This window comes from Heteronotia binoei, chromosome 15 (genome assembly GCF_032191835.1).
Source record: "Heteronotia binoei isolate CCM8104 ecotype False Entrance Well chromosome 15, APGP_CSIRO_Hbin_v1, whole genome shotgun sequence".
Lineage (NCBI taxonomy): Eukaryota > Metazoa > Chordata > Lepidosauria > Squamata > Gekkonidae > Heteronotia > Heteronotia binoei.
Genome location: NC_083237.1, coordinates 34,542,027 through 34,614,115, shown reverse-complemented (window position 1 = coordinate 34,614,115; position 72,089 = coordinate 34,542,027). Strand labels below are relative to the sequence as shown.

Sequence of the window (72,089 nt, the reverse complement as noted above, 5' to 3'; positions counted from 1 at the left end):
ACAGTCAAGGACCTCCTAGTTTCCAATGATGTGCTCCACCATTTTGACGAATCCTTACCAGTGATTCTGGCTTGCGATGCTTCCCCATATGGGGTGGGTGCCGTTCTGGGGCACCAACTCCCGGATGGGAGGGAGGTTCCCATGGCCTATTATTCGAGGACCCTGACCCCCACAGAGCGCAACTACGCTCAGATAGACAAGGAGGCCTTGGCAATAGTGGCGGGTGTGCATAAATTCAACGACTACCTGTATGGTAGACGTTTCACAATTGCCACAGACCATAAGCCGCTACTAGGCCTCCTCGCCCCAGACCGCCAGACACTGCAAATTCTGTCACAGCGTGTCCTGCAGTGGAACCAGTTCCTCAACTCGTACATATATGCCCTGGTCCACCACCCCGGCAAAGCTATGGGACACGCGGACGCCCTCAGCCGCCTGCCGCTGACCTCTATGGACCCAGATCCCTCCCCTGCCCACCATATGATGCTTATAGAGACTCTACCAGAGAGGCCCCTCCACGCTGCTGAGGTAGCTACAGCCACGGGTAGAGACCGCATCCTCACACGCGTTTTAGACTGGGTGGGAAGGGGGTGGCCTGCAGGCAAACTGGACGCAGAATTTAGGGCATTCGCATCATGCAGAGAAGAACTGTCCATGCACAAGGGCTGCCTTCTCTGGGGTAGCAGGGTGGTGGTCCCCCCCCCCATTGCGGAAGCAAGTGCTGGAAGCCCTACACGAAACCCACCCGGAGATAGTGTGCATGAAGGCCCTGGCATGTAGCTAAGTATGGTGGCCGGGGATGGACGAGGAGATAGAAGGGTGGGTTCGAAGGTGCCAACCCTGCCAAGAGTCCCGACCTGATCCGCCCAGTGCCCCTGTCCACAGCTGGGAGTCCAACAGGAGGCCGTGGTCCTGGTTACACCTAGACTTTGCAGGGCCATACCAGGGCCAAATATTCTTTATCTTAGTCGATGCATACACCAAGTGGTTGGAAGTGATTCCCGTAGCTTCAACCTCCACCGCAGCAGCGGTCAGAGCCTTGCAAAGGGTCTTTTACACTCACGGGATTCCCGAGACCCTCGTCACGGACAATGGGACCACTTTCACTTCCCGGGAATTCCAGGAGTTCTTGAATCGGTACCTCATCCAGCACACTGGATGGAAAGGTTCACCCCTTTCCATCCAGCCACCAACGGCCAAGCAGAGCGCATGGTACGCACAACTAAAGAGGCCCTGGGTCACATTGTACAGGGAGATTGGGATCACCGCTTGGCAGCCTCCTATTTGATAACAGAATCACCCCAAACCCCGTCACTGGGTTAAGCCCTGCCAAGTTACTAATGGGGAGGAAGTTGATCACGAGGCTAGACAGGTTGCATCCTGACCGGACTGCGGAGGTCCGTAGCAGTTCCCCCGAAACCAGGGAAGCCGCTAGGGGATTCTTTTCAGGGGATCCGGTATATGCAAAGAACTTTGCAAGCGGGCCAGAGTGGTTAGCCGCCCGGGTGCTGCGGGTCACCGGGTCCCAGTCCTACAAGGTCTCGTCAGAGGGGGGCCAGATCCTAAGGAGGCATATTGACCAGCTGTGCCATCGCACACTGCCAGAAGAACCGACAGCGGGAAGCAGGGGAGTACTAACAGCAACACCCCCGGAAGCTGCCCAGCCTATGCCGGCCACACCGACTATGCGAGCGGAAGAGCACCACAGTGATGGGAGCACACCCCTCCCCCAGAGAGGAGATTCCAGAACAGCAACAGGCGATGGACATCCCTTTTCCGGCGTCACCCCACCATGAGGAACCAGCCGCCCCACCAGCCACGGCAGCCGCTCCAACTCCCCAAATAAACCCGAGGAGGTCGACCTGGGAACGCAGGGCACCAGCCTACTTGAAAGACTTCGTATCTTGAACTAGCAGGGGAGGAGTGTTGTGTCTTGCATTTCAGTCCCGAAATTATAACACAGCGGACGCTACGGAGGTGACCAGTGAAAGTCCACTGGTCCCCGGATGTAGCTCAGCAAATATGCTCCGCTAATCAAGATCTCTGGCTGGAAGTTTAACTGGCCAGGATTGGCCAATATCATAATGCCCCTGTATAAATCGATGGTGCGGTCTCATTTGGAATACTGTGTGCAATTCTGGTCACCGCACCTCAAAAAGGATATTACAGCATTAGAAAAGTGCAGAAAAGGGCAACTAGAATGATTACAGGTTTGGAACACTTTCCCTATGAAGAAAGGTTAAAATGCTTGGGGCTCTTTATCTTGGAGAAACGTCAACTGCGGGGTGACATGATAGAGGTTTCCAAGATTATGCATGGGATGGAGAAGGTAGAGAAAGAAGTACTTTTCTCCCTTTCTCACAATACAAGAACTCATTGTCAAGTCTGGCTTTAACTCTGGCTCATTCAAAGAGCATGCTGGGTAGAACCAAAGTGTAACCAAATGCTGCTAGCTATCTCTCTCCTGTTCCCCCCTCCCTCCCATAGAGAATGTCCCTGCTTTGAAATGGTGATGTGTGAAAAGTCTTATCTGAACCTTCTCAGCTCAGGCTCAGGGGAGACAGGAAGCCTGAGAGTACCAAGGCCGCGGGCCTCTAATCAACATGAGAATGTATTGGTAACATCTATGTGTGAATGTTCCCCTTGCAAGATTCCCCGGCCCGTAGGAATCCCTTTGAAGTGCTCCTTATATGCAATGTATCTAATATACGGTCTCCAGTCTTTTCAAGCTCTGGCCAAGGCCGCAAGTAACCAGTATCAATAAACTAGTTTCTTTGTATCTACATCGACTCGTTATTGAATCTGCCAACTTGACATTTTGAAAAGACTCCATTTGGAACTCATCCGTCCTGGCAACTTTGTAACCTGATGGCTGATGAGATTCCAGGAGACGGAGAACTTTCCTACCTGGAGGAAGAGCCGGCAGCACCTTGGCACATAATAAATGCCAGGCAAGCCACGGTTTCCCCTCCGACCTTTCAGCTCATGATAACCCCCCAGCAGTATCAGCCGCGGACCTCGACCACCACCATGGACGAGGCGCCTGCTCGGAGGGATGCGATCCTGACCCGACACATGAGAAGGGTGCGGTTGGCTGAGGCAGAACCCGCCAACCCAGGTTCCCTGGAGTCAGGCGAAGCAGAGGCTGCCCTCGATATCCAAGGGCAGGGAGAAAATCCGGAGGGTGAAAAAAAAGAGGGAGAGGAGTCGCTGCCAAAAGACATGCCTGAGGAAGACACCCGCACGTTCCGAGCCATGATCCAAAAGGAAGTGGATGGGGCAATCAAGGGCCTGAAAGACGAGATGCAGGCTATGACCACCCAAACCTCCCTTGCCATGGGCCTAACCAGGCCATGGAGGCCCTCCCAACCTGCACAGGCACGGCCACCAGCGGGGCAAGCACTGCGGCCAGGTGCGCCGGCGGCCCCTGCACCAAGGGACGGGGACGGGGACCCGGAGGAGGTGGAGTACTTCGCCATTCACGCTAACAGTTACATGTACTACTGGGGGAACACCTCCCCGGATGAGTTCAGCAGAGTCGACTACCTGGGGTCAAAATTGAAAGGAGTTGCAAAGATGTGGTATGGAAGCCTGTACGAGGCCATGAGCCTGGAGCTGGACTATGTGCAGACTTTTCTCCAGGCTCTACTGGCCCAGTACGAGGACCCCCTCCAGGAGACGCGGGCCCTGGCCGCCCTGAGGGACATGCAACACGGCTCCCGATCCATTCAGGAGTATGCGGCGGAGTTCCGGACCAATACGGCTAAGGTACAGGGATGGAGTGAGCTGATGAAGATCGAGCACTTCACCCGAGGGCTCAGTGCCGGCATCCTGGATCAGGCCCTTACCCAGACCAGACCCACCACCCTGGTGGGGTGGATACAACTGGCGGGGGAGGTCGAAACCAACATGAAGCGGGTGGCGATGCAATGTCAGCACCAGTCCGGGAAGGGGCAGAAAATCCCGCCTGCCGCCAAGGCTGAGCCCAAGAAGATCACGGGAGGGGGAGCGCCAGCGGGACCCCGCAAGTGTTTCTGATGCAGGGACCCAAGCCACCTCGCTTCCCACTGCCCAGCCCCTCCCAAAGCCCCCACCGGGGGACCGAAGGTGAGCACCCCGATGCCTAAGAAGACACCTGGCCGCCCTAAGGAAGCGGTGAAGAGCAGCCTCGCAGTGGTGGAGGAACCGGAGGAAGATGTGCTGTTGTCGGCAGAGCTGAGCGACCTGGCTTGGGCGTCCGAGCCGGTGGGAAATGAGAACGACCTGCTCTGAAGGGTGCCAACCAGCAGGTCGAGGAGGAGCCGGCACCGCTGAGGGTGAGCATTACGGGACAGTTGCACTTTGTAGTGGTGAAACTACTGAACACTAAATTGAAAAGGTTCATGCAAGTTCGGGCCCTAATAGACTCAGGGTGCAACCGGGAGCTGATCACCCCCAACTTAGTAGAAGCTTTGGGACTCGAAAGCTCTCTGCTGCCCTGCCCGATGCAGTTCGAGCAGATGGATGGGTCAGTGATGCGGGGGGAGCTGTGCAAATTAGAAACTCAGGTCCTGCCCATGGGAATTGAGGAACACTGGGACTCGGAGTCCTTCGTCATTGCCCCCTCTTGCTCCTACCCCGTAGTGCTTGGGGTGGGTTGGCTAGAAAAGCAGGAACCCCGTATAAGGTGGGGGGCGCAGACAATCCGGTTCATAGACCCCCTATTCAAGACGCACCTTTGGGACCCGGCTTGGGGGCCGAGGGCTCCCGTGGCCAAAGAGAGGGCTTGCATGTCGGTGGAGGAGACCCACACTGTCCTGAGAGCCTATCGGGATCTGATGGGGGTGTTTAGCAAACAGAGGGGGAACCAGCTACCCCCCCACCGGAACACCGACTGTGCCATAGAACTAATCCCAGGGGAAACTCTACCCAGAGCCAAATTATACCCCATGGGCTGGGCGGAGAAGAAGGAGCTCTGCAAGTTCCAGGACCTCAATTTGGAGAGAGGATTCATCCGACCAACGACCGCCCCCCACGCGGCCCCAGTATTGTTTAGGAAGAAGGATGGCTCGCTTAGGCTTTGCACAGATTTTCGCGGGATTAATGCGATTTCAACAAGCAACGCCTACCCCATTCCCCTAATCTGGGACTTGTTGAGCACAGTGTCTGAGGGCAAGATTTTTACCAAACTGGACTTGAGAGACGCGTACTTCCGAGTCTGCATCAAGGAGGGGGACAAGTGGAAGACCGCGTTTAACACGCCTATGGGACAATTTGAATACCTGGTCATGCCCTTCGGACTACAGGGGCCCCCGATCTGATCAAGAAGTTCCATCAAAAATGTTCCAACAGGGCGGTAGAAGCGGCTTTGGGGGAGGCAGTATGTCAAGTCTGGCTTTAACTCTGGCTCATTCAAAGAGCATGCTGGGTAGAACCAAAGTGTAACCAAATGCTGCTAGCTAACTCTCTCCTGTTCCCCCCTCCCTCCCATAGAGAATGTCCCTGCTTTGAAATGGTGATGTGTGAAAAGTCTTATCTGAACCTTCTCAGCTCAGGCTCAGGGGAGACAGAAAGCCTGAGTACCAAGGCCGCGGGCCTCTAATCAACATGAGCATGTATTGGTAACATCTATGTGTGAATGTTCTCCTTGCAAGATTCCCCGGCCCGTAGGAATCCCTTTGAAGTGCTCCTTATATGCAATGTATCTAATATACGGTCTCCAGTCTTTTCAAGCTCTGGCCAAGGCCGCAAGTAACCAGTATCAATAAACTAGTTTCTTTGTATCTACATCGACTCATTATTGAATCTGCCGACTTGACACTCGTGGGCATTCAATGAAATTGCTGAGCAGTCGGTTTAGAACAGATAAAAGGAGGTACTTCTTCACCCAAAGGGTGATTAACATGTGGAATTCACTGCCACAGGAGATGGTGGAGGCTATACGCATAGCCAGTTTCAAGAGGGGGTTAGATAAAAATATGGAGCAGAAGTCCATCAGTGGCTATTAGCCACAGTGTATGTGTGTGTGTGTGTGTTATATATATATATATATATATATATATATATATATATATATATATATATATATATATATATATATATATATAAATTTTTTTGGCCACTGTGTGATACAAAGTGTTGGACTCGATGGGCCGTTGGCCTGATCCAACATGGCTTCTCTTATGTATATAATCGGGACCCGGTCCGCGTTGCCTCGCCTTATGATGTACTCGCTAATAAAGCATGTTGCCTTCAACACGTCTCGTCACTCAGTACATTACAGTTGTTATGATTGTGACCCATGCCCAGAAGGGAAGATTTCCTACAAGAAGAGTAGGAGCCACTACATGCAATACTATAGAGTATATATTCTGCTTGCTGCTGTTTCAGTCCTTGAGGCAGCTTCTCCTGCCCCTTGCCAAACCAGTCAGTGCACGAGAACAGTTGCATATCATTGTACCTGTATTGGGGCCATCACTGTTTATATCATAGCACAACAAATGGGAAAGTAAAAGTTTAGGCCTCCATCTTCATCCCAGTCTTTAGGAAATGTTGCAGTAGATAAAAGAAAAGATTACACTATCATCCCCAACATGATTTCTACATGTTGCATCTTTGGTTTTCCCCTCTAGCATCCATACAGCTTACTTATTTTTCCAAGGCAGACATTGTGTTATGCAGACACAATAAACTCTTCTGTGTTTAACAAGTACCTGTTTACTTACAGATTCTACTTGGAATATACAAATCTTAACACTGATGAAATCGAAAAACAAATTGCTTATTTTATTCCAGCCTTCATTCAATGGGTTGTTATGCCCACTATGCTGAAATCAGTCACTGCCCATTGCCTACAAACCTGCATACATATTAAAGACTCACAGTGCTGAAAAATTCAGTAAATCTTTAAATAGTGTTCTGCCATAAGATTTAATGCTGTAAAATGTCTTCAGGCAGATAGATAGCAGGAACTCAGAACATTTGCAGTAACTGTTAGAACCTCTGCTAGGAGCCTTTTTAAGCCACAAGGTCGTGATCATATGTAGATCTGGTAATACTGATGTTTTAAAATTTACAGTGATCAGAGTGCGGGCTTCATACATTTCTATAGTTCATGTTCCTAACTAGAGTATGCATAATGGTTGCTATCAATACAGACATTCAAAAGAACCCAGTTAGTGCTATCCCTCTGTCAAAGCTGTGTTTCCAATTCTTGACTAAGTTTTCTTCCTATTAATGTAGGATGCATAGATAACAATCATAGCCTTCCTATTAACATAGTGGGTTCAGATATTTATAGAAGGGAAATGGATTGTACTTAGTGATTCCTCCTCTGACCTCCATGCATTCAGTGGAAGTTCTGAATACAGCTGCTTTGGGTCCTTACTGGGGAGAAAGTAGATTATAAATATCTAAATAAATAATTGTTTGTATATAAGCTCTTTTACACATGATTTTATGCATAGACAGCATCAAGAGGGGATTGGATAAACATATGGAGCAGAAATCCATCAGTGGCTATTAGCCACAAGGTATAGATGGAACTCTGTCAGGGGCAGTGATGCTCTGTATTCTTGGTGCTGGGGGGCACGCAACAGTGGGAGGGGTTCTAGTGTGCTGGCCCCACTGGTGGACCTTCTGATGGCACCTGAGTTTTTTTGCCACTGTGTGACAGAGTGTTGGATGGATGGACCCCTGGCTTAATCCAACATGGCTTCTCTTTTGTTCTTATTAGAGGTGGTGCTTTTTCTAGTCCCCAGTCATGTGGAAAAAACCACATGAATCCATATTTAAATTTCTATGGCTGAAAGATCCTTCACTGAATGAACACAGGTTAGGAGCAGAAACAGCAGGCATGATGAGGCTGCCATCTTCATGTTCAGTCTCTACATGTCAAAATATCTTAGCATGTGGAGAGCTTAGCATGTGGAGTCATTCACAAATGCTTTAAAATAGTTTTTTATATAGCTTCTGAGACTAATCCGTTAACTTCACTGGACACTGAATAAAATATGTGGCAGGGAAAACTATGACATTTTCAGAAAAGCTGAAATCCCACCTGTTCTGCTTTTCAGACATGGATGACTGCTTCAATTGTCCAGAAGATAAATATCCAAACAAGAATCACAGTAAATGCCTTCCCAAAGGCCTACAGTTTCTATCATATGAAGAACCTTTGGGTATTACTTTAGCATTCTGGGCACTGTTTTGTTTGCTGATCTCTGCTCTGGTGCTTGGAATCTTCATCAAATACATTAACACCCCCATTGTCAAAGCCAACAATCAGGATCTCACCTACTTCCTGCTTGTCTCCCTCAGCTTTGCTTCCTTTGCTCCTTGCTATTCATTGGCCATCCACACACAGTGACTTGTCACCTGCAACAAACAACTTTTTGCATCATCTTCTCAGGGGCTGCTTCCTGTGTGCTGGCCAAAACCATCACTGTGGCTCTGGCTTTCATGGTCACTAAGCCAGGAAACAAGATAAGGAAATGGGTGGGGAAAAGAATGACCATCTCTGTTGTTTCTTTCTGCTTCTTTATTCAAGCAGGCATTTGTACAGTGTGGCTCTGGACTGCTCCTCCATTTCCAAATTTGGACACTCACTCTCTGACTCAAGAAATAATAGTAGAATGCAAGGAAGGGTCTGCTATTACATTTTACTCTGCTCTGGGGTACATGAGATTCATAGCTATTGTCAACTTTGTGCTGTTCTAAAAAAAGAATAGGACTATAGTTTGAAAGTTTGAAAAAATTGTCAATCCCACTCCTTTACATTGTTCACTGGATGTATTTCATTGTGTTTTTATATCATTACTGGGGCTCCACTCCTACACACTCTGCCTGCCAGATCCATAACTTGCTATACTCAGAATGTTTAATGGTAGTTTGAATACTGCTAAAAGATTTGCAGCAATACCTGAGGAAGTAACAACAAGAACAATTATTTGGTAAGCAATAGACAAAATTAGACTTATAACAAATGCCATATTCTGCCTTTCTCCCCAAGGAGGGCCAAAGTGGCTTATGTCATTTTCCTATTCTTCATTTCATCCTTTGTGGAACAGATAAAGGTGTGACTGGTCCAAGCTCATCCAACAAGCTTCTTTAGTAAACGTGGGGTTCAAACCTGGGTCTCCTAGATCCTAGTCAGACACATTAACCACTGCACTGCAGTGATTGTGATATCTCAGTCAGGTTCTCAAAGCTCCTTTCTTTTGTAAAGAAGATAATATGTTCCATCTTCCCCGTCTGAGCTGGCTTTTTCACTAATGAGGGCCCAAAGTATCTTATCTTAGTCTCCACTTCTCCATTTGATTCTTACAATGCTTTGAAGTATGTATATCTGGCTATGAGGCTGTGACTGGTCCAAATTCAGCCAACAACCTTCCACAGTAGAGTGGGGATTGGTGATAGACAGGAGAAGATTCCATCCTCTGTTCTCCCTGATCAGAGTGGATGCTGAAGGGAGAGAGGGAAAATAAATGTAAGGTAGGTTAACTGCCAAGGTTATTAAGGAAAAAAATGTGCAGACAGCTAGGAAATCAGTTGTGATAACAAAAAATATATAGGTGACAGTTAAGATAAAAATTATACCTGCTAAAAAAAAGTTAGAGCAACTGACAGGGAAAGAATGGAAATAACAAGCAATGTGGAAAATGGATCTTAAACAGAGGAAGATTCTGTCAGAGAACTGGAAATCCAAGCTGGAAATGGAGAGAAAGAGATAGAAAGGGAAATAGAAGGCAAAATACCACCTGCACTGTTTTTCAGGCATGGATGACTGCTTCAGATATCCAGAAGATCAGTATCCAAGCAAGAATTACAGTAAATGCTTTCCCAAAGTCCTAAAGTTTCTATAATATGAAGAATCTTTGGGTATCACTTTAGCATTCTGTACATTATCATGTTTGCTACTTTGCTTTGGTGCTTAGAATCTTCATTCAAAGTACTATCAAAGAATTGTGAGCACCTGGAGTTACAGGGTTGGCAAGCAAAGCAAGCAGAAATAGAGCCCCTAATAGTTAATGAAACCAACATTTGTGACCATTTGATTAGATGATTATTGTAGAAACTTCATAAAAAATATAGAAAGAAAAAGTAATGTAATGACTTTAAACATCTCTGAAGTCATATGTGAGATTCTTATGTAAAAAACTCCTTTTCAAAGAGTTTTGCAAGCATAAATTTAAAAGCAAATAAATACCCCCAGATAAAGTGGATTAAATAAATATATGCAATAGGATACTTGATAATTTGGTGTTTGGATGATCTAGGCAAAGGTAAATGGACTTAAAAGATGCAATAGCGAACTGCACTTGAGACAAGCAGCATAATTTTCTCATGCAGAAAGCAAGTTGACACTTGGGCTGCCAAGCCACCAGGCTGGGTGGGGATTCTCCCACCTGGGAGATTCCCAACCCACTGGCCCACATTGGGCCAGTGGGGGGGATCTCCCCCAACATCGCTGGTGCAATGACATCACCCACAAGTGACATCATAGTGCCAGTAACGTCACATGCCGGCCGCTCTAGGCATTTCTGAGGAAACTCTATGGTTTTCCCAGCTGCTCTAGGCATGGTTTTCCTGGACACTCTAGCATTTTGGAAGGGAAAACTCTATGGAGGCCACAAGGGACTTGGCAATGCTAGTTGACACCCTTTGGCTTCCTATATTATAAACTATGTTGCAGTGGTCTGGTATTGTCAGGGCTTTTTTTTTTGTAGCAGGAACTTCTTTGCATATTAGGTCACACACCCTTGAAGTAGCCAATCCTCCAAGAGCTTACAAGGCTCTTAGTAGAGGGCCTACTGTAAGCTCTTGGAGAATTGGCTACATCAGGGGTGTGTGGCTTAATATTCCTGCTTCAACAAAAGCCCTGGGCATTGTACAAAGGGACAGTTTTATCCAATGGGCAAGAGGGACCCATGCTGGGGGTACCAACTACCCATTGCCCTACCCTACTACCAAAAGCAGGAGAAGGAAAAGATCAGGTTCCTGCCACTGTTACGCACACCCATCCCATCCATGACCCAGGCTGCTCACTCACAGTGACAGCTACTTGTGCCTGCCCCATCTGTGGTTCACACAGTCAGCTCAGCAACAACCACTTATCACAAGTTTGTGCCTGCTCCATTTGGGGCACTGGCAGCCAGTTTCTAGTGAAGACTCCTACTGGGATGAATGCCAAGCTGGGAGATAGCAATAATTCTGGGTCTCTCCTGAATTTTTGCCCAGGGCCCAGAATCACTAGGACTTCCTCAAGGGGAAGGACTTGTAAGGAAATAAGCTGAGATGTGAGTGGCATTGGTGGATCAGAGGAAAAGAACAAACAGGAAGGGAAGACCACCCAGCACCAGTCTCTTCCTGCTGCCTTTTGCAGAAAGTGCTGGAAAGATGGAACCAAGGAGAAGCTGCAATAGGTAAGCTTATATTCTAATGATAAATGAGGCTACAGGTGAGAAATTCTGGGTAGGAATGTTGGTGGCTCCAGGGGATATGAACAGTCAGGACTGTGTACTTTGGATTTTCCCTTGATTGCCCCACTGTCCCAGCCTCTCTACTAGCAACCTTTTGCAACCATTAATTCATACGGCTTACTAAATATGTACAGTTTTGCAAGAAGATAAAATAGCTTATGTTTTTCTCATCTCCTATAAATAGCAGTCAGGAAGGAAAAAAGAATGTGGTGGCAAATTTAAGACTAACAAGACTTATTGTAGCATTAAAATGCTAGAGCCCCAGTTCTACTGGTAAAGGTAATTAATCTCCAAGGTCTTTCCCCTGAAGGTTAATATTTAACATACTTACTTTCATTTTTCCTGGTCAAGGTTCACCCTTTGCTTTCTCCTATACAATTTTCTTTTCCGTAATTAGAGACCAAAAAACCAAGATGACTTCTAAATCCCAGGAAAAGGTACATTCTTCTGTATTACTATGAATCATTTCTAAAAATTCAAAAATAGACCATGCTTTCATATTGTGAAAAGGGGATGATTTTGTGTAATTTTGAGCTGTGTTGCTTCTTTAATTAGCTAAATAATCTGGTTTTCATTGTCGGTCTCTCACCAAATTTTGAAGATGAATTCACTTCAGTGACAATTGAATTGTATCACATTTGGTTATTACTGGTTGGACCCCACCTTTCTCCAAGGCAGGAGACAGAGGGCTGGAACACTATAAATGCTCCACTTGCTACTTATGCAAAATATGTGTATTTTATGTAGGTGGAGTGAACTTGAAATTGGGGTAGCTTGAGCCAGGAGGGAAGACAGGTTTCAAAAGCAACTGAGGAAGAGTGGATAAGTGATGGAAAGAGCTCCCCTTTCCCTCATCCATGCCTTTCCCCACATTGAAAGGAGCTTGTTTCACCACTACTTTATACATGAATGGTCCAGAAAAATAGTCCTAACCAGGGCTTTTTTGTAGAAAAAGTGCAACACTAACTTATTTGCATATTAGACCACACCCCCTGACATCATTGTTTCACAATGAGTTTTTTGTAGCATATTAGGCCAGACCCCTTAAGAAAAAGCCAGCCAAGACTGCATTCCTATGCATTCCTGCTTAAAAAAAAAAAAAGCCTTGGTCCTAATCCTTGAACCATACTGAGCCATCTGAGTTTCTCTGTCTCTTTTAAAGAAGACTGACAGGAACATGTCTATCAGCCATAAATACACCCATGAGGAGTTCTGCAGCTCCAATTTAAGCCAGGTTGGTCGACTGTGTTAAACTAAGGATTCTCAAACTTTGAGTCAGAATCAAAAAAAGGGTTCATGACTGTCTAGAAAACAGGTGTCATGGGATGACCTAAGTGAGGAGGTTCTTGGGGGCTCAATGGCAAATTTGGGTTTTCGTCTGCATAATATACAAAATGGCCATGAAATACAGACTGTTTCTAAGTAATTCAATATATTGTCCAGCTTGCCAGTTAAGGTCTGCCTCACAACATCTGCTTTGTGTGCCCCCACCTTCAGAGGTGGGGAAAGGAAAGGTCCCCTGTGCAAGCACCAGTCGTTTCCGACTCTGGGGTGACGTTGCTTTCACAACATTTTCACGGCAGACTTTTTCGGGTGGTTTGCCATTGCCTTCCCGTCTTTTACATTTCCCCCCCAGCAAGCTGGGTCCTTATTTTACCAACCTCAGAAAGATGGAAGGCTGAGTCAACCTTGGGCCAGCTGCCTGAACAAGCTTTCGCTGGGATAGAACTCAGGTTGTGAGCAAAGAGTTCAGATCACAGTACAGCAGTACTGCTGCTTTACCACTCTGTGCCACAGGTTTCAGTACTGGCCCCTAACTTATGGGATGTCCTTCTACTTGAGGATGGCTACATTGCTGTCTTTTAGGAATCAGACATAAACTTTTTGAGAAGGTTCCCTGGATAGACAGCATAATTTTTTTTAATCAAATAATACTAATAACAGTTAAAATAGAATATAAAGCAGTTCAGTGTTAACTGATGTGCAATTCCTACTTTTCATATTGCAGATGGAGAAAGAAACCCACAGGTACTTCTCAAGTGGGTTCCAAAAGTTAGAGTAAGTTTAGAACAGCCCATTTCAAAAACTCTGAGAATCACTAATTTAAATAGCAACATAAGCCCTGTCACAAGGATCTAACAAACAGAAGTTGCTTCAAAATGACAAGGATAGTTTGCTTTTCTTTCTTCATTGCTGCAGATGTGTGTTGCCAATGGAGCTAAGACACACAGAGTTCTCTGTGGCTGTGCAGTGAATTCCAGCCCTACTGCAGATGTATTGCAGCTTTCCCCTCTGCATCCTTTTCCGAGCAAAATTCACAAAACCTGCCTACACCTTTCCCTTTATATGTCTGTAATGAAAAGGGCTGGAGACTTCATTTTTTGGGACAAAACTTACAATTAGCTACTTAGGGGAACTAAGATTTGAAATGGAAATAGATAGAATCATAGAGTTGGAAGGGACCTCTAGGGTCATCTAGTCCAACCCCCTGCACATTGCAGGAAACTCACAAACACCTCCCCCTAAACTCACAGGATCTTCATTGCTGTCAGATGGCCATCTAGCCTCTGTTTAAAAACCTGCAAGGAAGGAGAGCCCACCCCCTCCCGAGGAAGCCTGTTCCACAGAGGAATCGCTCTTTCAGGAAGTTCTTCCTAATGTTGAGCCGGAAACTCTTTTGATTTAATTTCAACCCATTGGTTCTGGTCCTACATTCTGGGGCCACAGAAAACAATTGCACACCATCCTCTATATGACAGCCCTTCAAGTACTTGAAGATGGTGATCATATAACCTCTCAGCCGCCTCCTCTCCAGGCTAAACATCCCCAGCTCCTTCAACCTTTCCTCAAAGGACTTGGTCTCCAGACCCCTCACCATCTTCGTCACCCTCCTCTGGACCCGTTCCAGCTTGTCTATATCCTTCTTAAAATGTGGTGCCCACATTTTATTGAACACAATACTCCAGGTGAGGTCTTACCAGAGCAGAGTAAAGCGATACCATCACATCACATGATCTGGACACTATACTTCTGTTGATACAGCCCAAAATTGCATTTGCCTTTTTAGCCACCACATCACACCGTTGACTCATGTTCAGCGTATGAACCACTAAGACCCCTAGATCCTCTTTGCAGAACTTTTCATTTATCCCTGTTAAAATTAATTTTATTGTTTTTAGCCCAATTTTCCAGTCTGTCAAGGTCATCCTGTATCCTGTTTCTGTCTTCTTCTGTGTTTGCAACCCCTCCCAATTTAGTATCATCTGCAAATTTAATAAGCATTCCCTCTATTCCTTCATTCACAACTGTCAGCTCCCCTCACCCCCCACCCCAATTAGGAAGCCTGAGGGGGAGGGGGGGCTGCTTGATGTCTTCACTTTTTGTGACGTCATCGTGCCACGCACAAGAATGCTTTTTTCTAAAATAAGATTGGGGGGGGCGCTGAACTGAGATCTGCCTCCAGCAGCAGAAAACCCAGCGCCGGCCCTGCTCTGCATCTACCTTAAAATGCTTCTTTGAGTATAACTGTCATAATAAAACCTAACTCCCATCATACTGTTTAAATTACTTTCTCCTATGTGGCCACAGTGGCATGATGAAGATTTCCATCTGTCTGCTTTATATGTTTTGGCTATTTTTCCCTTTTTTGTGGGGAAAATATTAGAAAGTTTGTCAAATCTTAGAGTTCAGAAAAATTCTCACAGGGGGTTTAAACAATGGAGCCCAGAAGCAATTTTTTGGATGGGGAGGGGTAAGAAAGAAAGAAGACAATATAATTTAGAAGTTCTGGAACTCCGCTCCTGGGAGCTCCTGCCCAAAATGAGGCCTGATTATCATTTTTTTTTAAGTGACAGGGTAGGAAAAATGACTGGAACATTATTCTGATGTGACTGAGACCAACACACTAAATTCTTTTTTTAAAAAACAAAGATCTTAGTAAAGCAAGTTTAGGAAAGAGGTATTGAGGACAGAGAGAATTTTGAAGGAGAATGAATACAGCACAATGCCATATGGAAGTTCCAAAAGAAAGCGCTCTAGACTGAAAATCGTGGGACAAAAAGCTTTCATCTGGAACAATGGATGCTGACGAAAGCAGGGGACTGAGGCAAATTAACAAGACCCAGGAAAACTGAAGGAATATAACAGGCACTGTAGTGAAATGATGATGTCTTGAAAAGCAGAAAAAGTTTCCCAAGAAGTGTTTCCCAAGTTTCTTGATGCTGTAGAGAAGGTCAGATTGCATGGGTAATCAGAGCTATTCAATTTTAAGTCCCTTATCTTTGAATCTGATGGAGTGATGTGAATGCAGCAGAGAGCACTTTGAAAAGCAAAATAGAAGTTTATATTCACACTTATTTGTTGGTTCTGTTGTTGATGTTTCAGATCAGAATTTCCTGAGGAGATATGAGGGACCATGGATCTCAAGCAGTGTTTCAGTCTTGCCTCCTTCTGTATTGCAATCCTGGTGTCATTCTCTTTGTCAGGTAAAATGCTCAGAACAATTCTAGGAATGTGCTGTATTCTCATAGATTTGGTCAAGAAGGATGCAAATGAGCCTGAGCTCCTTATACGCAGAGGGCCCCACTTGCTTTATGATAAATGAGGGGAAAGAGTTGGTTTTTATACCCTGCTTTTCTCTACTCTAAGGAGAATTAAAGTGACTTACATTCACCTTACCATTCTCTCCCCATAACAGGTATCTTCTGAGGTAGGTGCGGCTGAGAGACTTTAGAGATCTGTGACTGACCCAAGGTCATCCAGCAGGCTTCATGTGGAGGAGTGGGGGAATCAAACCCAGTTCTCCAGATCAGAGTCTGCTGTTCGTGATCACGACACCCTTCTGAATCTCTGCAATACATGGATTTTTTTTCTCCTTCTATGAGTAGTAATGTGAAGGTTTTGATAGTAAAAACAGCATTGCCAGAGCCAGGAAATATGATGTGTGCCTTGAAATTGTGCTCTAGTTACAGAGGCTGAGAGATTCTAACCAGGAAAGCCAGGAAACATGGAGGCACAAAAAAACAGCCAAAAGATCGTGATTTATTTTATTAACAGTTCTTGTATCGATCCCAACCAGAAGTATCCTCTGATAATGTACCCAGGACAGGAAATGCTGCTCAGTCCCATCAATCAACGATGATCGTTTGATGGAAACACAAGAGAGAAACTTCTCAGTGGCAGCCTCACAATTACAAAACACTTTCCCAGGAATGTCACCTGGTCCCTCACTATGGATCTCTAGGACAGGGGTGGCCAACAGTAGCTCTCCAGATGTTTTTGCCTACAACTCCCATCAATGGCTGGGGCTGATGGGAGTTGTAGGCAAAAAACATCTGGAGAGCTACCATTGGCCACCCCTGCTCTAGGAGACTGCTGAAAACTATTTTATTTAGGATTTAAAAGGTTGGTTTTATGCTTTTTAATGTTTTGTATGTTTTATTAATGTTGTAAGCCACTTTGAGCTCCATTGGAAGAAATCTGGCTAACAAACATTTAAATACAAATAAAATAAAAGGATGACAGACGTCAATAACATTTGGATGGTAACTGTTTATCAGAGCAATGATATCAGCAACCTTGCCTCTGATCTTGCACCCAGATTTAGGTGGAGGATAAACTATTCCTCCTAATCATGGAACACAAACAGCTAAATCAAGATAGCAAGCTGATGAGTTTCACTTTCCAATATGTATGTTAACCCCAGGACTTTTAACATTTTAAAAATCCTATTTGTGACTGATTTTTTTCAGAACACTTTGAAGTAAGCTCTTCTCCATCTGTCATTGGTATTGTGGGTCAAGATGTGATACTGCCATGCCAGATCTCTCTTGGGAGACAACCACAGAGTATGGAAGTTCAGTGGCAAAAAATTGGTGATGATTACATCAACATCTACCAGTTCAAAGCTCTCTCTGGTTTGGAAATGTTTGAGCAGGGCTATGAGTCCCGGACTGTGCTGGATAAGGAGGAACTGCCCAATGGAAATGTGTCATTGAAGCTGAAAAGTGTGCAAGTTACTGATCAGGGATCCTACAGATGCATTGTCAAGTCTACTGGCTGGAGTGATAACATCCAAACAGCTCTTCATGTTACAGGTTAGAAACGGAGTCTGTCTAATCTATCTTCTACAGGAGAAGAAAATCCCTACCCAGTCAACAGGGACAGTTATCTTTGAGTACGGAATTCCCTGGTCTGGTGTGATTAGAAACAGCCTGTAGAGACCTTAAAAGTCTGTTAACAATTCAAGAAGAGTACTGGTGTACAAAGAGAAGGTGTTTAGGTACTGGGAACAGGGTACCAGCCTTCTGGGCACGTAAAGAGACTGTGATTATACAAATAAAGTGTACAAGAGTGTTTGGGAAAATTCTGGAACAAAAGCCTCTCAATATAAAGGTCTAAGTAACTGCGAATATTAGTTGTAGATTTTCCGGGCTCTATGGCCATCGTCTTGGCATTGTGAGACCTGGTTTTTCTCCAGCAACTGTGACTGGTATCCTCAGAGGTATAACCCAGAAAACTGGAGTTCTCTCTGGGTCAAATACTAGTGAAAGCCTTCAACAACATATTATAACTGAATAATTTAAGGACCTCTTATTAACCTGATATGTAAGAACAAAAGTCTGTGTTTGTACTAGTTTTACTTGAGTAATTTCAACCCCTGCTTTCACCTGACCGTTCTCTAATGTTTCATAAAACATTTTGTTATTTTTGAATTTTAAAAACATCTCTAGTACAATTTTCTCTGGTTTAAGTTAAAGGGTGATCCTATCCTTTCCCTCAGATTCCTGGGCTGAGCAAATAACCAAATATATAAACAATACAGGGTAGGACAGCCAAAGTTTCTTCAGGGGAGAAGGAAACACATTACCAAGGCTGCTCAATCTATGAAGGGACAGAAGTAATGGAGGGAAAATTCTAGCTTCTGAGGAATGGAAGTGAATGGGAGTCCATCTTAGTGTTATACTTATTACATTCTATGCTAAGGTCTGTCACCTGCACAAGAATGCAGGCTTTATCTCAATCTGGATGCATAGCAATACAATCCTAAACAGAGTTACACCCTTGTAAATCCATGGAAGGTAAAGGACTCTCAGGCTGCCCACTACAGTAGGTAAACTGTAGCCGCCCTGAGTCCGCTTGCGGAGAGGGCGGGATATAAATGTAAAGTAATAAATAAATAAATAAACTCTTGCCCTCATGCTCCATTCTCCCACTGCCATCAAAGGAGTAGCAGGTGCAAAAATGTGGAGGAATCAGTAGTGCTAGGGATTTCCCAAATATGTATGGTAAAAACCATAGAGATATAGGAAATGCCTAGTGTGTCACAAAACACCATATTTCTCACAATCCCTTTCAGAGTCTGAAAATAATTAAAATGTTCGCAGTGAATTCACAAAACTTTAGAAAGAACTCTTCCTCTGTATGTTTATTTGATGGAGGTTTTGCTCTATGTTCCAACATTTACACATAATCCTATGAAACTCCTTTTTGTTTCAGGCATGGGAATGGTGTCAATCGAGATTTTGGGTCCAGAAGGAAATGGGATCAAACTGGCTTGCAGATCTTCTGGATGGTTTCCTCGTCCAGAACTACAGTGGCTTATAAAAGATTATCAGAACCATCCATATGAACTTGAGCAGGATCATAAGCAGCTGTTCAATGTTTCTAGTTCCATCACAGTTTTGAGAGGCACAAGAGAAGTTATTTGCATAGTCCATGAGAAAGGCCATTTGCAGATGAAACACAAAGCCACTATCTTCCTTTCAAGTAAGTAATGTACACTTGTTGGTGGAAGCTGCCTTCAAGTCACAGCTGACTTATGATGACCCCATGTGGTTTTCAAGGCAAGAAACACTCAAAGGTGGTTTGCCATTACCTGCCTCTGTGTCACGCCCAGGAGCCTAACAGGAGCTCCTTTGTGTTACACCTAGCAGGAGCGCCTTTGCATATTAGACCACACACCCCTGATGTAGCCAATCCTCCAAGAGCTTACAAGGCTCTTTTTTGTAAGCTCTTGAGGGATTGGCTACATCAGGGGTGTGTGGCCTAATATGCAAAGGAGCTCCTGCTAGAATTCCACCCCTGGTCACACTCCTGGTATTCTTTGGAGGTCTTCCACCCAAGTACTAGTCTTTGCTTAGCTTTCAAGATCTTATGAAAACAGGCTAGTCTGAGCTATCCAGGTCAGATCGGGCCTGACTAGTACTTGGATGGGAGACCTCCAAGGAATGCCAGGGATGTGATATCGAGGCAAGCAATGGCTAACCACCTCTGAAATCTCTTGCCTTGAAAACCCCATGGGGTCATCATAAGTCAGCTGTGACCTGATGGCAAAAAAAAAAAGTGTGCTTAAGCTACATAATATTGTAAAGCCAGAAGCATTCACCAACAGTTTCAGAAGTGGAAGCCTGATAATCAGCTGCAACCATATTCATTTCCTTACATTGCATACTTCTTCCAATTGTTTGGACAAAATTCATTCTGCATCAAGCCCTTGTAGCACAATTCTTGGCTATATTTTCTATGAACATTCAGTGGTTGAGTCCCCTATTTCCATATTGCATGCTCATTACTAAAAATGTATTGATTCAGGGTTTTTTTTTGTTCATATCCACAGTCATAAGTATGAAAAAATATATATTCTGTGAGCTATATCAGCAAAGAAATTTAAGGCTGGAAGAGACTTTGCCTTGGTTGGCAAAGTGGTTCTCTAGAACTCACCTCTATGCAGCGGTTATCATTAAGGAGGAATGAAAACTTATTTTGTGTTTACCATGGGCCTGATCCACACATTCCTCAAAGTGTGTTTTGTTTTGCTTTTGTCCTTGGCTGCATCTCAGGTTGATCTTGTACAATGATGAGAGAGCAGCAGCTCTCTAGTCATCAGGCAAGAGAGTAATGGCATGGCTGCTGTAGGACCTCCCCCCCCCCCCCCCCGTCTGATGCATCTAGCTTCATCAGAAGTACAGATATCCATGAAAATATGGCACATCACTAATTCATTGTCTTGCCATTTCTGTTTTCCAGGTGATATTTTCCCACAAACTTCTCCGTGGTTCCCTGCATTCTGGGTGTTATTTATGCTGTCCTTTCTACTTTTTGGAGTTACAGGATATTACATATATAAAGGTACTATAAAGTCCAGCTGATCCAGTCATCTTTATATCAGTTTTTATCTCCTCCCATTTCCAAACACAAATACAAAGAGAGGGGCTATGGTGCTAGTGTTGCCATCTCTGACTTTTTGATGATTTGAGGGCAAAGCCTGGAAAAGAGTAGGGTTTCAAGGTAGGAGGGAGCTCAATGAGGGTGTAATTCAGTAGAGATGCCAGGCCAGCACCTGGCAATGCTGGGAACTTTCAGCAACTTCAGGTGCAGAGCCATGGGTGGAAATGATGTCTGGTGGTGCAACATCAGCAGGTTGGGGAACAATTTGGCCATCCCCAAAACTCCATTGCTCAAAGGAGCAAGGGAAGGAGGGAGGACTCATAACAAGGCTGGAGGCCTCTTGTTATAAGTGGATAAGGGCTATCCCTAAACAGAGTTTATCCTCCCAAACTGCCATTTCTTGTACAGGCAACAAGCTCTATAGTGTGGAGATAACCTGTAATTCCAGGAGAACTCCAGGCCCACCTGGAGGCTGGCAACTTAACTAGTGGTGCAGTAGTAGAGCATCTAGTTTGCATGGAGAAGTCTCAGGTTCAGCCCCAGCATCTCCGATTAAAAGCATCCAAGAGTATAAACAATACTGACCTGGATATACCAACGGTTTCATTTTATTTATTTTTATTTACTTTCCATTTATATCCCGCCCATTCCAAATGAACTCAGGGCGGCTTCATTTAAAGTAGCTTCATGTGTAAAAATGACAACAGTGTTAATTATTTCCAGAAGAAATTAATAAGGCTACAATCCTGAATTATTCTTCATAGAAGATAGTTTTTCTGAAACGTGATCCCTTGCAATGGATTGTTAGTATCATTGCTTAATAACTCTTGAGATTTTTTTAAAAAGCTTATTTTAATCTATAATAATAATACAAAAAAGAAATAACATATATTTCACCCTATTCAATAGACTGTGCATCAGCTTGGGTCAGGACAGTGGTAACCACCAGTGGGGAATGGCCGGTCAAGGGATTCCAGTGCTCCTGGGGAGGGGGAGGTATGGCGGTGGGAGCAGACGATATAAGGGAGGAGGACCGAGACAAGTCAGTGCTCGCTCCCCCTCCAATCTGTGTCCCATCCCAATGGTGACAGGGAGTAGGGCCAGGAAGAATAACTCGCCTCCGTCATTGGTGTTATGCAATGCCAGGTCCATTAATAACAAAACTTCTGTCCTCCGAGAGTTCCTAATCGAACAGGACATGGACCTGGCATGCGTGACCGAAACCTGGGTCCGAGAGGGAGATACATTAGCCCTCTCGCAAACAGCTCCACCAGGTTATTCGGTCTTTCACCAATCGCGGACTAGCGGGCGGGGGGGAGGAGTGGCACTATTTGTACGTGAGGCTTACTCCTTCAGGGCGCTCCCGGCCCCAAAGATCGAAGGCATTGAATGTGCTGGCTTGGCACTGGAGGCTGGAGAGGGATTGGCGATCTGGCTGGTATACCGTACGCCTAACACACCAGCCGGCGCCTTACCGTCCCTACTCGAGGCGGCGACGGGCTGGGCGTTGGAGCACCCAAGGCTGGTGATCCTGGGTGACTTCAACGTCCATGCTGATGACCCGACCTCTAGTCAGGCAACGGTCCTGGTGTCATCCATGGCAACACTAGGACTCTCTCAGTTTGTTACAGCCCCCACTCACCAGGCTGGTCACATGTTAGACCTGGTCTTTGCGGCCGGGGTTATGGTGGACGATATAACCACTAAAGTGGTGCCATGGTCGGACCACCTCGCCCTTAAGGCTCGTATAGATATGCCACCCCGAACCTGTTTAGGCGATGAGCCTATTATGGCTTGCCCGCGGAGCCAGATGGACCCGGAACGGTTCCAATCGGCCCTGCGGGATCCCTGGCCCTCTGGCGATTCCCTCAATGGCCTGGTTGAGATATGGAACGCTCAACTATCTGGGGCCATCGACGAGATCGCACCTCGACGCCCTCTACGGCCTCGGAGTAGGCTGGCTCCGTGGTATACCCCGGAGCTGCGCCAGCTGAAACAAGGTCTCAGACGGCTAGAGAGGCAATGGCGACGCATCCGTGACGAAGTGACCAGAACATCTTATAGGACGTTTATGAGGTCCTATGAGATGGCAATCAAGGCTGCAAAGAAAACATACTTTGCGACCAAGATTGCGTCTGCAAATTCGCGCCCAGCTCAATTGTTTAAGATAATTCGGAACCTCACTACACTGCCACAAGGCAAGCCAAACGTTAAGGAATTGGAAATAGGCTGCGAGGCTTTTGCGAAATTTTTTGCAGACAAGGTCCAATCACTCCGCCATGACTGCCCAGCCATATTAGATACAGTGAGAAAACTCGAGGCTCCGTGCGTGTCTTCTAATTCAATCCTGGACTGTTTCGGCCCACTCAGCTTGGAGGAGGTTGACAGAATCCTGGTAACTGCACGCCCCACTACATGCGATCTGGACCCATGCCCCTCCTGGTTAATTAAGGCCTGCCGGGAGGAGCTAGGATGTCCTATACGGGACATCATAAATAGATCTCTTTCGGAGGGCCAGTTTCCAACACCCCTGAAAGAGGCAGTGGTCCGCCCTCTCCTGAAAAAAGCTACATCAGACCCGGCTGAATTGGCCCATTACCGGCCGGTCTCAAATTTGCCCTTTTTGGGCAAAATTATCGAGAGGGCTGTGGCGTTGCAGTTGCAGGACTTTCTGGATGACACTTCCGCCTTGGATCCATATCAGTCCGGCTTTCGTCCGGGCCACGGGGTGGAGACGGTGTTGGTCGCCCTCATGGATGATCTCCGGCGACATCTGGATCGAGGCGGCTTGGCGGTATTGCTGTTGTTAGACCTATCGGCTGCGTTCGATATGGTCGCTCATCAGCTGCTGACCCGCCGTCTCGCCGACGCATGAATTCGGGGGTTGGCCTTACAGTGGCTCTCCTCCTTCCTTGAAGGTCGGGGACAAAGGGTGGCAGTTGGAGGAGAAATGTCCCGGAGACACCTACTTAATTGTGGGGTCCCGCAGGGGGCAGTTCTCTCCCCAATGCTGTTTAATATCTTTATGCGCCCCCTTGCCCAGATTGCCCGGAGACACGGGCTGGGTTGCCATCAGTACGCTGATGACACCCAGCTCTATCTACTGATGGGCGGCCGGGCCGCCGACACCCCTATAAATCTGGATCGGGCGTTGCAATCCGTGGCAGACTGGATCAGGCTGAGTGGGCTGAAGCTGAATCCAGCGAAGACAGAGGTCCTTTGCGTGGATCGCTGTGGACTGGGAGGGGAGATCTCCCTACCGACTTTTGACGGTGTCTCACTAATACCAGTGCGCAAGGTCAAAAGCCTGGGAGTGCTACTGGAACCCTCCCTGACAATGGAGGCACAGATAGCTGCCACTGCAAAATCCGCCTTCTTCCATCTTAGAAGGGCGAGACAGTTGGCCCCCTTCCTGGAACGTAGCGACCTAGCAACAGTGATCCATGCAATGGTCACCTCGAGACTAGACTACTGTAATGCCCTCTACATGGGGCTGCCCTTGTGCCGAACTCGGAAGTTGCAGCTAGTGCAGAATGCTGCGGCCAGGCTGCTACTGGGACTACCTCGGTGGGAACATGTGCGGCCTGGGCTGAAGGAACTGCACTGGCTTCCAATTATATCCCGAGTTCGCTATAAGGTGCTAGTTTTCACCTTTAAAGCCCTATATGGCCAAGGCCCTGCCTACCTTAGGGACCGCCTCTCCCCACACGTTCCCCAGAGAGCACTAAGATCTAGTTCTCAAAGCCTTCTAAGGATCCCTGGACCAAAAGAGGCCAAACTAAGAGTAACAAGAGAGCAGGCCTTTTCTGTAATGGCCCCCCACTGGTGGACCAATTGCCGGAGGAAGTGCGAGCCCTGCGGAACTTTAATCAATTCCGCAGGGCTTGCAAAACCACTCTCTTTCTGCAAGCATATGAGGAACCCTGAAAGCGATATCTCGCCATCGAAATACGTCAACTGAATATAGCACCTTAACTTAATTTTAGCTGTAATTTAATGTAACTGTTTTAACTGTATGTATTAATTGTATTTTAAAATTGTTTTATAAAACATGGTATACAATGTCATGTTAGCCGCCCTGAGCCTGCTCCGGCGGGAAGGGCGGGATATAAATAAAAGTTTATTATTATTATTATTATTATTATTATTATTATTATTATTATTATTATTATGATATATAAGGCTGAGCTTCAGCTTGAAATTCCAGAATACAATAAGCAGTGGCCTCTTCTCTACAACCCCTTAAGACTTTTAATAGCCTTGCTGATTTCTAGTACATCAACTGTTAGTTCACTTTTGTTCTGTTTGTTTTTTCCCTCACCTACTGCAAATCTCTTCCTCTTGCAGGAAAGCAGAAGCATTCCTTGAAGAAACGCTCTGAGGAGGAAGAACATTTGGTTCATGGTAAGTTCTGATTAGGACATGGGAGAGGAGGGAAGCTTCCATGATCCTATACCTCTGCATAGGCTCCATACTGGGGCTGACAGCTGTGGTTTGGGAAATTCCTGGAGGTGTAGAGGATCAAACTTAGGCAGCAGAGGTTTTGAGGAGTAGTGGGAGCTTAGAGGTCTATAATGTAATGGACAGTCCACTCCCTAAAGCATCTCGGTAGTCTGGAGATCAATTGTAATTCCAGTAGAACTCCAGGACCCACCTGGAGGTTGTGCAACAAAACAGAGAATTACAGTAGAGACTGATGGAGGGGAACCAACATTGCCATGATAACCAGCCTCCAAAATTAATACCAAGGTAAACAACTGCGTATATTCAAACACTCTCATACAAAACTCTTACAATCATACCCTGACACAATAGAACACCAAATAACAGTAATACAGAAGGACCGAAATTCAAAGTTCCAAGATACAAATCAATGTCCATTTAGCGAAGTGCGGTCCTTTAATACTCAAAGGATCCTTGGTTCCATGAAGCTCCTGAGGAATCCTGATGGTGTTATATTTTCCAATAAGTATTATTTGCACAGCACCATAGCTCAGCAACGAGGTTGTCCTTTATATTCCCTCATTTCACTTTTAGCTTTAACTGTGTGGAAAAAGAGTAAAACTAGCATATTTCATAAACCAATTGAATGTACTTATCCAACATAAGCAACCTGTATCAACGTACCTTCAAAAATTGATACAGAGCATGGCAAGAGTCCCACTTTAACACCCAACCAAGTGACTAATTTACAGGTCTTGCACCATGCCACAGTAACCAGCATTCATAAATACTTAAAAACAGGTGCAACCACTTTACAGTGTTCCTTAAAGGTATCCATACACAGTAAGTATCCTCCATAAAAGCATTATACAAATGCATATATTAACATAGAATTCTGGCAATGCTATACATTACACCATTACAGAAAACAGGAAAGAACCCATTTGCTATTTAGTCCCAGTGGCATGAAAGATCTAAGTTTAAAGATCCACCACATTTCCTCCTGATATAACCATTTCGTGGCATCACATTTACTATAGGGTCTGGATGTAAATTTGGAAACCACAAAAATTTTTAGAGTCTAAATCATGTTGACAGGTCCTAAAGTGCTCCACAAGTGGAGCCTCAGCCATGTTATTTTTTATCCGCAATTTATGTGCACATGTATTGTACTTCCCACGTAAATCCTGGGACACAGGCACAAAATTATATAAATGCATTTTTAATGGCATAGGTTGGAATGTCTTTCAAAACAATTTTATATGCTGTATTCCCAGTCAGTGTATTCCTCAATCTGCATGCATGTTGAACATGCAGAACAACTCCCACAGGGAAAATGTCCACCCATCCTTTCCACTCCCATGTCTTTAGCTGCCAAATCCATTCTAATTAAAAAATCTCTAATGTTTTTTTATCTCCTATATCCCATCCTGGGAGGGTTCTGACAGCCTGGTATATCCTTTACAATAAACCAGAATTTCCTTACTACATTCTGAATAGAGGGAGCTAGCAGAGAAAATTGAAATGCACATGTTGAAGTCTCATCCCTTCTAGCCTTCTGATGTTTCTCAAACAAGGAGCATCTCTTGTTGCTCTGCTCGATTTAACATTGACTTAAGGTAGCCCCTGTCTTCAAATTGGCATGATCTTTCTCATTACAGAAATTGCCCCAGTTGGTAGAATTTCTCCTAGCCCTGATCATTTGGCTATATGGAAGACTCTTGCCCAAATGATCCAGGTGGCATGATTGAAAATGGAGAGGAACTCCTTTATCCGTTGGCTTCCTGTGATTTCTAACAGCCAACCAATTATTAGAGTTCCTAAATACCACCATGTCCAAAAAAATTATACTATCCAATTCGTAAGTAAAGGAGAATTTTATGTTGGGGTGTCTGCCATTTATCCATTCCATAAAGGCCCCTGTATCATGATGACATCATCAATGAAACATTTAAAGAATAATATAGACTCAAAAAAAGGATTAACCAATGGACTGCAAAAAAACCTCCACTCTAAACCATCCATAAATAAATATGCCATGCTGGGTGAAAAAGTGCTCCCCATAGAAACCCTTTTACTTGTTTTTGCAATCCTCCCCTCAGTCACCCACCTGGAGGTTGGCAACCCAGGTGCTATGCTGGTGTTTGGTCCACAATGGATGACACGAGAAAAAATTCTTGATCCGGAACAACTGGGTTTTTGTAAAGGCAAAACTACTCTTGATCATTGTAATACTTTGTCCCATCTAATTTCCAAATACACTATTGGAAAAAAGATGAACTTGTATGTAGCCTTTTTAGACTTAAAGGGAGCATTTGATTCAATTGACAGAGACCTGTTGTGGGATAAACTGGAACAAACAAGTGTTGATAAAAGACTCCTTATGCTCATTAAAAAATTATATACAGTACTTTCAACTTTTGTCAAGTCAAATGCTCTTTATCAGGCAATCTCACGTCAAAAATCCCATTAAGAAAGGGGGTTAAACAAGGTTGTGTGTTGGCCCCCTTTTTGTTTAACCTCTTTCTTAATGATCTTGCTCCCTTTTTGTCAGATACTGACCATCATAGTCCAAAACTTGGTGCCAGACATGTTCCCTTACTGTTATATGTGGACGATACAGTCTTACTATCTTGTTCCAGAATTGGATTAAAGCGTTTTCTTGTTCGCTGTATCACCTTCCTTAACAACAATAAGCTCCTATTGAACTATGACAAATCTAAAATTGTTGTTTTTTCAAAATCTTGGAAACCAACTAAAAGGTCAATAGGCGGCAAAGAGATAGAACAAGTAAAATACTACAAATACCTAGGAATTCATTTTCAATATAACACACTTTGGACTAATCATCGTAATTGTATAATTAAGTCAGTCAATGTTAGTGTTGCAGCTATCCAGCGCTTCTTTTACAGCAGAGGCAATCAGTTTATCCCAGCTGCGCTAAAAATCTTTAAGGCTAAAGTGATACCGCAGCTTTTATATGGGGTCCCAGTGTGGATCTCAGCCTTGGATAATAACATTGAAGGTGTCCAATCAAAATTCTTACGGAAAATTCTGGGATTCCCAAAGTGCGTACCATATGCAGTTTTGTGTTTAGAAACAGGGACGAATCTTGTGGAAACACAAGCATGGCTAATGTCACTTAAATACTGGCTAGGGCTACATTTCCACTCTGACTCAGAGAGCCTTTTATATCAACTGCTCTCAGAATCTAATTCGTCAAATTGGCTAGTATTTATTGAGAGGAAAATAAAATCTATGGGCATTGATTTAGATTCACTTCTTATGCTATCCTTAAAAGAAGCTTTTTTGAAACTTAAGCTCAGAATTCTAGATATTGAAATGCAAACGTTATATAGCCTGGCCAACAAGTCTTGCTCCCTGCTGAATCTCGAACTTCCTCTCTCAGTAGGGAAGTTAGCGTCATATTTCTCCTCTCTGCAAGCTCCACAGCAACAGCGTGCGTTCTCGTTAACGAGATGTAATGCATTACCATCTGCTATCCTATTTGGTAGATTTAACAGGATTGAGTACTCTAATAGACACTGTCTTTGTAATTCCAAGTGTATTGAAACTATTTCCCATGTACTACTGAACTGTCCTCTTTATGATGATATTCGTTGTATATACTTGAAAGATATCTTAGCAGATATGTTGGACTGTGCTGATTCAGGCAAAGTCCATAAACTTTTAGATGACACTTGCGCTGAGGTAACTTTAATGGTGGCTAGATTTCTCCAACAGGCCATGGAAATACGACAGAGAATGGTTCTGGAATGACCACATTTTATTTGTTTTAATTATTTAATTTGGCTAAACTCGACTCATATATATTTTACTTATTTTATGTATTTTAGCTCCCTATGTACTTTATAATCTAGGATTTTATATTATTTATATTGCTATTTTACTGCTAAATCTGTTTTATTCCAATAAAGGCTTGCTATTTGCTATTTGTTTTTTGAATAATTTTTACTAAACCTATTCTACTTGTATTTTCAGAAATTCAGAAAAAAACCTTGGAAGGAGGTATTTGGACCATTCTTTCATTTTTCCAGATAGAAACTAGCATCATGTCTCTGTCCAACACAGTTTATTGTGGACTGTAACTTTACAAGGAGCAGAGACATCAGATCTTCTACTTTAAAGGGATAACATTGGGATAACATCCATTACAGTGCATGTAGAGATGAAAAGGAAAAGTGGGAGCCTGAAGGAAAAAGAGACAGACTTTATGCTGGCCATCAGGAGCTGTCAGATGCTTCTTGTTTTCTGTGCTTTTTTAATGACTGATTAAAAGTTAAGGTCTGTGACCTGCTACTTGTGTAGCCTCACAGCAGCTAGTTGGAAGGTATACTGTATTTATTAATCCCATCATTTCTATGCCATGGCTTTTTCCAAGCACAGTCAGGACTCAAGGTGTGTGGCAATAATCCAATAATAAACTATTAAATTAAATTCTTTAAAACACATAGTTTAAACCAAGTGTTTGACAAATAATTTTTTTTAAACAAGGTGTTTTAAATGTGACTAAAACAGATAATTAAAGAAGTTTAAAAAGATCATTCAAACAAGCTCAAGCCCATTCAAGCTGCCCCACAAGCTTTATAAAATAACTCTGCCTTGTTAACTCAGTGGTTATCAGGTAAAAATGAATGTACCACAAACCTCAGACTGTAGCTCCTAAATCAGAGCTAAATCTCTTGGGAGGGGATTATCTCTCAGTGAGATATTGCTTAGCCTCCCATGATTTACCGACTTGCTGCTGTTTGGCCTTCTGCCTTAACTAAGCCTTCCAAACAAAACAATAATGCAACTGTGTAGCCAAAACAAATCTCTTAGTATCTTAAACAAGTTTACTTGAAAAATTTTCTATACAAAAGTATCCTATGCAGTACAAAGTGCCAAAAGGCACCACATAAATAGTCTTGAAGTCCAAAAACTTGTAAAAAACCACTAAGGTGTGGTCAAACCAAGGCTGTTTCAAATGTGATGGAACGGTGGAAACGTATTCAGAGGATGCCTGTGAAACGGCGTACTGCAGCACTCCTTCTCCCTCCTCTCCACCTTCCAAAGCACGAAGATAAATGTGTAGAAGCTCTCAACACGTTCATCAACTTGGTTTGCTGCATGTTTTGAACAACCGCCCGAAGGCAGTTCCAGCTTTTTCAAGAGCAAATCAATGAAAACATTCTTCTCTGTACTGCATTTAGGAATACATTTCTACAGTGACTCGCGCTCAAGGCAAATGCATTTTCCTAAATGCAGTACAGAGAAGGATGTTTTCATTGATTTGCTCTTGAAAAGGCTGGAACTACCTTCGGGCGGTTGTTCAAAACACGCAGCAAACCAAGCTGACAAACGCGTTGAGAGCTTCTACACATTAGTCTCTGTAGTTTTCTTGATTATAAGAACATAAGAGAAGCCATGTTGGATCAGGCCAATGGCCAATCCAGTCCAACACTCTGCTAATAGCCACTGATGGACCTCTGCTCCATATTTTTATCTAAACCCCTCTTGAAGGTGGCCATGCTTGTAGCCGCCACCACCTCCTGTGGCAGTGAATTCCACATGTTAATCACCCTTTGGGTGAAGAAGTACTTCCTTTTATCCGTTTTAACCTGGCTGCTCAGCAATTTCATCAAATGCCCACGAGTTCTTGTATTGTGAGAAAGGGAGAAAAGTACTTCTTTCTCTACTTTCTCCATCCCATGCATTATCTTGTAAACCTCTATCATGTGACCCCGCAGTCAACATTTCTCCAAGCTAAAGAGTCCCAAGCGTTTCAACCTTTCTTCATAGGGAAAGTGTTCCAGCCCTTTAATCATTCTAGTTGCCCTTTTCTGGACTTTCTCCAATGCTATAATATCCTTTTTGAGGTGCGGCGACCAGAACTGCACACAGTACTCCAAATGAGACCGCACCATCGATTTATACAGGAGCATTATGATACTGGCTGATTTGTTTTCAATTCCCTTCCTAATAATTCCCAGCATGGCGTTGGCCTTTTTTATTGCAAACGCACACTGTCTTGACATTTTCAGTGAGTTATCTACCACGACCCCAAGATCTCTCTCTTGGTCAGTCTCTGCCAGTTCACACCCCATCAACTTGTATTTGTAGCTGGGATTCTTGGCTTCAATGTGCATTACTTTGCACTTGGCCACATTGAACCGCATCTACCACGTTGACGCCCACTCACCCAGCCTCAACAGATCCCTTTGCAGTTCCTCACAATCCTCTCTGGTTCTCACCACCCTGAACAATTTAGTGTCATCCGCAAACTTGGCCACTTCACTGCTCACTCCCAACTCTAAATCATTTATGAACAAGTTAAAGAGCATGGGACCCAGTACCGAGCCCTGCGGCACCCCACTGCTTACTGTCCTCCACTGCGAAGACTGCCCATTTATATTCACTCTCTGCTTCCTATTACTCAGCCAGTTTTTGATCCACAAGAGGACCTGTCCTTTTACTCCATGACTCTCAAGCTTTCTAAGGGGTCTTTGATTAGGAACTTTATTAAAAGCTTTCTGGAAGTCAAGGTAAACAACATCTATCGGGTCTCCTTTGTCCACATGTTTGTTCACCCCCTCAAAGAAATGTAACAGGTTAGTGAGGCAAGATCTTCCCTTGCAGAACCCATGCTGAGTCTTCCTCAATAACCCGTGTTCATCAATGTGCCTACTCATTCTGTCCTTGATAATGGTTTCTACCAACTTTCCCAGTATTGAAGTCAGACTGACTGGCCTGTAATTTCCCGGATCTCCTCTGGAACCCTTTTTAAAGATGGGGGTGACATTTGCTACTTTCCAGTCCTCAGGAACGGAGGCAGATTTCAATGAAAGATTACAGATTTTTGTTAGAAGATCCACACGTTCAATTTTGAGTTTTTTCAGAACTCTCGGATGTATGCCATCCGGACCCGGTGACTTATTAGTTTTTAATTTGTCTATCAGTTGTAGGACCTCCTCTTTTGTCACCTCAATCTGACTCAGGTCTTTCAACACCCCTTCCAAAATTAGTGGTTCTGGGGCAGGCAAAAAGTTCTCGTCTTCCACAGTGAAGACGGAGACAAAGAATTCATTCAGCTTCTCAGCCATCTCCCTATCCTCCTTCAATAATCCTTTTACCCCATGGTCATCCAAGGGCCCCACTGCCTCCTAGGCTGGTTTCCTACTTCTAATATATTTGAAGAAATTTTTATTGTTGGTTTTTATGTTTTTTGCAATATGCTCCTCATAGTCCCTTTTTGCCTGCCTGATCACAGTCTTACATTTGATTTGCCACAGCCTGTGCTCCCTTTTACTAATCTCACTTGGACTGGTTTTCCATCGCTTAAAGGAGTCCTTCTTACCTTTTACAGCTTCCATTACTTTGTTTGTTAACCATGCAGGCCTTTTCTTATGCCTGTTTGTGCCTTTCCTAACTTGTGGTATGTATTTTATCTGAGCTTCTAGGATTATAGTTTTAAATAGTGTCTAAGCTTCCCCAAGGGTTTTGACCGTATTTACCTTTCCTTTCAGTTTCCTCCTCACATGCCTCCTCATCTCAGTGTATTTACCCCTTTTAATGTTAAACGTGGTTGTGGCGGTCTTTTTGGGCAACTCCCTGTTTATACAAACGGTGAAATCAATAACATTATGGTCACTGCTCCCAAGCGGCACAATCACTTTTACATCTCTCACCAAGTCTTCGGCATTACTTAGGACTAAATCCAGGATCGCCAAACCCCTGGTAGGTTCTGAGACAATCTGCTCCATAGCACAGTCATTGAGAGCATCAAGAAACTCAGTCTCTTTCTCTCTACCAGAACACATATTGACCCAATCAATCTGCAGGTAGTTAAAATCACCTATTACGACACAGTTTTTACATTTAGCTGCTATCTTTAAGCCTTCCATCATATTATAATTGTCCTCTCTCTTTTGATTTGGTGGGTGATAACAAACTCCCATAGTTAAATTTCCTTTTGGGCCCTCTATTTCAACCCAAAGCATTTCTAAAAGTGAATCTAATTCTCTGACCTCAGTCTTACTGGACCGTATATCCTCTCTGACATACAGAGCCACCCCATCTCCAACCCTTCCCTCCCTATCCTTCTGATATAACTTATATCCAGGAATCACTGTATCCCACTGATCCTCCTCATTCCACCAAGTTTCTGAAATTCCCACAAAGTCTATGTTTTCTCCCAACACTAAACATTCCAATTCACCAATTTTACTTCAAACACTTCTAGCATTTGCATACAAACATCTATAATTTCCCAGGCAAGCTAGGCCCGCCACCTTCCTCCTGCCACCTCGAGACTCTGGCAGACAGTCCATACTGTTTGTCACCATCACAGTGGACAACTCTGGTCCGTTACCCAGTAGAAAAATAGCAGCCAACCCTTCATCTCTTTGAGACAAGTCCTCCCGAACCAGAGACATTTCATCTCCTGTCGGCTTTCCCCCAAGATTTAGTTTAAAAACTGCTCTGCCACCTTTTTGATTTTAAGCGCCAGCAGCCTGGTTCCATCCGGGGACAAGTGGAGACCGTCTCTTTTGTACAACTCCCTCTTGTTCCAAAAATCATCCCAGTGCCTAACAAACTTAAACCCTTCCTCCTTACACCATCGTCTCATCCACACATTGAGACTTCTAATTTGTGCCTGTCTCTCCTGCCCTGCACATGGAACAGGTAGCACTTCCGAGAAGGCTACCTTGGAGGTCCTGGCCTTAAGTCTCCCACCTAGTAGCCTAAATTTTTCCTCCAGAACCTCACGACTGCATTTCCCCACATCGTTGGTGCCAACATGTACCACGACCACAGGCTCCTCCCCAGCACTGTCTATCAGCCTATCTACTACACGCGTAATGTCCGCTACCTTTGCACCAGGCAGGCAAGTCACCATATGGTCAGTACGCGGTTTCACCACCCAGCTGTCTACTTGCCTAAGGATCGAATCACCAACTACCAACCCCCCCCCTCCCCTTGCTCAGGGATGGTTCCTTGGAGCGAAAGGATTCCAGCTCACCAACCGAAGAAGAGGTCCCTTCTGAGGGCGCATTCCCCTTATCCTCAGCACAGTGCCCTGTTCCCTCTCGACCCTCACGCTCTCTGGCAGCAACGGGGCTGCTACGTTCAGAGCGGGGCTCATCTAATACGCCCCCGAGAGTCTTCCCCAAGTGCCTAACTGACCGTCTCTGCTTCCCCAGGGCAGTCACCTCGGCCTCAAGGGTACGAACCTGTTCCCTGAGGACCAGGAGCTCCTTGCATCGAGCACACACCCAAGACTTCTGTCCTTTGGGCAGATAGTCGTACATGTGACACTCAGTGCAAAACACTGGAAAGCCCCCAACCCCCTGCTGGCATTCTATCTTCATTATATATATATCTTCATTATATATATATACAGTCCTCTTTAAATGCTGTTTGTTTAAGCGGCTCCCCTTCTGGAGGGTCAACTTACCTTACCTTAACTTACCTTATTGGGAACTTACCTTATTTGGGAGAACAAGGAAATCAGGGATCTGGGTTCCTGGTCCTTAGGGAGCCCCCAGGCGAAGAGCCACAGGCCAAGAGCCCTTTGGCAAGGCGCAGCTTAAAATGCAAAGAGGGTGGAGCAGAGGCACTCCTCAGCAATCAGCAGCAATCACTCTCAATCTCTTTCACCCTTAGCCCAGTCAACCAAACAAAGAGCAGTCAACCAAACAAAGAGCAGTTCCCCAGCTATCACACCTCAGAATTTTAGGCAGCCCCACAAATCTCAGAATGAAGTCCTTCAAAACTCAGAAATTCTCAGGAATTTCTCCAGCTGTCTCAGCTATCAGAGCTGCTCTGCTCCTCTCAGATCTCTGTGAGATGTGCTCAGCCTTTGGCAAGGCGCAGCTTAAAATCATATAATTATATGTTTGTATTATTTGTATGTATGGTTAACTTGGGTGTATGTATAATAACTGATATTTATACATAGCCTGTTGGCTTCTTTTTGATAATTTTGACATTTGTGAATTTACTTAAGAAATATTTATATTTTGGTTTGCAGCCTTTTTGTTTGTTTGTTTGCTTATCCAGAAATAAACATACAAGAGACATGATATTAATACTGAGTTGGATCCAAGCGGCTTTTTTCACATTATCTCATCCAGCTTCCCTCCTTACTTCAAGCTGATCCCTTGTGACTTTTATCCATGCAGGTCCCATGTTGCTCAGCTTAGATGGGTAGTCAAGAGGGTTCCATCATTATCTTTTCACCAGAACAACTGGTTGGATCCAACTCAAACACAACACAGGCTTAGAATGTCACAATCAATGAAAACAAACTTATTAAGTTTTCAGTGTTCATATGTTGCTCTTGTTATCACCAACATGTGGATCTGAAAGCTGACTGGATGAGGATGACTTTCTTCTTCCTGACCAGTGTTGCTTTGTATTCTATCTGGCTTCTTTCAGGTATCAACGAGATGCGAGGATATTTAGGTAAGATCCTGGACCTTCTGTTGGCTGCATGGTGGGTAGAAAATATTATATGCCAACCAGAAACTGAAATGGGACTTATACATGCATCTTACCACAGTTAGGAACCCCTAAACAAAATTAACCCTCATTCCAGTGACCTACATAAAATTAAAGGATTACTAGTTCCCACAATATGGCTGACAGACATACAGCAGATTCCAAAGAATTCAATTGGACTTACTCCCCAGAGTTTTGGACTGCACACAGGGTTGGACCCTATACTTTCCTCTATGCATACCTCTTTGGATGCTGCAGAAGCTGCCCCATTTCCTCTAGCCCTAAGCATGTCTGCTTTTGCTAGACTATTGTCTTCCACTGATCAGCAGAATGCACCTGCCTACTTGACTGTCTTTGCAACACATGACAGAACCGCATGCAGAAAAAAGATATGAGATCCCAGCCATAACTTCCAGAGTTAACATATAGTTTGAAAAGAGTATCTGGTCTGGCTTTTCATACAGATCAAGCCAATGGTCGTTTCTGTGGTGGAAGAGTCAAAGCAGACAAGTGAAGAGCTGAGAATGAATCTTCACAGCACCATTTTAAACATGGCAAATGGGGGCCATGCCCTCCAGTACCACCCTATACCCCACCACACATACAATGAAGACTTTTGGCCCCGCAACATAAAGAACAAAATTTAAAGGGACCAGTGTGCCCTCTAAGCTGAGTAAGTATGAGCTAGCTCACAGTTTCTTAGCCCCCAGCTCACACATTTTTGTCTTAGCTCAGGAAAAATGACCCTTGAGCAAACTAATTTATTCAGTAGCCAAATTGCTTGCTCACAACTTTATTGCCAGTAGGTCACAAAGTAGAATTTTTTTCTCACAAGACTCCACAGCTTAGAGGGAGTATTGAAAGGGACACAGGTAACAAGGAAGGAAGATGAGCTGCAGAAGTTCCTTAGCTGAGGCTGTAAGCTGTTTGGGCCACTGCAATTAAAACTGGAGCTCCATTCCAGTATCTCATCTGGGTTGGCCCCAAATGTGTCAAAGGAAATGTCTTCCTGGATAGATTCAAGGCAATACTAACACCAAGTCTTTCTATTTCAGAAAGAATACAAACTGAACTAGGTAAGGCTTCATATGAAATAATTGCATCTTAAATCATTATCTCTTAAATCATTATCATAAAATGATCTGTCTTGGGTGTGTGTTGTACTGAACCATGTGCATTAGTTGGTGGGAGACTCTTGTGAACAAGATTTTGCCATACAACAATGGCATGACTTTGATGGCTCTTATGATTCTTTTAAAACCTTGATTTCTTTGTGGCCAATTCTTTCAACTGACTTTAAAGAGACATTCTTGAATCAGATATCTCATGGAGAGATATGAGGTTTGATCCAACCAGTTTTTCTCCTGGTGAAAATGGGAGGAGATTGTCCCCTTTGATCCCCAAAAAAGATTGTGCTGGACATCATTGGAACTGCATGGACAAAAGCTGTGTGGGACAGGAACTGGGATACAGAGGGATAAATTAATTAATTGATACTGATACTGAAACCTTTATTAGGCATTTGTTGATAAGAATCCAGATAATAGGAAATAGGAGGCAATACAACTATATTATAAAAGAAAATGCCATATAAAACTATAAATATCTAAATTTAATATAAAATCAAAGATAGACTTTAAAAAGGATCCTGACCCTGTCAATACTTCATTTCTTCCCTAAGCCGAGACACCCATCCTACTCAGTTGGATTATTGCCCAACAGTGAAAATATACAAGGAAATAATAATATTCACTGAGACATATATGTCAGACACTGGAGAGCTTTGATATTATGCTATGATATACATGATTGAAATGCAATGTATAGCCTGACATGACTAACTCCATTTTGAGCATTTGCTACTAAACCTGAAGCAGAGGCCTTGCATACCAAAGTAGAGACAGAGATGTTACTAACCCCTGCTGTGAATTCCACTTCATAGTACTAACAAAAGCAACAACCCTTTGAAGATAGCATGCCTCAAGGAGAGCCAGCAGGGCTCTTCTGTGAGAAAGGAAACCACAAGAGATAAGGAGAAGAAAAGGTGTTACATGTATCCTAGCAGTGTGAGAATGTAGAATTGTTTAGAAATCCTTTGATGTATACTGTTTAAAGCATTCCCCTTACCGCCAACGGGCATCAGTTCCAATGCTCCTTTGTCTAGAACCTTGAGTTATCAAATAAACGTCTTAACATTGTAACAAATGGAAGTCCATTTACTTTGAACCTCCATCGTCTGACATTTTGGAACTGATCCAATACGGGTCTATCTGAACCGGCAACTTTTTAGCTGGATGGCTGCCAAAGTTCTGGATAACGGAGAACCCATCGAACTCATAGAGGAGCCGGAGATCCCACTGGGAGTCACAGTCGACAGATGGAAGGGGGGAGCTCCGCTGCATTTCTCAACCCTACTTGTCACCCCACGGAAGTGGAAGCCCCGCACCTCAACCGTGCTCATGGACGAGGCAGCCGGGCGCTTCGGGAACCTGTTCACCGGAATGAAGGAGAGGACGTCCTGACCGGTGAGGACCGAGGTGGGGGCCCAGGGGAAGACGAGGACCGGACCCTGAAGGGGGGAGAGGACGTCCAACTGCTGAGAAACGAGATGCGGATTTGGATACGAGAAATCCGAAACGAGATCCAGGCAAACACCGTGCACATCGCACACGAGGTGCAAAGACAACTGGATCGGATGCGGGAGCAGATACGGTCCCAACCGGGCAAACCGGCACCACGGCCAGAGCCAACGGGGCCACCGCTGGATCTACCCGCGGACCCACCCAGAGAGCCAGCCGGGCTGCCACCAGACCGCCAGTGCCGCAGCCAGACCAACTGAGGGTTCTGCCGGGGGAACCAGCTGGGCCGCCGGGCCCGGTGGGAACGCTGCCAGTCCCGGGCCCGGCAGTTCCACCGATGCCAGCACTCCCACCAGGTTGGTCGATGGCCCCAGCCAGCCCACAACCCCTCATGCCCTGGGGCGGAGGCAGGGGCCGAGAGCTGCACATCACGTTCAATGGCGACCCGGAGGAGGTGGAGTATTTCACCATCCAGTGCAACAGCTTCATGACCCACTGGGGAAACACATTCCCGACCGAGCTTAGCTGAGTGGACTATTTGGGGTCGAAGCTGAAGGGAGTGGCAAGGTGATGGTTCGTCAGCCTGTACGAGACCTGGGGCCCCAAACTGACTACTGTAGTGGGTTCCTACAAGCCATGCTGCAACAGTACGGCGACCCGCTGCAAGAGGTCTGGGCCCTCACCGCCCTGCGAGAGCTACAACAGGGGGCGAAAACGGTGAGGGAATATGCCACCGACTTCAGAGCCCATTGCTCCAAAGTCCAAGGGTGGAATGAGAGGATGAAGGTCGAAGCCTTCCAGTGGGGCCTCAACGCGAGCATTCTCGACCGATCCTTTCAGCAGGCCCGACCCACAACACTGGTGGGTTGGATACAACTGGCCGGAGAAGTCGAGACCAACATGAAGCATGTAGCCCTGCAGCGCCAGCAGCAGCAGGGAGCGAAAGGGGGGCACGAGGCCAAAGCCGGAGCCAAAGCTGAACCCAAGAAAGCAACGGCCCAGGGGGGGGTGCCTAAACCTGCCCTCGGGCGTCGATGCTTTCGGTGCGGCGATCCAAAGCACCTGGCCGCCAACTGCCCGGAAAAACCCCGAGCCCCCCCTCTAACAGCAAAGCTGACAGCCGCCGGTACAAAGAAGACGACAGGGAAAGCCAAAGAGCCCAGTCGGGGCAGCATCGCCACATCCATGACACTTGACGAGGATTCTATAATCACCAAGGACTCGAGCGAGGAGTCATGGGAGCCGGAGCTGGCGGAAAACGAGAGCGACCTGCACTGAGGGGTGCCAGACGGCAGGTTGTAAATTTGATGGTACCACTTCGGGTGAGAATAACGGGGGCCCTACTATTTGTGCCAGTGACTTTGTTGAACCCGAAGCTGAAGCGGTTCATGCACGCCCGAGCCTTAATAGACTCGGGCTGCACCTGCGAGATCATCACCCCGAGACTTGTAGACACCCTTGGACTGTCTAGAGTCCCCCTCCCCCACCTGATCCAATTCGAGCAGAAGGACGGGACAGCCATGAGAGGGGAACCCTGCATGGAAGAGACCCAGGGACTACCAGTAGGAATAAAGGAACACTGGGTGGTGGAGGTTTTCGTCATAGCCCCCTCCTCATCTTTCAATGTGGTGGTGGGGGTGGGATGGTTGGCCCGCCACCAGCCGGACATACAGTGGGGGGCGCAAACGATAGACTTTACCGATCGGCAGTGCACCCACCACCACTGGCAGGGACGATGGGGGCCAACACCTCCCCTGGTGAACGAAAAAATGTGTGTGTCGGTGGAAGAGGTCCGCTCCATCCCAAAGGAGAATCAGGACATCCGCAAAGTGTTTAGTGAGTAGGAGGCCAACGAGCTGCTACCCCACAGGGACACAGACTGTGCTATTGAGTTGATCCCAGGGCAGGAGTTGCCGAAAGCTAAATTGTACTCGATGGGGTGGGCAGAGAAAGCAGAGTTATGAAAGTTTATTGACAAAAATTTGAAGCGGGGATTCATTAGACCAGTGACGGCCCCCCACGCCGCCCCGGTCCTCTTCCGGAAGAAGAAGGACGGGAGTCTGAGACTTTGCACAGACTTTCATGGGATAAATGGGATTTCAATGTCAAATGCCTACCCCATCCCACTAATCAAGGACATGTTAAGTACGGTGTCAGAGGGGTCCGTGTTCACCAAGCTAGACCTGAGGGACGCTTACTTTCGAGTCAGAATCAAAGAGGGGGACGAATGGAAAACGGCGTTTAACACCCCCATGGGACAATTTGAATATGTTGTGATGCCTTTTGGTCTACAAGGGGCACCCGGAGTCTTTATGAACTTTATAAATGAAGTACTCCGAGAATACCTGTACAAAGGGGTGGTGGTGTACCTGGATGATATCATTATCTATTCGAAGGATTTAGTGTCCCATGTGCCCCTAGTGCGAAAAGTACTCTCCACCCTGTATCAGCACAAACTGTATGCCAAGCTGTCGAAATGCGAGTTTCACCAAACGGAACTAGACTACCTGGGGTTTCGGGTGTCCGGGAAGGGACTGGCGATGGACCCAGCCAAAATACAAGCAGTGCTGGAGTGAGAACCCCCGAGGACATGTAAACAGCTCCAATCGTTCCTCAGGTTCGCAAATTTCTATAGGGGGTTCATCCAGGGGTTCGCCCAAGTAATGTTGCCCCTGACCGATTTGCTGAAAACCAAGGGGAAGGGGCCGGAGACCAAAAAGCTGGGGGCCAAGCTGCTGTGGACACTTAAGTGCCAGGCAGCGTTTGATGAACTTAAAAGACTGTTCACTAGTGAACCAGTACTGGCCCACCCGAACGAACTAAAACCCTTCATGGTCCAATACAACGCCTCCGATGTGGCCATCGGAGCCATATTAATGCAGAAAGATGAGGAGGGGAGGTTGAGACCCTGTGCTTACATTTCACGCAAATTCTTGCACAAACAGCGCAACTGGTCGGTCTGGGACAAAGAGGCGTTCGCTGTAATGTATGCCCTAAAGACTTGGAGATCCTGGTTAGAAGGGGCCAGGGTGCCGTTTGAAATATGGACTGATCACAAAAATCTGGAGGCTCTTACAGGCCGGAGGAAACTAATAGCTAAATAAATCCGGTGGGCGGGATTCTTTGCAAAATTCAACTTTGTGCTCCGGCACATCCCAGGCTCCAAGAAATTCCTGGCAGATGCACTCTCACGCTTGCCCCAGCATGAGAGCCAGAGGGAGGAAATCACAGACTCCATCATTCCCCCCTCCGCAGTGGCTGGGGGGGTGACCACCCGATCCGGGAAGAAGACCAGGCGGCCAGAGCCGTGGGGGGGCAACCGACTGATCGAGAAGACAGAAAAAGAAGGAGAGCGGAGGCTGGAAGGCATTCTGAAGGGGGAAGGGGGCTTTTGGTACTACGAGGGGAGGTTTTATGTACCAAAGACCCTTCGAGCTGAAGTTCTGCAGCACTGCCACTGCAGCAAGCTGGCGGACCATTTCGGCTATGTAAAAACGCTGCATCTAGTAAATCACCAGTTTTGGTGGTCACAGATGAAAAAGGACATTTCTGAGTTTGTGGGACCTTGCCCCATTTGTGTCATGGCCAAATGGAAAGGGGAGGAGCCACCGGGATTATTGCAACCTACCCCCACCACCACCAGACCATGGTCGGTAGTCTCAATGGACTTTATAGTGGAGCTCCCAGCCTCCCAGGGGAAAACAGTGGTGCTGGTGGTGGTAGACCACCAGCGCAAGCAAGCGCATTTCATTCCTTGCAAGCAATTGCCCACAGCTAAGAAACTGGCTTATTTATTTTTCTATCACGTGGTTAGACTACACTCGTTCCCTGACAAGGTCATTAGCGACTGCGGGCCACAGTTCGTTGCCAACTTCTAGCGGGAGTTTTACAAAATGGCGGGAATAGAGCAGGGTCTGAGTTCCACTTACCACCCCCAGACAGACAGACCGACGGAACACGTAAACAGTCTTCTCGAACAGTATTGAAGATGCTATATAAACTACCAGCAGTCAAATTGGGTAGAGCTACTCCCGTTTGCTGAGTACGGGTACAACAACAGCCTGCACAGCTCCACCAAAGCCTCGCCATTTCAAATAGTGAACGGCTACGAAGGCAAGCCGTTCCCCTTGCTGCCCAGTCCCGAGGGAACAGCGCCACTTACCTCCTGCCAGCAATGGTGGGAAGGCATGAGGAAAGGCTGGGCAGTCATTCAGGAGAACTTAGAAATGGCTAAAAAGGACTATAAAGCTTATTTTGACAAGAAGCACTCCCCAGAGTGGGACTTTAAGGTGGGGAAGAGTGTGTTCCTGTCAACCAAGAATCTACCATTACCACAGACTTGTAAAAAATTGGCATACAAGTTCCTGGGTCCATTTAAAATAAGACGAGTAATAAACAAAGTGACAGTAGAATTGGACCTTCCTAAAATGTTTAGTAAAATTCATCCTGTTTTCCATTGCAGTCTTCTTCGGAAAGATCCTGGAATTACGTCATGGCACCCCCACCCTCCAGAGCCCACTCCTATTCAAGTGAAGGGTCAGAGTCACCATGAGGTGCAGGAGGTGCTGGACTCAAAAATCCAAAGAGGGGTGTTGTACTATCTGGTCCGTTGAAAGTACTTTCCTCCTAGTTGTGATGAGTGGGTTAAATCAACTGACCTGCGGGCCCCCTCTCTTCTGAAGAAGTTTTACCTACTGCACCCAAACAAACCCCAAGCAAGAGCTTAGGGGGGGGGGCGGTATGTCAGACCCTGGAGAGCTTTGATATTATGCTGATATACATGATTGATATGCAATATAGCCTGACATGACTAACTCCATTTTGAGCATTTGCTACTAAACCTGAAGCAGAGGCCTTGCATACCAAAGTAGAGACAGAGATGTTACTAACCCCTGCTGTGAATTCCACTTCATAGTACTAACAAAAGCAACAACCCTTTGAAGATAGCATGCCTCAAGGAGAGCCAGCAGGGCTCTTCCGTGAGAAAAGGAACCACAAGAGATAAGGAGAAGAGAAGGTGTTACATGTATCCTAGCAGTGTGAGAATGTAGAATTGTTTAGAAATCCTTTGATGTATACTGTTTAAAGCATTCTCCTTCCCGCCAACGGGCATCAGTTCCAATGCTCCTTTGTCCAGAACCTTGAGTTATCAAATAAACGTCTTAACATTGTAACAAATGGAAGTCCGTTTACTTTGAACCTCCATCGTCTGACATATACAAGTAGAGTAAAGAAATATTTGTTTAAAGATTAAAAAGCACAGAACTTACTTTCTAACTTTGCTGAGAATTCTCAGCCTCGGTTAATACCAATACTGGGGGGAGGGTAAGGATACTGGGGGAGGATAAACTGAAAAAGATAAAATGGGATGGGATTGGATTGGATTGGAAGAGTGAAGCTGGAAAGGGAGGAACAGGTAAGGCAAAAAAAAAAAGCAAGGTAGATGTAGTGTATCAGTAAATAATATGCGACCGGGCGCAGGGGCAACTGGGCCGTCCCAGAAGCCCCAGCGCAGGGCGCGAATCTCCCCGCCTATCAACAGCTGTGGCGGGAAGTTCAACGGGTCAGGATTGGCCTGACCAACCCTGTAGGCTGTACCAGGGATTGTATATAAGTGGGACCCGGCCCGCGTGTTCCTTCTTCTTGCAACGTGCTCCTAATAAACAATGTTGCCCTACTCTCGTCTCCGCATCGAGTACGTTACACTGGCGACGAGGATGGGATCCTAGCCTAATCGGCTACGATGGAGATCTTGGGCAACGAACGACCGGTCACGACCGCCGCCGCCACCATGGCCAACCAGGGCGGAATCACCGGCTACCTCGAGCCCTTCGACCCTGCAAATCCAGAGGGCTGGGAGTCCTACTCGGAACGGGTCGAGTTCTACCTCCGGGCCAACAAGGTCACCGACGCCGGAGCAAAGAGGGATGTTCTCCTGAGCGTATGCGGGCCTGCCACGTTCGAGATCGCAAAGGGTCTCTCGGCGCCCGCCCGCCTGGCGGAGAAATCCTACGAGGAGATCATCAGACTCCTCACAGGCCACTTCTTGCCGCAGCCCTCACGGGTGGCTCGCAGATTCCTGTTCCACAGGAGGGACCAGGCGGCAGGAGAATCGGCCGCCGACTATCTGGCAGCCCTCCGCAAGATCGCCGGGAACTGCAACTTCCCCCAGCTGGAAGACACCCTGGCCGACCGATTCACGTGGGGCCTCCGCGACGAGAGGCTCCAGCAGAAGCTCTTCGCCAAAGAAGAGCTCACCCTCCAGAGCGCCTTCAGCGAAGCGGTGGCGTTCGAGAGGACCGCCAGGACCTTTCCCAAGACCCGGTCAGACGCCGTCCACCACGAGGAGCTGGACCACGACCGCACGGAGGAGGGAGAAGCCTACCAGCTGCGCCGCCCCGCCGGCCCACCCAACAGAGCGGCCCAACGCCCCCGAGCGGCCGATCGACCACCGGCGTCGGAGAGGGTTCCTTCCGGCCACCAAGTGCGCCAGCTGCGGCGACTCCCACGATCGGAGAGACTGCCAGTACCGGACCTGGGACTGCCGGAGCTGCGGGAAGACCGGCCACATCGCCAGGGCTTGCCGGGCCAAGCTCAACCGCCGGAGGCCAACCACGCACCACGAGTCAGCGGAGTCCCACTCAGCAGACTCCACGTCCCTACAGGTACTGAACTTGCCCCTCGCCACCCCCGATAAAATTAAAGTGGCAGTCCTCATCGAAGGGAACCCCTGCCAAATGGAGGTGGACTCAGGTTCCTCCATTTCCCTCATAGCGGAGGAGACCCTGAGGGAACTGTGCCCCCGGCAGCGGCTGCAACTACGGCCGGCGAACTTCATACTCCGGGACTTTCAGAAGAACCCGGTGCAAATTGCGGGGTGGGCGCGGGTGCAAGTCGAGAGGGGGTCCTTCTACGGCCCGCTGGACATCCTGGTGGTAAAGCGCCAGCTTGCCACCCTGCTGGGACTGGCGTGGTTCAAACCCTTGGGGATCCGGGTGGAAGGGGTGGGGCAAACCCTAACACCCAGGGGGTTCGGGGAGATATGCCAAGAGTTCCCTGACGTGTTCGATGGGTCTCTAGGGAGCTACAAAGGGCCGGCCATCTCCCTACCGCTAGACCCCACGGTCCGGCCGATTCGGCTCAAGGCGAGGAGGGTCCCGTTCGCTTTAAAGCCAAAAATAGAGGCCGAACTAGACCGCCTCACAGCCCAGGGAGTCCTGGAGCCTGTGGACTATGCCACCTGGGAGACCCCCATCGTAACCCCCATCAAGCCAAACGGGGAGGTGCGGATCTGTGCAGACTATAAATGCACGATAAACAAGGCACTACAGGATAACCCCTACCCAGTGCCGGTGGTAAACCACGTTCTGGCTGCCCTAGCGGGGTCCAAGATCTTCGGGAAGCTGGACCTGGCACAGGCCTACCAACAGCTCCCGGTAGATGCTAAGACAGCGGAAGCCCAAACGATAGTGACACACAGGGGGGCCTTCAGGGTGAGGAGGCTCCAATTCGGGGTTAGCGTCGCTCCCGGGATCTTCCAGAGTATAATGGACGCTCTCCTGAAAGGGATCCCGGGAGTCCAGCCGTTTTTTGATGACGTGTTAATCGCCGCCCCGGACCCCGAAGAATTCGGCAACCGCCTAAGAGAGGTGCTCCGCCGGTTCCAGGCTGCGGGGCTCAAAGTCAAGAGGGAGAAGCGGGGAGACACCGCCTACTGGATAAAAAAGCCCCTTGGGTTTGGGGCAAACGACAAGCCGCCGCGTTTCAGGCGGTCAAGGACGTTCTGGTGTCCAACGCGGTGCTCCACCATTTTGACGAGGGCCTCCCCGTCATCTTGGCTTGCGATGCGTCGCCGTATGGGGTGGGAGCAGTCCTGGGGCACCAACTCTCGGACGGGAGGGAGGTGCCGGTAGCGTACTACTCCCGCACACTGACACCGGCAGAGCGCAATTACGCGCAGATAGACAAGGAGGCTCTGGCGATCGTGGCGGGGGTCCGCAAGTTCCATGAGTATCTGTACGGGCGGAGGTTCACCATAGCCACGGACCACAAGCCCCTCTTAGGTCTGCTGGCCCCAGATCGACAAACCCTCCAAATCCTGTCACAGCGTGTGTTGAGGTGGAATCAATTCCTCAACTCCTACACTTACACACTGGTACACCGGGCCGGCAAGGCTATGGGGCACGCAGACGCGCTCAGCCGCTTGCCGCTCCCGGAAATGGGTCCAGACCCCGCCCCCGCACACCAGGTCATGCTGATGGAGAGCCTCCCAGAGCCACCCCTTCACGCAGCGGAGGTCGCCAAGGCCACCCAGAAACATAAGACACTTGCACGGGTGCTCGACTGGGTGGTGAGGGGGTGGCCAGAGGGGAACATGGGGGAAGATTTCAAACCCTATAAGGTCAGGAGGGAGGAACTAGCAGCCCACAAAGGGTGCCTACTATGGGGAAGTAGGGTGGTGATTCCGCCCCCGCTGCAAAAGCGGGTTCTAGAATCCCTCCATGAGACCCACCCCGGCATAGTTCGTATGAAGGCCCTGGCCAGAAGCTACGTCTGGTGGCCGGGAATGGACGGGGAAATAGAGAGTTGGGTCCGCAGGTGCCAGACGTGCCAGGAGTCGCGGCCCGAGCCTCCCAGCGCCCCCGCCACTAGGTGGGAGTCCACCAGGAAACCATGGTCGAGACTCCACCTCGACTTCGCGGGGCCGTTCCAGGGGCAGATCTTCATGATAATTGTTGCTCGAGGTCATCCCCGTAGGGTCCACCTCGTCCGCAGCCGCAATCCGAGCATTACGCAGGGTCTTAAGCACACACGGCATCCCGGACACCATAGTCTCGGACAATGGGACCACTTTCACGTCCGCAGACTTCCAGGCGTTCCTCCAGCGATACCTTATTAGGCACATAAGGTCGGCCCCCTTCCACCCAGCCACCAACGGTCAGGCAGAGCGGATGGTCCGCACCACCAAGGAAGCCCTGGGCCGTATTGTACAGGGAGACTGGGACCACCGATTAGCGGCATTCCTATTCGACAATAGGATCACCCCCAACCCGGTCACGGGGGTTAGCCCGGCCGAGCTCCTCATGGGACGAAAGCTCATAACCCGGCTAGACAGACTACACCCTGACCGGGCGTCAGACACCCGCGAGAGCCCCGAGGTCCGGGACGCAGTCAGGGGTTTCTTCGCGGGCGACCCGGTTTACGCCCGGAACTACGCAAGGGGGCCCAATTGGGTGGCGGGCCGAGTGCTATGAGTCACCGGGTCCCGCCACTACGACATATCAACTGAGGGGGGCCAGGTACTACGGCGGCACATAGACCAATTGAGGCGCCGCACGCTACCAGAGGAACTGGCGGACACAGAAGAGGCAAGAGCCGGAGAGGAGCTCATCGGGGACCGACCGGAGGACGCGGCCCCATCCCCCCTAACGCCGGCCCAGGTAGCACCGGAACCGCCAGAGCCCGAAGGTGCCGAAGAACCAGTCCGGCCGCCACCGTCCGCACCAGGGTCCCCCGCTGCATCAGACGCGGTGGCGGCGCCTCCCCCACAGGACCTCCCCAGACGGTCCACCAGAGAGCGCCGACCTCCTGCATATCTGCAAGACTATGTTCATTAACCAGGGGGGGAGGGGTGTAGTGTATCAGTAAATAATATGCGACCGGGCGCAGGGGCAACTGGGCCGTCCCAGAAGCCCCAGCGCAGGGCGCGAATCTCCCCGCCTATCAACAGCTGTGGCGGGAAGTTCAACGGGTCAGGATTGGCCTGACCAACCCTGTAGGCTGTACTAGGGATTGTATATAAGTGGGACCCGGCCCGCGTGTTCCTTCTTCTTGCAACGTGCTCCTAATAAACAATGTTGCCCTACTCACGTCTCCGCATCGTGTACGTTACAGTAGAAGAGAGAAGGAAGTATCAAGGAGGTGGGGAAGAAACAGAGACAGCCAGGGAAAGAGATGAGAAAGGCCCTCTAAGCTCTTGAAGGATTGACTACATCAGGGGTGTGTGGCTTAATATGCAGAGGAGCTTCTGCTAGAAAAACAGCAAAAGGAAAGGGGATAAGGTGGTGGAGAGGAGGAAGGTGGATGGCTGTAAGAACTGCTAGGGAAATGTGGTGGGGAGGGGAGGAAGGGGGCAAAGAGGTCTTCTCATAGGTACCCTACTTTTTCTGGCATAAGACAAGGACTAAACCTATGGGGTCTGCATATCGTTGCAGCAGGTTTGGTAATTAAAATTTATTAACTACTCTTCCACAGAAAAACTCTACTAGCACGGAGGGAAAAATCACACAAAGACAATACCCAAAAGCAACCAACAACCAATACCAGGACACAGATCAGAACAAATCTGAAAGTAGCAATACAAACTTAGAACCAGCCAGCATTCATGAAGGGTCACATAAAAAGAGAGGGATGGAAAAAAAGTAATATAAAAAGATAGGTCACATAAAAAGAGGGGGGAGGAGCTTAGTCCTACATTGTCATGGGCTCCAGCTGGCTCTAACTCCTAATCACTGAAGTGGGTAAAGTCCAACTTCTCATGTTGTAGATGCAGTGCTGCACAGACTCATGGAAATGTCCACATTCTCAGATGCTGTTCTCCTTACAGAAAAAGTTCAGGGATCAAAATTGTTCAGTGAGACAGCCACTCTTGAGTTGGCAAACCTTCTATTATTTGCAACAGTTGGTTCTAGTGGAGGTGGGTTATATTGAGCTGGGCACTCTATTAAAGAATCAAGCAGTCCAAGCTTGTGGTCCTCTAGGTAACGATTGAAGGGCTCGGTGTCTAAGCATTTGAGAATTCTTGAGAAATGCTGACCAACTGCCCAAGTGTGAAAACCAAACTCCTTTCCTACACCATGACAGTCAAGAGGCTTGATATCTGAAGGGATTGCTTTGTAAGGCAGATTGTCTTCGATGGAGTTTTCAAGATGAAGACATCCGTTTCCTCTTTGAAGATCTTTAAATGTGCTAGACATGCTGCTTTCTGCCTGATTAGGTAATGCTGTTGAAATTTTCAGGGAGGAGTCACTTGTATTAAACAGAGTCTTTGCATGATGCATTCTTGAGAACAGTGGCAAAATCGTGTTGGCTCTGACGGAATATCCCTCTGAATCTCAGGAAAACTTTCTGCCCCCCAAGGACGAAATAATGAGACAGAAACCACGTATTGGAATAAAATTGGGCCACTTTATTAATTAACCTCATAAACAGCAAGGGTACCCCACCAGCGGCCTGGTATACCTAACCGAGCATAAGTGCTCAGGGATCCCATCATTCACAGACTTTCCTTTAGGAAAAGACAAGTGGTGAATCAAACGAAATTCACCAGGCGTCTCTTTGGGTACCACCCCCAGAGGAGAAACTCTAAGAGTACTCACTGGAGGACATGAAAAGGGACCCAACACCCTTCCTTCAACTAGCTCCTTAGCTATTTTATCTCCTGAAAGAAACCTGAAAGAAACGGGACTCTAGGCCCATGAAATGGGATCCTAAAACCAAACTTAAAACCTACCAACAAATACAAACTATCGGCCCTCTTCGGATACTCCGCCAACCACAATTCAAGAGGCCCCACCCTTATCGGGCTGGGACCCTTTTTTAGCTGGAAAGGCTCCTCCACTTCCCCCAGGCTTTTTCGGGTTCTTACGTCCCCTGGCCCTAGGGCAACTGTCAAAGGAATGTGAGCCCCCGCAGAAGGGGCATTCGTGCCTAAACTAGCACGCTTTCCTGTTGCAAACCCCGAGGGAACCAAACTCCCAGCAGAGCAAGCGGGGTTGAACCACCTGCCCTACAGCACCGCGGGGAGAGCCTGACGAAGCTGACACAGCAGAGGCAGCTGTCAGAGCGGTCACCCAGATTAGGCCTAGCAGGGTACATGACCTGCAGCCAAAGCAGCTGGTGGATCCTATCCCACGGAAGAGACAGATAAAGGACATCCCTCATCCGGAACTCTTCGTCATATTACAGCCATGCCGGGCCACTAAAAGCCGTATAACCCTTATATATTATATCTAAATACTGAAAAAGGGCTGCAGCCCTCCAAGGCTGGGCCCGAGCGATCACCCCTGCGTAGATACAAAACCCTGGAAACCAATTGGCCCAGGTTCTGTCCACCTTACGCTTCTTCAATTTTTCTTTCTCTTTTTCATCTAAATCCTCCTTATCTTTTTTCTCCAACTCCCTGAAGAGTAAGGAAAATATATCTACATACTCCCCTTTTAATATTTTCTCATGCATTGCGGAAAGTAAGTGGTCACCCAATGGAAGAGCAACATCTCCAAAGGGTAAAGAAGTGAAAGGCACCATCCCATAAAGGGAGGGTGCCCGGACAAAGGGGGCGGTCATACCCAAATGACCGCCACCAGAACAAGCCCCGTAAGGCCCCCCCTGCCCGCTAAACCCAGGCCAGGTAAAAGGAGACCCAAACCCTGAGGCAGAAGGAATGCCTGAACTAGTCAAGGGGCAACCTTGTCCAACCAATAAGGTAGGACCACAAGGATCCCATGGCCAAGCCTGACCACTACCAATCTGACAATTACCTGCCAACTTACCCGACCATCCAGAAGGAACAACCGCCGTCCCCAGACCAAATGCTCCAGCATCTGCTGCCACATCAGCCCCACTGGACCCAGCATCATTATCCATGGATACACCAGCAGACTTGCCCTCAAGGAGAGAAAGCCTAGTTAAAATGTTGGCTTGGCGACCCCTCCTGGACATCCCAGCACCGTCCAGCCCCCCAGGACAAGGCAGACCTAACGCTTTCTCAAGAGCCCTCAGTCTGCTCAAAATATTAGCCTCCACCACCCCATCATCTTCCTCATCAGAGGAAGATGCAGGAGATGGAGGTCTTTTAGGCGGCGCCCGAGTGTCCTGGGTATTGGCTTCTTGCCTTTAGTCTTCCCAGACCCCTTACCACCGGCCATGACGGCAATACAACACCCTTAAATAACTCTATACCAAAGATGAGCTCCAAAATGGCCAATGGCCTTGTTACCAGCCAACAGCCCTGTTACCGGGCAAAACTGGAGCCTAAAATGGCCGCCGCCACCCCCTCTGTTAAATGCACTCAAAATGGTCGACAGCCCTGTTACCGGGCAAGAATGGGTACCTAAAATGGCCACCACCACCCCTTCTGTTGCCAAAACCTAAAATGGCTGACAGCCCTGTTACTGGGCAGAAAATGACGCCTATAATGGCCGCCCACCAGGCCCCAGCAGCACCCCCCAGCCACACCTCAAAGAAGTCGCTTCAGAGGGAACTATCCAGCCCCCCAAAACTCAGCCTCTGCTGGGGCTATAACTCAGGCCATGCACAGCTCTTAACACCTCAAAGGAGCCGCTTCCAAGGGCACTATCCCTCCCCCCTAACACCCCCCACACACACTCAGCTTCTGCTGGGGCTAAAAATCAGGTCAGGAGCAGAGCTTAAGACTGCAGTAATGCAGTTTAAACACGCTGCACCACAGGGCCACTCAGACAGCCCACGCCAGACCACCCCCCTCAATAATTGAAAGGACTCAGCCAGGACGATGATGCATCCACCAACGCCAAAAAACCCTCAAGGGAACCGCCACCGCATGCCGCAGCCTGCTCCGTCGGCAGAAATAGCCCGCCGACAGCGAAGCCTTCTCCCGACGTCCTTCCAAAGACACGCCCGATGCAGACTGAGAGGAGCGCAGGTCTGGCTGTCAATCAGCCAGACCTCGCCCCCCAGCCTGTGCGCCTAAACGGGCGCCCTCTGTCTCTCCCCGTCCGGGAGGCAAACTCGTGCCTCTGCAGCCCAGCTGCTGCGCTGCGGGCTGCAGGCACATGATTGGTGTAATAATAAAGATGGCCATCTGGAGCTGTTAAAATTTAGTAAAATCCTCTGCGAATGATTGTTGCTAGTTAACATTTCCGTAGATGTTATATCTATTGAAGTCTTTTTCTTTGTGAAAAGCATCCTCCAAAGAGAAACAACTTGTATCTTGGGCTTCCAGGAGGGTATCTGTCTTGTATAAGGGCATAAAATTAAGCAGATCTTATTTGATTACAAGATCATATTGGGTGATTTCTCTTTATGTATCTTCTTCTGGCTCAGACTTGGCTCATCCACCTTTAAGACTGGAGCTCGGGAGGGCCAAACATTGGGCAAATTATAACTTGCACATTTAATTACACTAAGTCCAGTTACAATTTTCCTAAATTGTTTGAGGTTTGATCTAATTTAAATCAATGATGTGAAAAAACAGTTCACTGTCTTAGCAATCAATGTAGGGAGCTCCTTCAAGCAGTTATCTGCTGCCTCTGTGCTCGTTACTGATTGTGGGTGAGTTGACAGCATCCACAGTAAAACTTCCATTTAAGTTAAGAGCATCAGCCAAAGGTGTAAAGCAACGTGCAGTGAATCTGTTATACTTTGGAGTCTCCTGGGCTGCAAAAAAATCTATCTTTTTCTGTTTGTTAACAAGAGGCGTAAATGACTCCTCTGAATCCCTTATGCTCTTGTTAGCACCCTGGCCCCAACCTGGTGGAATCAGCTCCCTATGGAGATTCAGACCCTACCGAACTTACTGCCATTCTATAGGGCCTGTAAAACAGAGCTATTCCGCCAGGCTTTTGGCTAGGGCAAGCGGGCGTCCTTATTTTATTGATTATATCATCTAACTGGCGCCTCTGCACTAATTCACCATCCTGATTGCTAGAGATAGGGCCAACATCTTTGACATCTTTTACACCTAGGACATTCATGCTTTAATCTGTAAAATGTGCTTACACCATCCACGAACTTTTCATCTAATTGTATTTAATTGTTTTAATTGTTTTATTTTTTCCTTTTGGATTTTTCAATTGTTCTGTTATGCTGTAATCCACCCTGAGCCCATTATGGGACAGGGCGGACTATAAATCCACTCAATAAGTAAATAAATAAATAGTTGAGCCTTGCAGCCTTGAACTATTGACTATCAGCTAATTAAAAGGGGATAGCAGTTTTTAGCAGTTGTGGCCTCCTTGTTTAAGCCGGCAAATGTTTTGTTTTTCAAAAAGAGAAATGGCTGAAGCTAGCAGCAGCTTTATCGCCTTAAAGTAGTAAATAGCCCAACCATGCATTTTTAATAAAGGGGGCGTGGCCAGTGACATCATTTCCGGTAACATCACTGGAAGCTGTGTCAACCCATGCATTTTTAATGAAGGGGCATGGCCAATTACATCACTTCCGGTGACGTCACCAGAAGCTCTGTCAAACTTTGCATTTTAATGAAGAGGGCGTGGCCAGTAACGTCACTTCCGCTAACGTCACCGGAAACTGCGTCATCAGGGTCATGACCCCAATGACATCACCCAGGTCATGCCCCCACCCCCACGTGACCTAGCCCCCGCCAATCACCATCTATGCCCCACCATGACGTAGCTACCCCCACATAATTAATTAATTAATTAAGCACCTCCTCCAGGAAATGGCCTTACTGACGCACACCATGTGACATAGCCAGGCCAAACAGCATCTACATTCACCCCGCCGTGACCTAGCAAACCCGCATATTTAATTAATTAAGCACCTCCTCCAGGAAATTACCTTACTGATGCACACCACGTGACGTAGCCAGGCCAATCAGCATCTACATCCACCCCGCTGTGACCTAGCAACCCTGCATATTAATTGAGCAGGCCAGAAATCACATGTGTAGCCCCCTCCCCTGCCCCCTTCTCCAGTGCCACCCACTGCAGCATCATTGAACTTCCGCCTGTGGCACCCCACCCCGGTAATTGGGGGCCGCCACTGAGAATTTGCCGAGTCTCCCACTCTATTTAATAAATCAAATATTTGTCCATATTCTCTTGCATGAAGAGCAGACATTTCAATGAATAAGCAACTGAGGTCACAACTTGCATTATCGAATGTATTGACATTTCATCTATAACAAATTTAACCTTGCGGTCTACCATTTGTTCAGACCACGAAAGACATGCGTGAGATCTCTGCCCGGGCGATTGAAGCTGGCATCCTTCACAAGAATCATATAAAAATTCATTGATACAATGCATTGTTATCGAATAGACAGCAGCACGAACTAATGCTGACATTGCTGATTTCCGTTTTCGGGGTGGCATACAGTCAGAATCTTCAAAAACTTCCATGCTTAAAAGCTTTCTCATGGCAATGGCTCGTTCCCTGGGCATCATGCCAAATGGAATTTTTGGCTGTTCCTGTTAAAAAGACAGCATTTATTTTAGTTTTACAAGCCTTGACAAGCCCCCACACCCACCACACAATGCTAAACAACTGGACTCCATACCTGTGTGGAGATTTTTGCCTCTGAAGGAATATTCTCCTCTGGGGCTTCAGCCAATTTTAAATCTGGAATTTGTGGCCCAATGCAGGCAGAATACTAGAAAATTAAAAGCAGATTTTTTTCAGTTAAAAGCACTTTGCAAAGCCTGTTTTTCCAATAACCTTTTCTATTCCGCCACCACCACCACTTTCCCCCTTTCCCAAATTACCTGTGCCATAGAGTTCTCATCTGGAATCAGCTCTTGGGAATCAGGAATCTCTTGGAAAACCTGGGTGCTGTAGGGAATAAGTTCCTGAGCGTCTGGGAAATCTTCCAGGAGGCCTTGCAAAATTTGGGAAACGCCATTTTTAGCTAGCATGTTAGCTGTTGTCTCCCCGCTGTCCATACTAACGCGAGTCTCTTCGTCAAAAACAGGCCCCGGGAAATGGAGCTTTGTGGGAACAAATTCATCATCCTCAGAACTGCTCACATATCTCTTTTTAAAATTTTATCTCACCAATGGCAGCGGGCTGGAAAGTACCAAGGGTCTGGCCAGAGTTTCCATGTTCTCAGCAAGAGCCTGTGCACGTGTGTACAAGCACAAATGGCTTCTTTCCTAAAATAACCTGGTGAGGGTGAGCTGGGTGGGTGGGCCCCATTTGCTATTGGACAAAGGTGACTGGGCGTGTTGTTAGAGGGGTCACACGGCCCTACTCAGGCCTTCTCAGTGGCGACCCCCAATTTCCGGGGTGGGGTGCCACAGGCGGAAATTCAATGACACTGCAGTGGGTGGTGCTGGAGAAGGGAGCAGGAGAGGGGGCTACACATGTGATTTCTGGCCTGCTCTATTAATATGCAGGGTTGCTAGGTCACAGCGGGGTGGACGTAGACGCTGATTGGCCTGGCTACGCCACGTGGTGTGCGTCAGTAAGGTCATTTCCTGGAGGAGGTGCTTAATTAATTAAATATGCAGGGTTGCTAGGTCACGGCGGGGTGGACATAGATGCTGATTGGCCTGGCTATGTCACGTGGTGTGCGTCAGTAAGGCCATTTCCTGGAGGAGGTGCTTAGTTAATTAATTATGCGGGGTAGCTACGTCATGGTGGGGCATAGATGGTGATTGGCGGGGGCTAGGTCACGTGGGGGTGGGGGCATGACCTGGGTGATGTCATTGGGGTCATGACCCTGATGATGCAGTTTCCGGTGATGTCAGCGGAAGTGACGTTACTGGCCACGCCCCCTTCATTAAAAATGCAAGGGTTGACAGAGCTTCCGGTGGCATCACCGGAAGTGACGTGATTGGCCACGCCCCCTTCATTAAAATGCATGGGTTGGCGCAGCTTCCGGTGACATCGCCGGAAATGACGTCACTGGCCATGCACCCTTCATTAAAAATACATGGGTGGGCTATTTACTACTCCTTAACATTCTTGGTGTTCCTGGTTTATCTCAATTATCAGAGCTCAGGAGCTTAATTAAAAGCAGACCACTTCTAATTATGCTGGGTCGTATCATACATTTAAAATCACAATTCAAACAGAATCCAGATTTTAAGTAAGATAAGGTTATAAGAAACATTCAATTTGCAGAACTGTGACATCCACAGCTGCTAGCTCGGTGCCATCTTCTGCCCAACTCAAATTAATTAATTACTGTATGGCAGTGCATGTAGAATTGTGTAGCCAGGAGATCTGAAAATTGTCTGCAAGCCTGAACCTATAGCTAGGTGTATTTTTTTGGCTGAGAGAACTGTGACAGATGCAAGGTCACCCAGCTGGATTCAAGTGGAGGAGTGGGGAATTGAATCCAGTTCTGCAGATTAGAGTCCGCTTCTCTTAACCACGACCCACGATTTGGGTGAGACTGAGCAAAAAAACTGGTTGTATCCAGCCCATGTCTTGTCATGTCATGTAACTCCTTCTCAACTATTTGAATAGCAGAAAAGCAATTTCACATGTCTAGAACAATGTCATGTAACTCTTTCCCTGCAGACTGTTTACCCCATCAAATTAATCTTCCACCTCAATGACTTTTTGTTCTGCTGATGATGTAGTATGAGTTTCCCAATCACCTTCCTTGCTTTTACTTTGCAGACTTTAGGAAGGCTCAGAGCTACCTAGGTAAGTGCAATTTGTTGTCTGGAGTGGGTTAGGGTGGCCACCAAAACTAACATGGCAAGCATGAAGCTCAAACATGAGCTGGTCCATGGGTAGTGCTTCATGTAACGATGGCTGTAGGCAAAGCTAGTGTCCCATTGGTGTTTTGTGCAGGAAAGCAGAAAGTGTATTAATAAAACATACATATTTGTAACGTGTTCCTTTAAACACCAAGATACACATGTCAGGAAATCTAGAGTAAATTAGTTTTTTTCATATCACATACAATTGTGTTTGGAGATCTATGTGTATTTCCAAAATTAGAATTCCTTGTGGATTACACCAGAATATGCCACCACAACCATGATGTGGTGAACTACCCTAAGACACCTGTCCTTAAAGCCAATGGACAATGGACAGCTTTTAGCAACTGCTAGGGTTGATAAAAGCAGATGTGGCATCTGGAATTTTGATCAGGGATGCAATGGGCACTTTAGTGTATTCATACCCTTTGAGCTTCTCTCCTTATATCCCATTGGTAATACACCCTTTGCTTACAAGTTTTGGTTTGTTCTCCTGCAGTTCCTGTCCATCTGGATCCAAACTGTAAACATGCAGACCTTGCAGTGTCTGCAGACTTCAATGAAGTTCAACACAAGCCCACATCTTCAGAAGCAGCTACCAAGGCTGGAGCCCTGATTGCAGTGGGAAGAGAGGGGTTTCAGGGAGGGAGGCAATACTGGCAAGTGAGGGTGTGGGACAAGCCAGAGTGGGATCTAGGAGTGCTGACAGAAGCCACAAGGGACAAGTTGCAAAAGCAGAAGTTTGAAGCACCCCTGGAAGAGGGATACTGGTCCCTGCAAAAGTTGAATGGGAAATATCACCCTGACGAGGCAGATGATCAAATCAGGGGTCATTCTGTTAAGCCTCGAATGGTTGGGGTTTATCTGGACTGGGAAGAATGCATCCTGTCATTCTATAGTGTAAACACCATGACAGCCATCATGAAGATTCCACTAGAAACCTCTGAGAAGCTGTATCCATTCTTCAGTCCTGGTTACTCTGAACTGGGAGACAAGGTGAAGCCCCTCATCATCTGCCACAACAGTGACTGGGATTTCCCTTTACAATTAGGAAAAGAAATTTCCCTCCTCTGTTCCAGTAGTGGTGAAGCAGCAGAAACAACAGAAAGCTCATCAGAGTCAAGAATAACAGAAAATTCACAAGCCAAGAATAACAAAAAAAACCCCTAACAAAAGTGAAGAATTGGCTTCTGTTCCACACTCTTCACAAACCAAAGGAGTCTCAGAGCCAGTTACAACTGTCTTCCCTTCCTCTCCTCGCAACAGACACCCTTTGAGGTAGGTGGACTGAGAATGTTATGAAAGAAGTGTGACTGACCCAAGGTCACCCAGCTGGCTGCATGTGGAGGAGTGGGGAATGAAGCCTGGTTCTCCAGATTACACTCTGCTGCTTTTAACCACTATTCCACTAAGTGAACAACAACAATATTTGGTTCACAATAGTCTCAAATAAGGAAGCTCAGGAAATCTTCCTCTGCCAATGTTTTTCACAGACTTAAACAAAACACAGAGTATCATAATATGGGATTCTTCTGGATTTGTATTTCTGAAATTCATTCACTTAAAATAAGTAAAAGTGAAAGTAAAACTTTGACTGCAAGGATTCTTTTACTGGGGTTTGTTTTTGTTATCGCTTTATTGCCCAGGAATATGGGTACACTCCTGTGCGTCAAAAGAAAGAAAATAAATTATAGTTTTAGTGTTAAAAGTTTCACTTTGAATATGTGTTATAATTCATTTCTGCATTGCAGAACAATAGAGTGGCCCTCTTGCAGAAGAAGAAAAATTGAAATAAAATTAAGTAGTGGTTTTAGCACAAAATGTGTTAGACTTGTCCCCCCCCCTCCCTAATATTAGTATCTTGGAATACTGTTGGGGTACTTCTTTTTCTTTGGAGAAACCACTTAATTCCAGACTCATCCAACAACCTTTTAGAAATGGGTGCAATTTCCAAAAAATGCCCATCTTGAGAGTTGACCTGGTCCATATCATAGAAGATAATAAAAGCCCTACCGTGGTGGCAAATCTAACTATCCTGATCCTGATTCGTTGGGGCTTGATGGAACTGTATCGTACAAGCCTTTGGCCCATCAAACTATCAGTCAAGAGTACTTGTGTGCCATTGGCTGAGTCTGCTCCTCTCTCCCACCCGAATGGCTGTTGCCAGCCAGCAAAGCTGATTTTGTCAGTAAAATGCAACCAACCTTAGATCTGGCAGTTACTGCAAGAACACACTATTGACCCATCAAACATCAGTCACCACCTCTGGCCTCCCATTCTGGGGAGGAGCCAGTAGTCGTGGTGCATGTTGGCACCAACGATGTGGGGAAATGCAGTCGTGAGGTCCTGGAGGAAAAATTTAGGCTGCTAGGCAGGAGACTTAAGGCAAGGACCTCCAAGGTAGCCTTCTCAGAAGTGTAGGGAGGAAGGTGTAGGGAGAAAGGGTTTAAGTTTGTTAGGCACTGGGATGCTTTCTGGAACAAGCAGGAGCTGTACAAAAGAGATGGTCTCCACTTGTCCCAAGAAGGAACTAGGCTGCTAGCACTTAAAATAAAAAAGGTGACAGAGCAGTTTTTAAGCTAAATCTTGGGGGAAAGCCAACAGGAGATGAAATGTCTCTAGTTTGGGAGGACTCATCTCAAAGAGATGAAGGATTAGCTGTTACTTTTCTACTGGGCAATGGATCAGTGTTGTCCACTGAGATGGTGACAAACAGTATGGACTGTCTGCCAAAGTCTTGAGGCAGCAGGAGGAAGGTTGCGGGCCTAACTTGCCTGGGAAATTATAGATGTTTGTATACAAATGCTAGAAGTGTTCAAAGAAAAATCGGAGAGTTGGAATGCTTAGTGCTGGGTCATTAACACATATCCTGACCTTTTGTAACCTATTAGGAGGACATTACTAAATCAGCCCCACTATTGTTACCTGAAGATCCATCCAGGTGACCAGAGTCTGCTCTACTCATTGGCTTAAGGTGGGCTCCCAATCAGATACCCAGAATAGACTTACCACTGCCCACCACACAAGCCAGCCCCTTTTCTGGGTTGGTCTCACCCCCTCCAATGATTACATACAGGACTTCAAGCCATGCTTGCACTCTCTCTCTCTGCCTGTACACCATGTAACCAGATTGTTCCCCCTCCTTTACCCTAAGTAAGGGGGGGGGGTCTCTCAGTCATGGCACATGGTCGTGCATGCCTTCATCTTCAAGCCCCAAATGGACCTCTGCACACCTGGAAAGGTAGTATTCCCTGTGTGTCTTCCCTTTGACTCTGCTATATCTCACCTCTTCATTTCTTAAGTCTTGTGTATGCTTATATTATTTATGTGTAAAGGAATGATTGTACCGCAACACCTACATTTATTTGAATAAAACATTATAAAATACCACTGCTGGGACTATTCTTGAAAACCCAAACTCCGTATCATTGAAAGCAAAGATCCTTCGCTTCTAATTCGCTCTACCAAGTCTTTTAGCTAATTTCCCCATTAAAAATAAGAGATTTTAAAGCATCACCAGTAACAAATTGGTGTTCAAACAGCGAGTATTTCTTGAATGTCTGAATTACATGAGTGCACGCGAGTCTTTCAGCGCTCAGAATGTAGAGGGAAGGTTTTCAATGGAATAGCTTCTGAATTTACATTATATTAAAACACTGTGAATGCGTGTGAGTGGCTCTAGTCGAGCAAATCTTTCTGGTGGGTTGGCTTCCCCCTTTCACTTCTTGCAAGGATCTTTAGCAATACGCCCCGACTATTCCACAAGGATTGTGGTCTGCCCCAATCCGTGAGTATAGTTCGAACGCAAGTGGCTAAAGATCCCCAAGTCCCTGGCCGCCCCCGTGGCTGTCTGAAAGCGGCTATTTTGTGGGTGGAAACCAGGCTAGGATCTCTGGTTAGGAAAACCTGGGGCATTATGATACTGGCTGATTTGTTTTCAATTCCCTTCCTAATAATTCCCAGCATGGCATTGGCCTTTTTTATTGCAAACGCACACTGTCTTGACATTTTCAGTGAGTTATCTACCACGACCCCAAGATCTCTCTCTTGGTCAGTCTCTGCCAGTTCACACCCCATCAATTTGTATTTGTAGCTGGGATTCCTGGCCCCAATGTGCATTACTTTGCACTTGGCCACATTGAACCACATCTGCCACGTTGACGCCCACTCACCCAGCCTCAACAGATCCCTTTGCAGTTCCTCACAATCCTCTCTGGTTCTCACCACCCTGAACAATTTAGTGTCATCCGCAAATTTGGCCACTTCACTGCTCACTCCCAACTCTAAATCATTTATGAACAAGTTAAAGAGCAGGGGACCCAGTACCGAGCCCTGCGGCACCCCACTGCTTACCGTCCTCCACTGCGAAGACTGCCCATTTATACTCACTCTCTGCTTCCTATTACTCAGCCAGTTTTTGATCCACAAGAGGACCTGTCCTTTTACTCCATGACTCTCAAGCTTTCTAAGGAGCCTTTGATGAGGAACTTTATCCAAAGCTTTCTGAAAGTTAAGGTAAACAACATCTATCGGGTCTCCTTTGTCCACATGTTTGTTCACCCCCTCAAAGAAATGTAACAGGTTAGTGAGGCAAGATCTTCCCTTGCAGAACCCATGCTGAGTCTTCCTCAATAACCCGTGTTCATCAATGTGCCTACTCATTCTGTCCTTGATAATGGTTTCTACCAACTTTCCCGGTATTGAAGTCAGACTAACAGGTCTGTAATTTCCCGGATCTCCTCTGGAACCTTTTTTAAAGATGGGGGTGACATTTGCTACCTTCCAGTCCTCAGGAACGGAGGCAGATTTCAATGAAAGATTACATATTTTTGACAGAAGATCCACAAGTTCAATTTTGAGTTCTTTCAGAACTCTCGGATGTATGCCATGCAGACCCGGTGACTTGTTAGTTTTTAATTTGTCTATCAGTTGTAGGACCTCCTCTTTTGTCACCTCAATCTGACTCAGGTCTTTCAACACCCCTCCCAAAATTAGTGGTTCTGGGACGGGCAAAAAGTTCTCGTCTTCCACAGTGAAGACGGAGGCAAAAAATTCATTCAGCTTCTCAGCCATTTCCCTATCCTCCTTCAGTAATCCTTTTACCCCATGGTGATCCAAGGGCCCCACTGCCTCCCTGGCTGGTTTCCTACCTCTAATATATTTGAAGAAATTTTTATTGTCGGTCTTTATGTTTTTTGCAATATGCTCCTCATATTTTTTGCCTGCCTGATCACAGTCTTGCATTTGATTTGCCACAGCCTGTGCTCCCTTTTACTAATCTCACTTGGACTGGTTTTCCACCGCTTAAAGGAGTCCTTCTTACCTTTTACAGCTTCCATTACTTTGTTTGTTAACCATGCAGGCCTTTTCTTATGCCTGTTTGTGCCTTTCCTAACTTGTGGTATGTATTTTATCTGAGCTTCTAGGATTATAGTTTTAAATAGTGTCCAAGCTTCCCCAAGGGTTTCGACCGTATTTACCTTTCCTTTCAGTTTCCTCCTCACATGCCTCCTCATCTCAGTGTATTTACCCCTTTTAAAGTTAAACGTGGTTGTGGCGGTCTTTTTGGGCAACTCCCTGTTTATACAAACGGTGAAATCAATAACATTATGGTCACTGCTCCCAAGCGGCACAATCACTTTTACATCTCTCACCAAGTCTTCGGCATTACTTAGGACTAAATCCAGGATCGCCCCACCCCTGGTAGGTTCTGAGACCATCTGCTCCATAGCACAGTCATTGAGAGCATCAAGAAACTCAGTCTCTTTCTCTCTACCAGAACACATATTGACCCAATCAATCTGCAGGTAGTTAAAATCACCTATTACGACACAGTTTTTACGTTTAGCCACTATCTTTAAGCCTTCCATCATATTATAATCGTCCTCTCTCTTTTGATTTGGTGGGTGATAACAAACTCCCATAGTTAAATTTCCTTTTGGGCCCTCTATTTCAAACCAAAGCATTTCTAAAAGTGAATCTAATTCTCTGACCTCAGTCTTACTGGACCGTATATCCTCTCTGACATACAGAGCCACCCCACCTCCAACCCTTCCCTCCCTATCCTTCCAATATAACTTATATCCAGGAATCACCGTATCCCACTGATTCTCCTCATTCCACCAAGTTTCTGAAATTCCCACAATGTCTATGTTTTCTTCCAACACTAAACATTCCAATTCACCAATTTTACTTTGAACACTTCTAGCATTTGCATATAAACATCTATAATTTCCCAGGCAAGCTAGGCCTGCCACCTTCCTCCTGCCACCTCGAGACTCTGGCAGACAGTCCATACTGTTTGTCACCATCACAATGGACAACTCTGGTCTGTTACCCGGTAGAAAAATAGCAGCCAACCCTTCATCTCTTTGAGACGAGTCCTCCCGAACCAGAGACCCTTCATCTCCTGTCAGCTTTCTCCCAAGATTTAGTTTAAAAACTGCTCTGCCACCTTTTTGATTTTAAGCGCCAGCAGCCTGGAGGCAGAATTTGAGGACCAGAAAATGATTCTGACCCAAGAGCTAGAAAAGCTCAGAGCCTCAGTTGTAAATAATTAGATGGAATGCAGAGTTCTCAACTCCACCATTTTGACTCACCAACAAAAATATGAGGAGCTGTTGGCACAGCATAGTGAGGCCAAGAAGCATATAGAAGAGTTGCAAAGGAAGTTGGAAAGCACGGAAACGCTAGCAAGTTTCCTAGTTGACAAGAATGTTAGCGCTTACGATGAGGCTAAACATTACACATGTAAAGCAGAAATAGAGAACTTAAAACTAAATTAGAGAGACGGACTGCTCTTATTGCCTCCCAAGGACAAAATAACGAGACAGACACCAAGTGTTGGAATAAAATTGGGCCACTTTATTAATTAACTTCATAAACAGAAAGGGTACCGCACCAGCGGCCTGGCCAGGGCTAGGGGTCACTGCGACTGCTCCCCTGCCATAATGGGCGAGAGACCCAGCCCCTCGGCCAGAGCTGAGTGCCTTAGCTCCCTCCGGGCAGGCCCAGCAGGGAGGCCCACACCAGAGGGCCCAAACCCAGATGCACATCTCTCCAGAAAGCACCCTCTAGCCGAGTCTCCCGGCAGTCTGCATTCTCCACCCAGGTCTTCAAACCCCAGGGTTGATCATGCCAGACCCCAAATTCCCCAAAAGGGGGATGCTTCACAGTCCTCCCCTGGCCACATAGTGCCCTAAACCCCAAAAACCTGCCACTAAAGTGACCGCCTATTTAACAGCACCTCCCAATAGCAAAATCCACAATCCACTGCAATGCTATGTAGGGTAGGCGAAAAACACAACCTGGGCAGCGCCAATCAGCCAAAGTGCGAAAAAATTCCTACCCTGCTCCTCAAAGAAGCAACCAGCAAATGCCTACATACCATACAGGGCAGGTGGGAGGGGCCAAAGGCGCGCCCGACACAGACTGAGAGGAGTGCAGGTCTGGATGTCAATCATCCAAACCTCACCCCCCCCTCCCCCAGCCTGCGTGCCTAAATGGGCACCCTCTCTCTCTCCCCATCCGGGGAGGCAAACTCGTGCCTCTTCAGCCCAGCCGCTGCACTGTGGGCTGCAGGCACATGATTGCCCCCCAAGGACGAAATAACGAGACAGACACCAAGTGTTGGAATAAAATTGGGCCACTTTATTAATTAACTTCATAAACAGCAAGGGTACCCCACCAGCGGCCTGACCAGGGCTTGGGGTCACTGCGACCACTCTCCTGCCATAACGGGTGAGAGTCCCAGCCCCCCGGCCAGAGCTGAGCACCTCAGCTCCCTCCAGGCAGGCCCAGCAGAGAGGCCCGCACCAGAAGGCCCAAACCCAGACGCACATCTCACCAGAAAGCACCTTCTAGCCAAGTCTCCAGGCAGTCTGCATTCTCCACCCGGGTCTTCAAACCCCAGGTTGATCATGCCAGACCCCAAATTTCCCAAAAGGGGGATGCTTCACAGTCCTCCCTGTCACTATTATGTGTAAAACAGACAGCTTATAGCATGTGCTGCAAAACAGAAAGTAGATCTAGAGGCTTAGATGATCTACCTGACAGCAGGTGGCTGGCTGCCAGAAGTCTTACATCAGCCAGCAGAGTCAGCATGACACAGCAAGTTGCTGATTGGCTGTCCCATGTATAAATGTACAGAGCAACAGGGGTGATTGTGGGTTTATGGAGTTGGAGGCGCAGCGGAGCATATTGTCAGGAGAGTGAGTGGTATTGTAAATAAATGTACATAGTGGTTTTACAGCTACTGTATACAGCCTTCATTCTTGCATCGCTAAGCATCACCCTCTTGGTCTCTCTATGCGCATCGACAGGGTTATGGGCCCAGCACGCTTCCGCTGCGCCTAGAACCTAGGAGTGGAAGACCTGAGAGAGAGGTGGTAGAGAAAGGACGCTGACTTGCTCCAGAGGCTGCCTAGGAGGTGAGACCAGCAGTGACTGAAAGGAGTCTGAGCAGGATGGCTACAGCAGCAGCTACAGTGCTGGTGGATAAGCTCACCACCACCAACTACAACACCTGGTCGCTGAGGTTAGAGCATTTCCTGAAGAAAGAGGGGCTTTGGGACTGTGATTCAGCTCCTCCAGCTAATCCCACAGCGGCAGAGGCCATTCAGGATCGAAAAGCTCTAGCCAACATCATCCTAAGTGTTGCAGACGACCAGCTGGTGCATGTCCGTGGGCACCAGACAGCAAAGGAGGCTTGGGAAGCTCTCAAGGCTGTGTATGTACAAAAGTCAGCCGGCACACTGATATCCCTATGGAGGAGGCTCTACAGGAAACGTATGCTGGCCGGGGAGTCGATGAGGGACCACCTCGACGGTATGTCAAATTGTTTCCAAGACCTTGAAGCAAGAGGGAAGGCTGTGGCTGACGAAGATAAGGTGTACATCTTATTGAGCTCTCTGGACGAGAGATATGACATGCTGGTGTTAGCATTTGAAGGGCAGGATGCTGACAAGCTAACTTTGCCTTATGTGACCGGCAAACTCCTGGCTGAAGAGCAGAGGCAGCTGGAAAGCAAGAGAGAGCAGACTCGAGCCAAGGAAGAAGAGAAGCCGAGGTCTGTCGGGGCTGGTTCCAGCTGGCAAGCTAAAGAGGAGGAAAAGGCCTTGCAGGTGCGGAGGAGGCGCTGCTATCTGTGTAAACAGCTCGGACATCTACAAAGATTTTGTCCTCAGCAGCAGCAGAGGAAGAGCCAGCAGCAGTCTTCAAGGACTCCCCAGGTGACTCTAGTAAGAACTGGTCCGGGACTGCAGAGTCAGCCTTGGGTTGTGGATTCTGGGGCTACTCAGATATTCTGCTGCTGTGAAGAAGAGCTGCAAGACTGCAAGCCAACTGAGCAGAAGACTGTCAGCTTAGCTGATGGGAGACAAGCTAGTGTTCTTTGCCAAGGAACAGTCTATTTTCCTGGACTTAAACACAGGTTTGAAAATGTATTATGTGTGCCCGAGCTAGAAACTAACTTGTTAAGTGTCTCTGTTCTAGCAAAAGCTGGGTTTACCGTAGTATTTGATAAGCAGGGCTGTGCAATTTTGAAACAAGGTAAACAGCTGGCTAAAGGCACTCTAAGAGCCAATGTGTATGAGCTCATGCAAAATGTGGGAAAAGCTCATACTGTGTGGAATAGGCAGCCGCACAGCAAGTGCATTCACAGGCTGCATAGAAGGCTGGGGCACGCCAGCTACAATACAATAAACAAAACTCTAGAAATACTAGAGGGAGTGAAGGTTGACAAATGCAATGCTTTTTTAGATTGCAATGTATGTAAAGAATCCAAATCAAGGGCAGTTCCATCGACCAGAAGGAGTGTACGTGTGTCGGAGAGACCACTCCAGTTAATACATGCCGACCTGGTGGGGCCGTATGCACCCAGTGTTTCTAAAAATAGGTTTGGATTAATTTTGGTTGATGACCACAGCAGGTTTGCATGGGTATATGCCATTAAACACAAAAGTGATGTCTGTGTCACCTTCAAGTACTGGGCAAAGAGAGTGCAGAAACAGTTGAATGCTAAGATTGCCTCAATCCAGACTGACCAGGGGGGTGAGTTCCTGAATAAAGAGTTTGCCAATTATTTGAGGCAAGAAAGCATAGAGCACAGGGTGGCCAATGTTTCCTCTCCGTGGGAGAACGGGATTGTGGAACGGAGAGGTGGAGTACTCCAAGGTATTTGCCATGCTTTGTTGCAAGATAGTGGTCTAAGGCAGGCATACTGGGGGGAAGCCTTAAAGGTGTCCTGTTATATTTCCAACCGTTTGTGGACAGAGGCTATAGACGATATACCCTACAGGGTCTTGTATGGGAGAAAGCCATCTCTAGATCACCTCAGAATATTTGCTTCAAAGGCTTGGGTGAACATCCCTCTGGATAAGAGGAGAAAGGGAGGTCCCAAAGCCAGAAAGCTTGTGTTTATAGGGTACCAAAATGGCATGAAGTCCTGGAGGTTTGTGGACAATAATGATTTGATTAGGCTGAGTAGGTCTGCCTCATTTTGCGAGGATGAAAACTGGTCAAAGATTCATGCCAATGAAATGCCTGGGAAAAATAAGCTGCAACTGTCTCTAGAAAGTGAGGAGGGGCAAAAGCCAGAAAGCTCACTGAAGCAGGAGAAAGACAGTATGGGCAGTTTACCAGGCAGCGGTACACAACAGGAGACATCTGAGGCTGTAAAAAGGGAGCCGGTCAGAGTCTCTGCAAGAGAAAATAAGGGTGTGCTGCCAAAAAGATATGGTTTTGACACTGATGTGAATTATCTGGGCAAGGGAAACAGTTTGCCAGATGGAAAGCCAAGAGGCTGTATAAGTGCACCAGAGGTACATGTGGATACTTCCTTCACTAGGGAAGAAGGAGGATATACTTATGTATACGATGACCATCCTAAACCATATCCCAGTGTGCTGGAGCTGTTGAATGAGATGTCTCTTGGAGAGGAAGGAGACACCTGAGCAAATCCTGGAAAGAAAGGCTGTAAGCAATAACTGAATTAAAAAGGTTGCAATGTGCAAATGTAAAGTGCTGGAATGCTGTAAAATAAAACAAACTTACTGTTTGGAAATGTATGATAAACTGTGTAACCAAACTATTGTAAAACTGGACTGAGATGTAACAATTTCTAAAAAAACTGCAAATGTTATGATATGTGTAAAAAATATGTGCGCTTGTATTGAAAGTATATGGTACTGTGTGTTAAGAACAAGTCTGGGAAACAAGCCAGAAAAAAAGATAAGGCAAGTGCTCAGTCTGGGCAGAGAGCCAACTGAGGAGATATGGTCAGTCTGGGCGGAGAGCCAACTGATAACAATGTGCTTGCAAGTTAATTGGCAAGCGGAGAAAAATATGTGTGTGTCCAGGAGGAATGGAAATACTGCACTGTGATCAATTGTATATATGGGAATGTATGAATCAATATATTGATGAAGAAATAATCAATATGTATAATGCAATGTTGTAATGGATGGATGTCAGCACCGCTATAACCTGAGGAGGGGTGTCACTATTAGGTGTAAAACAGACAGCTTATAGCATGTGTTGCAAAACAGAAAGTAGATCTAGAGGCTTAGATGATCTACCTGACAGCAGGTGGCTGGCTGCCAGAAGTCTTACATCAGCCAGCAGAGTCAGCATGACACAGCAAGTTGCTGATTGGCTGTCCCATGTATAAATGTACAGAGCAACAGTGGTGATTGTGGGTTTATGGAGTTGGAGGCGCAGCGGAGCATATTGTCAGTCAGGAGAGTGAGTGGTATTGTAAATAAATATATAGTGGTTTTACAGCTACTGTGTACAGCCTTCATTCTTGCGTCGCTAAGCATCACCCTCTTGGTCTCTCTACGCGCATCGACACTCCCCCGGCCGCATAGTGCCCTAAACCCCAAAAACCTGCCACTACTAAGGCCAAGTCTCTACTTAGGGCTTAGCGCCAACCGGGAGGCCCAAAGCCACCCGCAACCCTTGCTGCAAATCTCTCAGGAAAAGAATATTACCCTTTTCTGAGAGATGGACCCCATCCCCTCTGTAGAGGTCAAGATTTCTAACCAGAATATCCAGCCACTATCTGCCCCAACCCCTTATCAAGCAACTTTTTAAGCTCCTTATTAGCCTTGTACCTGGCCCTTTCTATAGCTGCAGGGTCCAAAGCACAACGCCACACCAGGCGGGGCAGCATGGCTGACCACACTATAATGGTCTCCAGCCATTGCTCCTGAATGTGCACAAAATCATCACGGGCCTGCCAAACTAAGGCCTTGCCCTTCAGTAACCCCAAATCATTACCTCCCAGGTGAATTATTAAGACCTGAGGAGGAGGACCCACTCTATCACGAAACAATAAAGGCAGCAGGCCCGACCATTGAAGGCCACGGCGCACCTGCCACTCAATAACAGCATGCTGGCTGAGTCCCAGCTGAGAGCCCACCGCAGTTCTCTGTGCTTGCGGAGCAACCCAAAACACGTGGCTATGGCCGCAGATGAGAACTCGGCTCCGGCTCTTCAGGCCAGGAACAACAGCATCTAAAAAGAAAAAAACAGTTAAACACCAACCGAACAAAACATTCCCCAAAACCCAACTCATTCATGGCCTAAGCAAAGGCCGCACATAGGCCTTATAAGCCGATGAACGCCAGCGCCCCAACCTCTGAATAGAGGTGGAAGGATACCCCATTGCAGCAGCAGTTGAGGCTGCCCCGATTCTAAAGGAGTGGGTCCCAAACTGCACCCCTGACAGCCCTAAGTCACCCAAGGCCCAAGACGTCACAGCCCAAAACTGGTGCTTCGTCAAAGGGGCACCCTCAAAATGAATAAACAAAAACCCATCCTGACTACCCCGGACTGCCAAATAAGCAGCCAAAGCTGACACGGGACACAAATCAAGCTCGGAGCAGCTACCCAGCTCCAGCACTGTACCCTGCTGCAACTGATCCATCTTAGAATGACGGACAGTAATAAATGCCGTACCCCCTGACATCCGTAAATCCCTCAACCGCAATACCCTACCAGAAACATCGTTCCTGGATTGGGCCACCAACTCGCTCACCCTAAGCACCCCAAAGAAAGCCACCAAGGATGCGGCATGAAACAAACATGCCTTGAATAATGAGGAACACACCCCATCCCACACCCTCTTCAAGCCATGCAGAATCAACGGTGACACTGGATTCCGTGTATCAAACCTAGGCCCAGCCTCCCTAGACCAACCCTCCAGACGAAAGTCTGCTGTATCCTCCCTATAACCTAGTGCCTGGCTGGCAAAAGCCAGAGCCAACAGGCACCCTCTAATAGAGCGCACCGCTAACCCCTTACCTCACAGCAACACACAGTAATGGAGCAAATGCTCCACCGGGAGGGGCCAAACCCTGCAATATCCTACCTCTGCCTGAAAGTCCTCAAACTGCCGCACAGCCCGTTCATAAGACTTCCGAGTGCTAGGCGCAATGGCTAGACCTATCGCTCTGCATGCCTCGGCTCTCCAATCAGCCATAGCTCCTGGGGCATTGCAACCGGCTCTCTGTTGGCCTCTGGGGCCAACTGACGAAACCTCTCCATCTGTTTACGAGACAGAGCATCAGCCACCCCGTTACTCACACCCAGAACATGCCTGGCTAAAAACAAAATGTTAAGCCGCAAACAGCGCAGAGTGAAGGCCCTTACCAACCGCATAACCTGCCCGGATTTGGAAGTAAGGGAATTAATGATATGGACAACCGCCATATTATCACACCAAAAATGCACCGTGTGATTGGCCATATCCTTCCCCCACAGCCAAACCGCAACTAAAATGGGAAAGAACTCAAGAAATGTAAGATCTCGGTTCACACCCATCATCGCCCAAGAGTCAGGCCAACTATCCGCATACCAATGTCCACGAAAGAAGACCCCAAAACCTAACAATCCCGCAGCATCAGACATGACCTGGAGCTCAGCTTTAAGCCTCAAATCGTCCCTCCAAAACGAGACTTGGTTAAAGGACTCCAAAAATTCCTGCCAAACCTCTAAATCATCTCTCATGCTGCGTGTGACCCTAGTTCTATGCTGAGGCAAGCATAATCCTGCCATAGCATCACATAGCCGTCTAAGGAAAGCCCTACCAGGAGCAACCACCTTGCAAGCAAAGTTGAGGTGCCCGACCAGCTGCTGCAACTCCAACAACGTAACTTTCTTCTTATGAAGAAAGGTAGAAATCCTAGCCTTTAGCTCAACTAATTTCTGAAGGGGCACCCCCAACAACTGCGCAACAGTGTTGATCTCAATCCCCCAAAAGGTCAACCTCTGGGTTGGTCCCTCAGTCTTCTCAGGTGCTAGCGGAACCCCAAGCTCCTCAGCCAGCTCAACGAAGCCAGACAGCAGCTGAGCACAATGCCCTGATCCTAAAGGACCCGCAAAGAGGCAGTCGTCCAGATAATGAACAACGTCCTGTGAACCCACCTTCACCCGCACAGCCCATTCTAAAAATGTGCTGAAATGTTCAAAAGCCGAACATGACACAGAGCAGCCCATTGGCAATGCTCTGTCCATGTAAAATTGCCCCTCAAAACAAAACCCCAAGAGCTCAAAATTAGCAGGGTGAACAGGCAAAAGGCTGACTTAATGTCGCATTTCGCCATTTCAGCCCCAACCCCACAACGCCGCACCACGGCAATGGCCTGGTCAAAGCTGGTATACCTAACCAAGCATAAGTGCTCAGGGATCCTATCAGTCACCGACGTTCCTTTAGGAAAAGACAAGTGGTGAATCAAACGAAATTCACCAGGTGTCTTTTTGGGTACCACCCCCAGAAGAGAAACTCTAAGAGTACTCACTGGAGGACATGAAAAGGGGCCCAGCACCCTTCCTTCAACCAGCTCCTTAGCAATTTTATCTCTAACCACATGCTCCAAACCCAGCACCAACTTAAGGTTACCTGAAAGAAACGGAACTCTAGGCCCATGAAATGGGATCCTAAAACGAAGCTTAAAACCCTCCAGCAAATACAAACTATCGGCCCTTTTGGGATACTTCGCCAGCCACCGTTTCAGAGGCCCCACCCTTATCGGGCTGGGGCCCTTTTTTAGCTGGAAAGGCTCCTCCACTTCCCCCAGGCTTTTTCGGGTTCTTACGTCCCCTTGCTCTGGGGCAGCCGTCAAAGGAATGTGAGCCCCCGCACAAGGGGCATTTGTGCCTAAACTGGCACGCTTTCCTATTGCAAACCCCGAGGGAACCGAACTCCCAGCAGAGCAAGTGGGGTTGAACCGCCTGCCTCGCAGTGCCATGGGGAGAGCCTGACAAAGCCAACACAGCGGAGGAGGACCTATTTACCAAATGGCCGCTGTCGGAGCGGTCACCCAGATTAGGCCTAGCAGGGGACATGACCTGCAGCCAAAGCTGCTGGTGGATCCTGTCCCATGGAAGAGACGAATAAAGGGCAGCCCTCATCCGAAACTCTTCATCATACTGTAGCCACTAAAGGCCGAATAGCCTTTATATATAATATCCAAATACTGAAAAAGGGCTGCAGCCCTCCA

General features: G+C 47.0%; 1 protein-coding gene across 1 annotated transcript; it reads left to right on the top strand.

Annotated features, from left to right (window-relative positions):
* The first annotated feature begins 11,796 nt into the window (after window positions 1-11,796).
* LOC132584521 (butyrophilin subfamily 2 member A2-like) lies at window positions 11,797-59,976 on the top strand. Its single transcript, XM_060256417.1, has 11 exons — window positions 11,797-11,896; window positions 15,843-15,943; window positions 17,210-17,554; window positions 18,957-19,226; window positions 20,487-20,588; window positions 24,975-25,031; window positions 29,073-29,099; window positions 35,511-35,537; window positions 36,629-36,649; window positions 56,501-56,527; window positions 57,086-59,976. The coding sequence occupies exons 2-11, from the start codon at window positions 15,874-15,876 to the stop codon at window positions 57,754-57,756; spliced, it is 1,617 nt and encodes a 538-aa protein (XP_060112400.1). The 5' UTR covers window positions 11,797-11,896; window positions 15,843-15,873; the 3' UTR covers window positions 57,757-59,976.
* Window positions 59,977-72,089: the final 12,113 nt, after the last annotated feature.

Excerpts from the sequence above, each read along its gene's own strand:
- LOC132584521 (XM_060256417.1), top strand. The coding sequence starts at position 15,874 with ATGGATCTCAAGCAGTGTTTCAGTCTTGCCTCCTTCTGTATTGCAATC. Across the intron at positions 35,538-36,628 it reads CGAGATGCGAGGATATTTAG|AAAGAATACAAACTGAACTA; the intron begins GTAAGATCCTGG and ends TTTCTATTTCAG. Across the intron at positions 36,650-56,500 it reads AAGAATACAAACTGAACTAG|ACTTTAGGAAGGCTCAGAGC; the intron begins GTAAGGCTTCAT and ends TTTACTTTGCAG.